The sequence below is a fragment of the Bos indicus x Bos taurus genome, chromosome 22 (assembly GCF_003369695.1).
Source record: "Bos indicus x Bos taurus breed Angus x Brahman F1 hybrid chromosome 22, Bos_hybrid_MaternalHap_v2.0, whole genome shotgun sequence".
NCBI lineage: Eukaryota > Metazoa > Chordata > Mammalia > Artiodactyla > Bovidae > Bos > Bos indicus x Bos taurus.
The window spans coordinates 45,195,506-45,267,594 of NC_040097.1; the positions used below are offsets into that span (position 1 = coordinate 45,195,506).

The 72,089-nt window shown below is 41.1% G+C and overlaps 1 protein-coding gene across 2 annotated transcripts; it reads right to left on the reverse strand.

The window, feature by feature from the left end:
• Positions 1 to 4,683: 4,683 nt before the first annotated feature.
• ABHD5 (abhydrolase domain containing 5) lies at positions 4,684 to 46,483 on the reverse strand. 2 transcript variants are annotated; one of them, XM_027522174.1, is made up of 7 exons: positions 46,338 to 46,483; positions 24,730 to 24,815; positions 21,824 to 22,193; positions 14,745 to 14,899; positions 9,645 to 9,756; positions 6,540 to 6,726; positions 4,684 to 5,967 (listed from the first exon to the last, which is right to left on the reverse strand). In XM_027522174.1, exons 1-7 carry the CDS (start codon positions 46,382 to 46,384, stop codon positions 5,878 to 5,880), a joined length of 1,047 nt encoding a protein of 348 aa, XP_027377975.1. In that variant the 5' UTR covers positions 46,385 to 46,483; the 3' UTR covers positions 4,684 to 5,877. The 2 variants fall into 2 exon arrangements, with proteins under 2 accessions (XP_027377975.1, XP_027377976.1); XM_027522175.1 differs by lacking the exon at positions 46,338 to 46,483 and adding an exon at positions 24,164 to 24,281 and having other exon boundaries at positions 24,730 to 24,802.
• Between the last annotated feature and the right edge of the window lie 25,606 nt (positions 46,484 to 72,089).

Here is a 72,089-nt window from a genome sequence, read left to right on the forward strand (position 1 = left end):
ATTAAAGAAAAAAAAAACAACAACAAAGTTGTCTATACTGGCAACTTCCAATCTCCTCCATTCTTCCATTCTCTTTTGTTCTGTAAATTTCTATTATGGAAATTGTCAACTATGCATAAAAGTAAAGGAAATAGAATAATAAACTCTTAAATACATAAGCCCTTATGTACCTGTCACTCAGCTTCAACATAACATTCTGCTTATTTTCTCTACTTCCGGCTCCTTGCCTTTTTCTTTCTGGAATATTTTCAGGTAAATCCCAGTTATAAATTTAACCACAAATACTTAATATATACCTCTAACAAATAACAGCTTAAAAAAATACAACAGCACATAGTCACTACACCTATTTCACCCCATGAAATATCATCTGATATCCAATTGTCCTAAATTTTTCTTTGATTCCCAAAATGTCTTAAGTTGGTTCTGTGCAAATCAGGATCCAAACAAGTCCTTTAAGTTTCCCCAAACTTTTAAGTCCTACCACAACCATCTTTGTTTTATGCTTTCAATGTACTGAAGAAAATGGATTATTTCCATATTCTGGATTAAGCCTGTTAACATGGTCCTCAGTATCCTGTGCTTTCACAAATTGATCCTCAGATGTAAAAGGCTTGCTCAGATTGCAGTCAACTTTGTTTTGGACAACAATTCATCATGCCTGGTGTTGGGTTCTTGCTATTACAATAGGTCAGAGGCATGCAACTTCAGGCTGTTCCTTTTTTAGTAACACTGAATGTTGATCACTGGGTTCAGATGTTATCAACCTGAGCCATCTTTATTGGCGTTCCCCATAAATTTTTTACCAAATACTTTCAGCAGCATAGGTCCATTATTTCACTACAGGTAACAAAAGGGTGATTTCCTAATCCTGTCAAATCTCTGGCATTTCGTTATGATCCTTCAGTGAAAAACTTTCTCTCATCAAGTTAACCTGATACACAACGAAGTCAGGATAAATACTTCATTTTTCCAGTCAACAATTTTGAAAATACTAAGTTGGTGCACTAGTAGTCTCCAGAGATGACTGATGGATTATTATGATCTCAGAGATTTTTATAGATTCATGTCAACTGTTTTTTTTTTTGATGCTCAAATTGTTCCATCTTTGGCCAATGGAAGCTCCTTATAGCTGGCTCCTGGGTCCTTTTGACATCACCTTACTCTTACTGCTTCCTTGCTTTCAGACACAAGATTGTCCAACCTCATTTTGAATCTTCCCTGCCCCTTTTAATGGGACAGTTTGGGTGCTAGGGTACGCCTTGCTCCTGGATTCTGATCGCTACCAGGCCTTTTCAATGGGTAAAGCTATGCAATACGCATTTCTTAGAAAGATAAAAATAGATAACTATATTTTGCTGGTATTTTCAGTGAAAAATGCAATTACGGGGTTTTTACTTGATTTTATTCTTGTATCTCTTCCTCTCTTGTACAAAAACCTTGGCTCTTAATTCCTTTGACATAATATTTGCTCTATCACATGTAAATACACAGTTTTAGAATGACAATACCAATATCATTGCTGAAAATAAAAATACTAAATGCAGTTCTGTAGTTCTTCAGTTTATAGGATATATTCCATTAGAAAAGTGCAAACAAAATGCTGGGCTTTGTAACTGCTTGAACTAATTCTTCTATGTGTGGTTACACAACCAACTTCATAGCTAGTTAAGTTTTAGCTGTTTTTTTTTTTTTTTTGTCCCCATGAGGCTTGCGGGTCTTCGTTCTGTGACCAGGGATCAAACCCGGGTCCACAGCAGTGAAAGCACCAGGTCCTAACCACTGGACCGCCAGGAAATTTCCTAAGTTTTCATTTTAAGAGTTGATTTTTTAAATGACAGAAAACACTGACTGGATTCCAAAGTAAAAAGTATAAAACAAGATACAGATCTAGGTGCCACCTCTTGCCAGCTCCCTACCCCTTACCCCCATACCCCGCCCCCCACACCCCGCCAAGAGAACTGATTTCTTAGTTACTAGTGTAACTAATCCTACCATTGCCTTTAAAAAAAAAAAAATTGAAGCAAATACATGTTTATTTTTTCATTTGTTTCCTCCTTTCTTACACAATCAGGTAACACAATCTCCTGCTCTTCATTTTCACTTCCTCGTCTCTGAAGATGACTCCAGGACAGCATTTTGTGGGGGAGGGAAGGGGCAGAAGTTCAAGACTGTATTTTCAGAGCCTGCAACAGTTGGTTAGCAGTGCTAGCAAAGTCGGTACAACCTGAAGGCCATCTCACCACCCTTTTCAGGCATTCAACAGCAGAATCCTTAAAAATAAGACTAGAGACCAACTGAGATGAGTCTCCATTGGGGGCGGTGGGAAGGGTGGGTGGTTCTGAAGCCTTCTCCCTCTTCCTCCTAAAGATGCTCCTTCATTTTTTTAAAAAACAGCTGTGCAGTATTCCACTGTATGAATCCGCCATGTTTATTCCATCGATCCCCTCTAGATGGACATTTGGCTGGCTTCCACTCTTTAGCTGTAATAAATAGCACTGTCATAAAGATTTTTACTCGTACACCGACTCATATTTTTACCAGTACACCTCAGACAGATACTTAGAAGTGAGACTAAGGTTGAGGGATAAACTTATATTTAATTTGAGAATTTTTAACAAATTCCACCCACAGGAATCGGTACTGTTTGGAGTGCCTGTTTCCTCACTGTCTCACTGTATAACTTGCACTTTTTGCGATTCAACAGGGAAGAAAGGTTATCTTGGTGGTTTTAATTTGCATTTCTCTTTTTATGTTTATCTTCATATGTTTAAGAGCTATTTGCATTTTATTTTCTGTGAACTGTCCATATCTTTTTGCCAATTCTTTCTGGTTCTTTTCAAAGTTTAGAAATTCTTTATGTATTAGGGTTATATCAGCCCTTTGTGATAAATGCTGAAAATATTTTTTGTCACTTTATTATTTACTTTTAACTTTGCTTTTTTTGGCCATCCAAAACTCTTTTCGTTAAACATATAAATTCCTCCTTTTATTGTTCCTGGATTTTCAGTCACAGGAATGTTTTCCCCACTTTCAGGTCACAAAAGAATTCAGGTATGTTTTCTTCCAGTTATTTAGAAGGTTTCATTTTTACAATTGGGTCTCTAATCCATTTGGATTTTATCCTTCTGTACAGTATGAGAAATGGATTCAATTTTATTATCTTCCATATGGTTAATGACATTTGTCTCAACATCACTTTTTGAAGTCTTTTTCTCCGCCAATAAGATGATTCCTTTATCATACACTAAATTCCTGGACTTTTCCTCCATTGTTTACAGTGTGATATATATCTAGTAGAGTTATCCCTTCTTCTGTACTGTTTTTTTTTTTGAGTTCTGGCTATTACTGTTTATTCTTTACAATACCTTTATGTAGGAAAAGACTTGTTTAATTGGAATCTAGTATGCCCTTTAAATATAAATATATGATGTATATGAATGGAGAAATTTCAAAAGTACTTCTAGATAATATTCTAAAACCAACTCCAGATAAACTAGAGTTTGTTTGTTTTAAAACTAGTTTTAGAAGAAAACAGAAATCATACTAGTGGACACATGGATACAGGTAAAGCCAGGGGTGGAACAGCCTTCCCTTAGAATGCAGACACTAGTGAAGTGAAAGTCGCTCAGTTGTGTCTGACTCTTTGCAAGCCAGAATACTAGAGTGGGCATCCGTTCCCTTCTCCAGGGCATTTTCCCAACCCAGGGATCGAACCCAGGTTTCTGACATCGCAGGCGGATTCTTTACCAGCTGAGCCACAAGGAAAGGCCCACAAGGGAAGAATGTAGACAAGTGTCCCTCAACACTCACTGCATCCATGGTCCTATGATAACTAGTATAAACCAACAGGACCATACCAAAGACAAGAAAACACACACTGGTCCTACTGCTACTATCACAGTCACATTTTTTTCTATAAAATAAGGTACCTTGTGCATGATGTAGCAAAGTCAAATGCTGAAATAGATTCTTTTAAGAAAAGAAAACATTTAGGACCCACTGTATTTTCAGGAACTCAAGGATTGTGAACTTTTGTGCTAGCTCAATCGTCACAAAATGACATACACAACAGCCCAAGGTAAAATTCGCCTTTAAAAAAGAATTATGACAATAATTTTCAAAGAAAGCAAAATCAGTCAGTAGGAAGATAAGTTCCACTTGACATTTGGGTACATCTTTTCCCTAAATCACTTGGAACATCAGTGGCCAGAAGCCCCATTTAAGTGAACCTGGTAACTTCCCTCTAAGGGTTAGGACCACATTTCCTGTGCAGAAACCTTCTTGGACAACTGAAAACTGCCATTCGCCCAGCAAAGGAAAATGAACAGAGACTGGAGAGTATGTCAAATAAAAATACCAAAATAACCCACATTATTTGCACCATTAATAGTTCTGAATCTAAAAAGTAAACGCTACTTTTATTCTCCAGGCTAGGGTTAGCTCTCCTGTTACCTTCTGTCCTAACCCAGTCCATCCCAAAACAGAGACACAAACTGCTCACTGGGAAGCTATCTGTTGTGCTTCAGTAAAATTTGCTGGGTTTTTTTTTTGGGTATGGGAAGATGATGTTGAAAACAGAATAACTGGTCTTCCTCACAGTTCATCAACTTCATTTCCTAACAGCTAAAACTTTACTAACTGATCATTTTTCAAATGCAACAATCAAAACCATGAAGTCACTGTTTGCCCTAGTTCACCATTTTATTTACACAACCATCTTTTTCCGAGACCGGCAACGTGAAGCGAAACAAAAGGCAAAGGTGCCTTGCTGGTGACCACCCTCTGCCATTTCTTTTGCAGAGGGTCTTCTCAGTAGTAGCCAGGTACCACGTGGGGCTTCTTCACAGTTTCAGAGAAGCATCCCTTGTAGTAACACAGCAAGAAAGTGCTACGGCTGATGGTAGTTACTGTTGCATAGTTCAATCACCTTACAGAACGTTTGTCATATAACTTCAAGTATGTAAGTTATTTAATCAACACAAAACTCTTCCAAAAAAAAAAAACAACAACAACCAATATTAGCTGACTTCTGGTGCCATGAGACATAATGGCACCACCAATTTTTATATTTTAGTGGTAAAAATATAATCCAGTTTTAGCACCTGTCTGTAAGAGTTAGATGAAAATATATGATTGGCTTACTGGAAGGTAATAGTCTTAATGTCCCCTCAGTGAGGGAATCTGTTCCTTCTGCTGCATCCTGGCTCACAGAAAAGAATAACAGTATTAATGGGAGAGAAAAGCAGAGACTTTTCGTTAAGGTTTTTCAGCACATGAAATACTCAGAGAAATCAATACTAGAAATCAGTTTCCATCTTCCTAACCAAAACCCTGTCTCAATACTTCATTTCAAAAACAAAGTGACATATTCTAAGAAAATAACAAATTTTTACATAAAAACACTGAATTTTGAGTAACTCTATCAGTTATTGGACACAGTATATATAAGCAAGGAAAATAAAGTGCACCTTTGGAGTATATAAAATAATAAACTCAGAAAACCACTTGTTAAAATTGGCAATATAGATGGCAATATAAAAAGTACCAGACCTAGCAAAGTTAGATAGAAATAAAAATTTCAGTTGAAAAATTACAGTTTTTCAGTATGGCAGAGGGACAAATAACCTTTTATTACAGTTACTGGATTTGGAGACTCATATATTTTGATTTTGTGTAGGACAAAGGAAAGTCATTCCTCTAGAAGGCACTAACTGGTTTAAATGTGTGAGCAGCTTCATAAAGAAAACATGTGCAAAGTACAGTCAGGAAGACTGCCTGGTTCTCGTGTCAGATTCCTTACTCTGCGTCCCAGACGGTAAATTACTGCTGAGGAGCGTGTCGGCGTGTGGCTTTCCCACATCATCTGCAGTGTGCTCAGTCCACAGTGTCACAGATCTCCTTCACTTTCTGGTTGAAGTCTTCCGGCTGATCTGCATACACATAATGGCCTGCTCCCAGAATGGCCTAGGAAACCAAAAGCCGTCAGGTGGTCAGCGAGTAAAAGCATTTAAGAATGCTTTTACACACTTAAAGACACTGAGCAATGAAACTGACAACGGCTATACATGAATAAAACAGGAAAGAAAAAGCAATACTAATCCTCAGTGACTAGTATATATTTGATTAAATAAAGGATCTGAGAATAAAGAGAAAATCCAGTGAATCTTAGTAAAGTTTTAAGATGCAAAAATAACATTCTAGGTTGATCTTTAACAGTAGGGCGGACAGAAACACTAGCCAAGGTGAGAATGTGCTGCCTTGGGAGGTGGGAGAGATGGTACTGGACCCGTCTGTCCCTCATTTGGTCTCTCCCACCTTAGAGATGCTGTGGCTCCAAGACTGACAAGGCCCCAAGAATGGTGATTTGCTGTCTGGACACGAAGATTTGTTTGGATCAAACCCTGCCCCCATCACACATGACTACAGGTCTCTGACCAAGATGTGAAGGCACAGGGATGACCAGAGGGCTCAATGAAAGCAAAGGTAATAGAACAGACTTCGTGCAACTGAGAACCAAAACTACATCACACACTTACTATCGTCTTCACGTATGACTGTGGTCGTAGTGACTGGATGCTGGTGCCAGAATCGCCATCCATGCAGGATCGGGCGCCGAAGATCACGGAAACTGGAATGTCAGGGTGCATTTTGCCAATTCGCTGGAGCATTGGCCTTTTTGCCCATCCATAAGGGATAGTCATGTTTTTGAACGCAGTCTCACCACTTAAAGAGAGAAAAATCACATGCATGATTCTGGGGGATAAGTGCACATCACACTCTCACCTCTGTTAAAACACGCTCATATTCAGATTCTCCCCCATTTAAGAAAGACTGCAGCTTGCACAGAAAATAATTTACTAGGAAGTGTAAGGAACCATCCTCACAGAAGATATACTTTTTTGTTAGATAAAGAAGGATGTTTTAACCTCTAAAAAAGAAATCTCTTACAAAAAATGATCCTCCTCCAAATCAAAACATGTAACCCTAAGTCCCTAATTATCAAATTTCCTTTGGGGAGAGTGGAAATATACTTTTCCCCCACTCTAACTTATTCACAAGGCAGCTTCTCCACAGGTTCATGACACCAGCTTTTTACCTTCAATGGCAACATCAACACCAAGATAAGAACAAATTCAGATTAAGTATTCTTTGTGAATTGTTACATATTTTAAATTTCTGCATATTATGATGTTTGACACCTTTGAAAACCTTTTTTAAAAAAACAAATATATATTTATTTATTTGGATGCACTGGGTCTTCGTTGCAGTATGTGGGATCTTCAATCTTTGCTGCAGCATTTGGTATCTTTAGTTGTGGCAAGTGGGATCTGGCTTCCTGACCGGGGATCGAACCTGAGCTTGGGAGCATGCAGTCTTAGCCAATGGACTACTAGGGAAGTCCCCCTAAAACCTGTTCTGGCTGGGAAGAGACTGCCTCTTGGGGTTAACTTATTTTTAGAGATACCAAAGGACTCAGCTGGGACCACCCCTTCATATGCAAACTAACTAACATGGAGCTGTGCCTCTTCTGTCTGGCCTGAACATCCCAGGAGGTGATGTTCCTCTGCCTTAGTCATCCCAGGGCCAGGTGCCAAACAACTAGAAACCACCTGGATATCTTAGAGCCCACTGAAATAACTTAAGCAGTCCATCCTACGCTGCCCACCCTGCACTGCCTGCATCTCCCGCAGAACCCAGTAAAGGTTCCCTCCTGGAGTTCCCCTCACGCCTGTCTTCTGCCACCTGATCAGAACCTGCTGCATCTTCTGTGAGCCTTCCTCAGTGACCTCGCTCCAGGACCTGTGAGTATACTAAACTTTGTTCTCCTGAGCGTCTCCTATGTCCTCTCGTGTGGGCCACACCTGACTGAGCGTCACATAAAAGAATACAGAACGTCTGGCAAACTCCTCAGACAAATCCACTCTGCGGTCACTTCTCTGGTCTCTTTGTGGTACTAGGCATACTTGTGAATGGCCATTTGTGAATTCAAGTTCCACCACAGGATAGGCCACAAACTAGGCCTACATGGGCACACGTGATTGTGAAATGTGAGTAGGTGAAGAACAAAACACTGAAACCACACAGGAAGACAGATGAGTTCCCTGGAACAGGTCACTAACGATTGCTGGGACAAGTCAGTGAAGTGTTCAGACGAATCCACCCAAGTCAAGTGCCTGGTGAGTCACAAAACATCAATCACTTGCAGACTCCAAACCTCTGCAGCCTCCCTCCCCTTTGGCAGACAACCTATAACTTACTTTATCAAAAAGATGGAAGCTACAGCTATACCTCCAGTGCTCTCATGGCCTCAATCTTTTTAATAAAGTAGGTGTACATATTCTTTGAGAGAAGTGGTGTTAGTTGCTCAGTCGTGTCTGACTCTTTGCAACCCCATGGAAGGTAGCCTACCAGGCTCCTCTGTCCATGGGATTTCCCAGGCAAGAATACTGGAGTGGGTTCTCATTTCTTTCTCCAGGGGACCTTCCTGACCCAGGGACTGAACCCAGATTTCCTGCCTTGGCATCAGATTCTTTACCATCTAAGCCATCAGAGAAGCCCTGAGATGAGTGAGAGAGGCAAAGAAAAAAAAAGGGAAGGAGCTATTTCTGCATCTCACCTCTCAGCCTTTCACCCAAGTCTGGATTAGAAAGGATGAGAAACCATTTTTATATTTTTAAGTATAGTCTATGGCCCACCTCTACTGGAATCATCAGAAGCGTCTGGTAAAGATGCAGCCCAGAACCACTGAATCAGTCTCAGAGACAGGGTTCAGACACCACATTTCTGATAAACTACTTCAACAATTCTGGTACAGAAAGAAGAATGGAAATCAGAGCTCTCACCATCACACTCCGTTCTTGATCCTCTCCATACCGACTCTAGGCTCTGCTTTCGGGGCTCCTCCCAGCTCCTCAAGACTTTCAAGCTCCATTCTCTCCACTGGCACCTTGTATTTGACATCTAGAAGTCTTTTTTTTTTTTTTTTCTTTTAAATAAGCTATACCTTTGCTTGGCTCTCTTGCTTCCTCTAGCTACTATGCTCTCTCTCCTAATCACTGTCAAAATTAATATAGACTCCCCATCCCCTCTCCGCTCTCAGTGTATCTCAGGCTGATGCACAGTACTGAAGAGGTGCTGTGTACAGAAGGGTGCCATCAGCAAATGAACTTGAAAAGGCTGCCTTGTCTCTGCCACACGCCTGGGAGATGTAAAACCCTTTGGAATAATAAATGGTTCTAAGAAGATCTATGGTATAGAAGACCATTTACTTTTGTTTACACCAGAGCTCCTTTTTTGTACAACATTCATACTCAGTTTGAGAACACTGTTTTATTTGAAATTCTTTATGATCTCTCAACTCTGGTCACCTTAATAAGACGCCAGAGACCAAGACTTCCTTCAACTTGTCCATGGGCCCCTTAAGGGAAGAAAGTACATCTGATTTTTTAATCTCTCATCAGAATCCAGTACAGTGTTTTACATCACAGGTTCTCCATGAATAGATGAGCAAATTAAGAACTACTTGTCCTTTTAAATTGAGTCATTTACATACTGATAAATATCTCCTGGACTGTTCACACATTTTCAAAAAAGAAAAGTCTAAAACACAAACTCAGTAGATTTAGAATCGAGACCCTTACCTTGGAGTCTGGACATTACAGTGGTAGATGTATTCCGTCACTGTATCATCGTCAAACATTGAAGAATACTTCCGTTTGAAATCAGGCCTTAAACGCTGTACTAGACTTAAACCTATATAATAGAAAACAAACATTTTAAGTTGTAATTAATTTATATAATAGTAGAGAAGATTTCGGGGCTTCCCTGGTGGCTCAGTGGTAAAGAATCCGCCTGCCAGTGCAAGAGATGCAGATTCAGTCCCTGGGTCAGGAAGGTCCCCTGGAGAAGGAAATGGCAACCCACTCCAGTATTTTTGCCTGGGAAACCCCAAGGACAGAGAAGCCTGGCTGGCTACAGTTCATGGAGTTGCAAAGAGTCAGACACGATTGAGTCACTAAACGATACTAAACAAGAGAAGATTTCAGTGTTTGCTTCTATAATAAATATTAAATGCTACATTAGGCATATGTTCAAATACGCACTTTAGGTTCAAAAAAGCACAGATCCTAGAAATTGCTCTCAAGTTCCCTAAGGAAAGACTACAATACGAATGAAACACTGTCATATACTGACTTACAGATATGCTTCAGGAGGTCAAAAACAGTTGCCTAAGACTTGTTTTTGTAGGAAAATAAATTATATTAAACAAGGCAGGTGAATACAACAAGGCATACCATAAAATTAACTTAATAATTTGTATCTTCTCCACATTTACAACACATTAGCATCTAAATGGTACCCCACTCCAGTACTCTTGCCTGGAAAATCCCATGGACGGAGAAGCCTAGTAGGCTCCAGTCCATGGGGTCGCTAAGAGTTCGGCACGACTGAGTGACTTCACTTTCACTTTTCACTTTCATGCACTGGAGAAGGAAATGGCAACCCACTCCAGTATTCTTGCCTGGAGAATCCCAGGGACATAGGAGCCTAGTGGGCTGCTTTCTATGGGGTTGCACAGAGGTGGACACGACTGAAGCGACTTAGCAGCAGCAGCAGCAGCATCTAAATGAAGTAAAGTGAAGTGAAAGTCACTCAGTTGTGTCTGATTCTTTGTGATCTCATGGACTGTAGCCCTCCAGGCTCCTCTGTCCATGGAGTTCTCCAGGCAAGAATGCTGGAGTGGGTTGCCATTTCCTTTTCCAGGAGGTCTTCCTGACCCAGGGATTGAACCCGGGCCTCTTGCATTTCAGGCAGATTCTTTACCATCTAAGCCACAAGGGAAGTCAAATGAAGTAAACTGGGATATAAATATTTCTGGGGAAAATGCATTCAGACTTTCTGCTTGGCACACTAGCAGTATTGCCCACTACAGTCATCCACAGTGGCTCCCACAGCCCCACCCCTGAGGTGAGAGGCAGGAGCAGGGCCCCAGAGGAAAGAGGAAGAAGAGTAGGAACCTTTTCTCAAGTCACTGTTTTCCTTCTAGGGCCCAAGGACTGGCTGGTTTCCCTCTCTGCTACGACTTCCCGTTACTGTAGCAAGGTCTTCCTTCCTTCACCTGCCTCCCTGATTCTCTGAAGGAACCACACAGCTCCACCAAGGATTCTCATGATGCAGGAGACATTCTATACCGCCCTCTCACCCTGTGTGAGCACCAACGGGAGGCAGAGGGCATGAAAGGTCCCTCCTCGGCCTTCTTCCGCCCCCGTCACTATCTCCTGATTTCCTCTCATCCTTTACTTGCCCCATTACTGCTACATGTAGAGCTATGATCAAGCAAAATCCATTTACATTTCAGACCTCTAAAGCTCTTAAGCAGCTTATCAAAGGAGGACCTGACACCTAAGCTGCTGAGCCCTACTGGGATGAGGGGTGCTGGCGCTTCAACATTATGTGAACTGTGAATTTCCAGATGTTCAAGCTGGATTTAGAAAAGGCAGAGGAACCAGAGATCAAATTGCCAACATCTGCTGGATCATCAAAAAGCAAGAGAGTTCCAGAAAAACATTTACTTCTGCTTTATTGAGTACGCCAAAGCCTTTGACTGTGTGGATCACAATAAACTGTGGAAAATTCTTCAAGAGATGGGAATACCAGACCATCTGACCTGCCTCTTGAGAAATCTGTATGTAGGTCAAGAAGCAACAGTTAGAACTGGACATGGAACAATGACTGGTTCCAAATCGGGAAAGGAGTACATAAAGGTTGTATATTGTCACCCTGCTTGTTTAACTCATATGCAGAGTACATCATGTGAAATGCCAGGCTGAAAGAAGCACAAGCTGGAATCAAGACTGCCGAGAGAAATATTATCAACCTCAGATATGCAGATGACACCACCCTCATAGTAGAAAGCGAAGAAGAACTAAAGAGCCTCTTGATGAAAGTGAAAGAGGAGAATGAAAAAGTTGGCTTAAAACTCAACATTCAGAAGACTAAGATCATGGCATCTGGTCCCATCACTTCATGGCAAACAGATTGGGAAACAATGGAAACAGTGACAGACTTTATTTTTTGGGGCTCCAAAATCACTGCAGATGGTGACTGCAGCCATGAAATCAAAAGACGCTTGCTCCTTGGAAGAAAAGGTATGACTAACCTAGACATCATATTAAGAAGCAGAGACGTTACTTTGCCAACAAAGGTCCGTATAGTCAAAGCTATTGTTTTTCCAGTAGTCATGTATGGATGTGACAGTTGGACTATAAAGAAAGCTGAGCACCAAAGAATTTATGCTTTTGAACTGTGGTGTTGGAGAAGACTCTTGAGAGTCTTTGGACTGCAAAGAGATCCAACCAGTCCATCCTAAAGGAAATCAGTCCTGAGTGTTCATTGGAAGGACTGATGCTGAAGCTGAAACTCCAGTACTTTGGCCACCTGATGTGAAGAACCGGGTCACTAGAAAAGACCCTGATGCTAGGAAAGATTGAGGGCGGGAGGAGAAGGGGATGACAGAGGATGAGATGGTTGGATGGCATCACCGACACAGTGGACATGAGTTTGAGTAGGCTCCAGGAGTTGGTGATGACCTGGCTTCTGCAGTCCATGGGGTCACAAAGAGTTGGACACGACTGAGCAACTGAACTGAACTGGACTGGTGAAGAGAGGTTATCTACATCAGTACTGAGGGCATGTGGCATGGTCACCAAATCATTCTCTATGCCCTCTTCTCATTCCTGCATCCTGCTGCTCTCCACACCCCAAAGGGATGGCACTGGGACAAGGAGGGGCTGGGCCTGGGCAGAGAGGGTGGCAGAGTCTGCAGCCACCTACACAGAAGTTGCTGCCACACCCTCACCCACCCACCAGGCCAATCTTCTTTTCCTGCTAAGCGAACCTGACTTCCTTGTGTCAGTTAGGCAACAACGTGCCCAGGAAAGCAGGCCCCTCACTCGAACCCCTGGAAATAAATGAAGGCTGACTGATCAGTCACAGAAGAGTCTTCTTGGTTGATGGAAGAACATCAGGGGTGGGCAGAGACACATGGGGAAGCCTACTGGGGCTCCTAGGGGAGACCTTGTTCCCTGACATAGAGCCTTATGCTTTCCCTTCTTCTTGTTCATAGTGCTGCTTGACGAGCTGACGCTGTCTGTAATAGCAACTGCTGAACTGTGAGGTAAAAGGTCAAGAGAATCACATACGCAGACCCAGACCCTTCACCAAGGAGCCAGCTTCGAGAAAAAAATGCTAAAACCACCTGCCTCCAGACTGCTTGTTAAGAAAACAATAAAAGGCCTTCTGCTTTAGGCTGCTGAGGTCTTCTGTTACTTCCAGCCTAAAGTCCTTTTCACTGACACAAGCCGTAAGAGGGAAAGGCAGAGGTGCAGACTGTCACCATCCATGACAACGAGGTGAGTGAGGCTGAGACAGAGGAGTCGAGAGTGAAATGAACTTAAATCAGAGACTTCCCCCAAATCTTTGTAGGAAAGAACGACTTTATCTTCTTAACACTAACATTATAGGGCAAGAAAGGAATCTAAGTGATGGTTATTATCCCAGGTCATCGATTAGGTCTGGCTTTGTGACCTGTCAGCTGGATATCATTAGCTGGTTAAACACTCCCCAACAGATCACTTCCTCCCATGCCCCAGGCTAGTAGATACACTACCTGTGACATCCCTGCCTTGGCTTTTTTCAGAATGTTCAAGGTCGCCTAACCTTATCCTTAGCTTAAGACGCTTACTCCCTGGAAGGAAAGTTATGACCAACCTACATAGCATATTCAAAAGCAAAGACATCACTTTGCCAACAAAGGTCCGTATAGTCAAGGCTATGGTTTTTCCAGTGGTCATATATGGATGTGAGAGTTGGACTGTGAAGAAGGCTGAGTGCCGAAGAATTGATGCTTTTGAACTGTGGTGTTGGAGAAGACTCTTGAGAGTCCCTTGGACTGCAAGGAGATCCAACCAGTCCATTCTAAAGGAGATCAGTCCTGGGTATTGTTTGGAAGGAATGATGCTAAAGCTGAAACTCCAATACTTCGGCCACCTCATGTGAAGACTTGACTCATTGGAAAAGACTCTGATGCTGGGAGGGATTGGGGGCAGGAGGAGAAGGGGATGACAGAGGAGGAGATGGCTGGATGGTATCACTGACTCAATGGATATGAGTTTGTGTGAACTCTGGGAGTTGGTGATGGACAGGGAGGCCTGGCGTGCTGTGATTCATGGGGTCGCAAAGAGTTGGACACGACTAAGCGACTGAACTGAACTGCCTGCTAATTATCTGTAATGTTTACCATAAAAAGATTCCTCTTTGAGGAGAGGAGCCTGGTTTCAGTCATCTTTAGGCATTGACTGGTATTTTTTAGAGGAGGAGGAGAAAAAGTAAGGTTTGTTTTTGTTTTCAAGATTTTAACTAACAATGGTAGTTCAGCAAATACACCTCTGTTGTTCTCTATAAACATTGTGCTCTCCAGGGATACAGATATGTGGCATTCCAGGTGGCACAGTGGTAAAGAATCTGCCTGCCAATGCAGGAGATGCAAGAGATGCAGTTTGATCCCTGGGTCAGGAAGATCCCCTGGAGAAAGAAATGGCAACCCATTCCAGTATTCTTGCCTGGAGAATCCCATGGACAGAGGAGCACGGTGGGCTACAGCCTGTGGGGTCACAAAGCGGGACACAACTGAGTGACTGGGCACAAACACACACACAGGATACAGGTGTAAAAGCACTCACCAAACGGCCCTGCAATCCTGAGGCCAGCTAAAGGGTTAAAGGGAGTCAACGCTGCTCCCAAGGCTCTGATCCAAACTGGAATTGGTCTCTCTTGATCAGCAAGGTCTGGTCGTTCAGAAAAACCCCAAGGCTCCACTAAAATGAGATGACTAACCCTGTACGGGAAAGAACAGACTAAAGATCATTTGGCAAATTCACCCTAGGACTAGAAAGAACTTACATGATTTATAAAAAGGTAGAATGAACCTCTTTCAAACACCTGGCATTGAAGAGAAAACTGAGGACTGAACAGGCTACCTCTTGCTCTTATTATATGTGAACTGATGAGATTCGGTAGAATTTGAGAGGTGTCTGGTAGAAGGAGGGCTTCATATTTAATCTATCTAAATACAGATAATAATGGATGTGTGAGAGGGTATATGATAACTGTAACTATTCTTGAGAATCAGAAAAGACAGTATTTGTTGTTTAAGCTACACTCTGGCAAATGATACGGTTCCATATACCTCAATGTTGACACTGCAGAAATGACTGGAGATTAATACTACACTCATAAAATAACTTCAGGCACCAAAAATAGTTATTTCCTATGAGCCAAATCATTCTACAAGTTTAACAAGCATTAGGACTTTGGGTGGATTCAAAAGGACTTTGAATGAACTTTTCACAAACATGAAAATAATACTATGGGCCAAAAATACACCCCCTAGTTTGGGATTTCAGTTTGATGTACAGGAATGCATGTACCCTACCCATAACATCATGACATCCTGGCATGAGATTCTGTTCATAATTCTTTCCTAATTTTCTTCTTTAGTGATTAAAGAGACAGAACCCCTTCAGTTCGAACTCATATCAAATTGCTTCACGGCATCAAGAGTTTTAATTTTTCCATCTAATGAAGCGTCTTTCCGACGAGGGAAACCCAGGACCACGTCCTCATGATTGCATCACAGTACCACACATCAACTGTAGCCAAAACAGCCAACGGATGTCAGCAAAGATCTCCCAAGGATGAACGGACACTGATTCTGAAGTCCCTTTCCTAAGTCCAACTGAAATAGAAACGTAAAGAAACCAGAATATGGGAACAGATAGCTATTATTCCCAATGCAAAAAGTTTTATTATTTTTGGATTTCCCCGGTGGTCCAGTGCTCAACAATTCACCTGTCAATGAGAGGGACACGGTTCAATCCCTGGTCTGGGAAGATACCACGTGCCACGGAGCAACCAAGCCCGTGCGCCGCAACTACTGAGCCCATGTGCCTAGAGCCTGTGCTCCACAACAAGAGAAGCCACTGAAATGAAGAGCCCACGCACGGCAACCAGAGTACCTCCCGCTCGCTGCAACTACAGAAAAGCGCGCATAGCGGCCAAGATCCAGAAAAGCCAGAATAGATAAATAAATAATAAAAAGTTTTAGTATTTGTGTCAGCACAGATTAGTTAGTAATGAGTACTTTGCTATGACAGCATTTTCTCAGACAGAAAGCTTCAGAGAACAGACCCAGAGCATAGAGCTCCATGGACTCTTGGAGAATACTCAGCCCATCTTTCATCTCATGACATGAGAAGAAAGCTGAGATGTACTGTGTGACTCATTTGACAGGAATTATTTACTTTTAATGTATGTGTGTGTGAGTGCTCAGTCACTTGGTCGCATCCGACTCTTTGCAACCCCATGAACTATAGCCCGGCCAGCTCTTCTGTCCATGGGATTCTCCAGGCAAGAATACTGGAGTGGGTTGCCATTTCCGTCTCCAGGGGAGCTCCCCGATGCAGGGACTGAACCTGCGTCTCCTGTGTCTCCTGCACTGGCAAGTAGTTTCTTTACCATTGCTCTTCCTGGGATCCAAACTCATATAGTAATCCAGAACCCACCTTCTAATATCCCAGAGAAGACAGCTTGATGGGATTGTCAGTTCACATCTAGGCTTAAAGAATGGTTCTAGCCAGACAGCATATGAGTCAGCTTATCAGACATCTATATCGAGATTCAGAGACTAATGCAAACTGCAAGAAAAACAAAGAACCAGCAAAGCAGGAACAAGAGAACAGTTCATCAGTTTCAAAACATAAAGAAGCATTCTTCTCCAGCTTAGTCATTACAGTAGGTCTTGAGTCTGAAGATGATGACCAGATTACAGCCTCCAGGCCTAAGACGTAGGTAACACCTGCTCCAACATGCTTATGGGACAGCTGAGCCTATATGCCAACAATGCTATACTAACCAGACATTCATGTGACATAAGTCAGCCACCAGCCAGTAATAATACAACAAAACAGCCAGATCCAGAACCAAAATGTACAAAGGAGTTTACAGGACGTACTAGGAAACAAGGAAAAGGACAAGAAAGAAGTCAGTACACAAAGGAGACATTCTCAAGATGCAGTTACCCCAGGTATTTCCCATTAGTTACAAGCTACTGAGGGAAGGATGGAGCACAGAATAATGAACTTAAATGCCTCTAACTGGGTCAAATAGAACACTCAGTCTTTCATCTCAAGAGGAACCAATAAGAAATGCTCAGCCCAGCTCCACATGGTCAGGAGACAGCCAGGCAAGATCAAAAGCAAGATGATCTGAAAACCTTTGAGTGAAAAAGACCAGATGTAACCTATTCTGTTGTGACTTGGAATGATCTCTTTGCTAAACACTTTCTAAGTTAATAAAAGTTTTCATAGTGTCCTTTTCCTTAGTTTATAACAAATACCTATAAAAAACAGACTGTCTTTGTACAGGATCCTGAGTTGTTGTTGTTTAGTTGCTAAGTCATGTCCAACTTTTTGCAACCCTGTGGACTGTAGCCTGCCACGCTCCTCTATCCATGGGATTTTCCAGGCAAGAATGGAGCAGGTTGCTGGTTCCTCCTCCAGGGGATCTTCCTGACCCAGGGATCAAACTGTCTCCTGGATCTCTGCTACTTGGCAGGTGAATTCTTTACCACTGAGCCACCGGAGAAGCCCATGGGATCCTGAGTGGCAGGAGCCAGAAGTAAAAGAAAATTAAAAAGGAACAGAGAGATATAAGAAAGGAGATGGTATCTTTGGCTACTTTTGCTGGTTTACTCTACTCTCCCTCTGTTGCCACCTTACGGTGCTCGGACGCTGCTTGATGAAGATTCTGTAGTGTAGCATGGCAGCCTAGGACACCTCACACAGTGCTTCCTGCTTGTCATACAGCACACCAATCTACAGGTAAAATCACAGGCAACCTGTCTAATTATTACACATCATGGTACGAGGACTGAGATGAACTAAGGTCATTTTGCGGAAGGAACATGGGGTTTGTGCCTCCATATGGAATAATCTATTAGTCAGTTTGTAACTTCCCTGCCCATCCACCGCACTGCTCTTCCAGAATGGCCCAGGGGTCCCCCTAGCACAGGGCCTTTGCGATTTCTGTCCCTACTGCCTAGAGTGCTCTCCTGCTACTTTCCTTTGAGACCTCCACGTCAGCTGCAGTTGTACTTTAGAGGACCACAATGGACCCTGAGCCAGAGCCAGGTATTCATTAAGAGATCTCACAGCTGCCATGCTACTCATGTGGTTATTTCTGTCTCTTCCCCCAATGCACTGTAAGCCTTACAGGCACACAAAGTCACTCAACATTATTTAAACACACACAACCTGCTGGATTATAATGTTAGAGTGTTTCATTCAACACTGGTATTTCAATGGAGGATTTAGCCAGGTACTTTTACATGAAGTATCACAATTGCTGAATCTTTGATTACTGATTCTTGATAATCAGTATCAAGAATCTGGGAAATATATGGGGTCACTGCCACAAGGTAGAACAACTTTTATGGACAGAGGCACTCTGCTGCTCATAGAGATCAAGCACACAGGTTGACCTAATGTACCAAAAACTGGAAAAAATCAGTTTTTACTTGTTCTCTATTATTGGAATCCTTCCAAAACAAGTATTTTAATCTAGGAATTTTTGCTCTTTTCCCCAAACCATCCTATAAAAATAAACCAAGAATGAAAGAACGGGGCTGCCCATAAAAGACAGGATTAATATATACAGATTGGGACTTAAGTCCCAGTAAGTAAAAAAAATGTTGTCTTTGTGGTTTTTTTCTCCACGCATAGAAACAACAGAAGTTAAAGAGCTGTGTGTGGTTCTCTTAGGAGAAAAACGATGAAAACTATATCTGTCATACCTGAGGCGGCAAAGCAGAAAGTGGTCTTCTCAAAGTTCACTCAAAAAAAAAAAAAGAAAGACAAGATGCACAATGAGTGAAGGAAATTAACTGAATTTCATTTGGTCTCTATTAGACCATTTTCCCCTTCCTCTCACCCTCCCACCAAAGTCTTTGTGAAATGCAAAAATTTATTTTAAACTCATGACAGCATAATAAAAATGGTCCTTGTAGGGGAGGCCATGCACATGTAAGAACAGGGATTACATATGGAATCTCTGTACCTCTCTCTCAAAATAATTAAACAAAAGTTTTTAAAAAGGTGCTTGGATCAAGTTAAAGTTGGATAAGTGACATTTAGAGTAGGTAGTTCCTTACAATACAAAACAGACTACTCTACTGCACCAGAGGAAATACATATATGCCACCCAGCAGCTTTTCTGGCTCAGGTAAAACCTCTCAGATCACACAGACGGTGACCCTGACGACCACCCATATGTTTAGTATGAGTGCAACTTTGCTAAACCTCACTGACTGTGAGCCTGCTATAATTATGAACAAATGTAGGTGGCCATCTCTTGTGTTTAACTACGTCTGGATCTGTGAATCTGCTGAATTGTTCAGTTAGCCATAACATCAGATCTTCTATGTAAATCTGAACTAATCTGCTCCATCAGAATGCAGGAGGAAAAATTTCTGTAAGGTAAGCAATTGGCACCAGTAGGGACCATTAACAGTAATCAGAAAAAACACACCGCCTTCACTCATGACTTGGGATCTCTGAAAACCCAAAGAACCTTGTTATTGTGAAATCCACTTGTGTTTCAAGATGCAATTTTTACACAGTAAAAAATATAGGCCTTCATATCCAACATATTCTGTAGAGTCTCACTCAATATTTAGCAGCAATCAGCCAATTTAAACCTGCTAATTATTTCAAGCATTCTCTCATTCATCCATTGCTAATACTTAGTGGTTCTTGGTCCTCATACAGTAGTTCACATTTATGAGGCACAAACATTCAAGAATCATTTTCTAAAACGTAGTCAGTTCAACGCAGGGATCACTGGCTTTATTTTACATACTTGTTCTGCTCCCTTATTCTCTTTTATAGATGGTTTTCAAGTGGTTATTCCCTTCTAAATCACTGAAGCATCTTATTTCTTCAGAGCATTTCCCAACTGCAAATGAAAATCTCACCAAGTGACCTAAATGGCAGATAGCCATGAAGGGTCAGGAACCTGTGACATATGGTTTCATGACCAGAGCCTGGCCCACTGAGTGCCACGTCCTACCTCCAGGGAATAAATACCACAAGACAGACAAGAAGAATGGACTTGTGGACACAGAGGGAAAGGAGAGGGTAGGATGAACTGAGAGAGCAGCACTGATATACACACGCTGCCACATGTGAAACAGACAGTGAGTGGGGCGCCGTTGTGCAGCACCAGGTGCTCTGCTCAGGGCTCTGTGATGACCAGAGGGCTGGGAAGCGGGGTGCGGGGGAAGGGAGACTCAGAGGGAGGAGATATATGCATACAGAGAGCTGATTCACACTGTTGTACAGCAGAAACTAACACAACACTGTAAAGTAATGACACTCCAATAAAAGCAAAATAAATACCTGACCAGAAACAGAGGAAGCCCAGCCTCCACAGATAACCATGTTGCCTTACACCAGAAGAGTAGTCACTCTTCCCCATACAGGCAGTTGTTTATCACTGAGAGTAGGACTTGATAAAAGACAGTAATCCCAAAAAGCCAAGTAGAAGAAGGAATCTGGATTTCTTTTGAGAACACAGACCTACCAGTTAGCAAAACTGTTTTACCCTCCAGCAGAGAGGACTGCGCTGTGTCAACAGCACCTGCAGTTACGCAATGGGACGGCCTGACAGGCGCCCCCACACACTCTGAAAATGACCATCATCCCATTCACAGACGTCAGCCTCAAAGTCGGTCACAATTCCGGATTAGTCCATTCCTCCAGTGGAAAAACACACTGGCAACACAAAAATGTTGACAATTTTTTGTTTTCTTTCCAAAAAGATGAACAAAACAAAAATGAGCTTTGCTTCAATTTTCTGGGCACTCCAATGTGACCTCCTCTCAGATTCAGTTCAGTTCAGTCTCTCAGTCGTGTCTGACTCTTTGCAACCCCATGAATCGCAGCACGCCAGGCCTCCCTGTCCATCACCAACTCCCGGAGTTCACTCAGACTCACGTCCATCGAGTCAGTCATGCCATCCAGCCATCTCATCCTCTGTTGTCCCCTTCTCCTCCTGCCCCCAATCCCTCTCAGATTAGCAACATAAATAACAGGAAACAGCATAAGAAAATACGGTAAAGGAAGGAGGAGATGCTACAAAGATTCTGAAGTAAACAATCATTAATTTAATGACTCTGAAAAAAAAATTCTATAGCAATAAAGGTTAGGGCACAGTAGAATAAAAATGCTACAAGGTATAATGTGGGTATATTTTCTGTAGCTTAGAGATGAGGAAACTAAAATTTAGAGTTAAGTGATTTCCTCTAAGCCTTAAGACAGCACGAGAGCCTATGTGTTCTAATTTCTCTGGTTTCTTACTGCTGCTTCCTGAAACCTAGAAAAGACTAGGAAAAGCCTGCTGGATCCATAGGTCTAATGATGATAATAACTGTAAATAATAACAGCACAACAGTTTTTACTTGTGGCTTAAATTGTGTATGTTCTAATAAATACAAAGTCCTTTCACAAGCCTCCTACGTAGCAGATATAACAGGAAAACCTGACAATATTATTTCTGCTACTAAACTGGCCATCAGCTGTGGCTGTTCGACCTACAGGGTCCTTTAAGAGAATGTCTGTTTTCAAAGGATCAGACACCAGCCACCACCAAAGAGGGGAACTGGAAACGGATGCCTGGGTGCCTCTCTTCTGACACCCCTACTCACCTGGATGGGTACTTCAGTGAGTAACCAGCAGCCAGGAACCCACCTAGGTTGTGTCCAAGCAAGATCATTTTGTCCAGTCCAAGGGCACATCGCCACTCTTCAATGGATTCCACAAACTGATTCTCCACTTCTTCTGCGTCACTGTCAAATCTGGGTCGACTACTTCGTCCAAAGCCCAGCAGGTCAAAAGCATAGACAGGTCTATTGGTGCAAAGATCGCCAAAATTCAGTGCCCAGAGTCCAAGGCCTCCTCCAAAACCATGGAGGAGGACAAGCGGAGTCTTATTTGAAATATGAGAGAGCTTCAGCGTCCATATTTTATTTCCATTAGATATATGAACAGGTTCTTTTTTGTATGTGCAGGGGACACCTAACAGAAACATAGAAAGAGAAATTGTTTAGCCTCACGACTTCTGAGAAGGGGAGTAGTCTCAGAGCAACGGGAAATTAATCATCTAGGAACCACCTAGTATGCATTTACATGATTTTAGCCTTTATTATGTCAGCCCTTAAAAAAAATGTACACATTTTATTGAACCAAGTAATTCTTAATGACCATATCTCACACTTTCGTAGGAAGAGCTATCTCAGACAAGTCTCAAGTACCTGTGTCCTAGGTTTCCTGGCAAGTCATATTAGCTCTTTGGACTTCCTTCCACATCCATCAGTGGAGGGTGCTAGACAGGGACACAGTGGTCACTGAATCCATTATTTTAAGGTCTGTGGCTTTACCGACAATAACAAAGTAATAGTACCTTGTATGTGTAGGACACTTGAAGATTAAGCATTAAAGATTGAAGTCAGACTCAAAAGAAATACTTTTTCCTAAAACGTCATCATGAATTTAGGGAAGGATTAACAGTATGCGTATTGAACATGTGTTGAAATCTGAAGTCACCACAAGGTTTAGTAGAAAAAGATCACAGGGCATGGCAGGAACTCTTCAATGGGAGTGCTAGGTAGTCTGAGTTCAGATCCACAAAAGTAAATACTCCAGAGAAAATAAATAATCACAGTTGTGTAGATAAAACATCTTTCTTATCCTCAGTGCTACAGGACTAAATACTTTAAATTTCCCCCCAAACTGACTAAAGATGGAACTAATTTGAAATCCTTTTACCTCACATTATCAACTGAACAGCTACACTTTAGATATATCCCTTAAGGATTTGTGCATATATGTCTACAGTGGACAAATAGTGGAGAACCGCAAGTCTCTTTCCTTTAACCTGAGAAATCATTTCCGGTTTCGTCCCCACATGGTGGCCAAAAGGGAAACCCAGCATTTGTTGAGAATATTAACAAAGTCCACGTTACCTGAGTGAGGGGAAATGACAGCAGTCTGGAGAGGGAGGTGAGCTGGTGTTAGTGCCAAGCCCAACCACACTGGCATTCTGAACACAGACATTGTGTGAGTATTCCTATAAAAACTACCTGTGACCTCTATGAGAGCTCATCTCACTGTATTAGTTGGTGCTCCTGTGTCTGACATTGGAGCAGGGGCCAATTCTCCTATCTGCAGCCCTAGAACCTAGCAGGAGGAAATCATTATGTTCATCAGATACATGAAATGAGTGCCTAGTGCTCCTGCCCTTTTTTTTTTTTTAAATCTCCTGACAAGAATTTTTTCATTTAGTAAACCACAATGACAACCTTCCCAGCTTTGGAGAGAACAAGATTACCTAATGGAGTTTCATGTTAAAAATACATGTAAAAAGGCTAAATGTCCCCTTCCAGGGATATATCCAGTTACGGTCACTTATTCCTGAATCATTCAAATTTACAACGAAATTCATTTGTGGCAGAGAAGATAAAAAATAGGTGTAAGTATCTGCACAAACATATACAATAATCACAGATGTACACCACTTAACCTCCTCCTCTAAACAAAACTGCCCAGTAAACAACATTACTTGAAAGTATATCCACAGATACCTAGGAATATTCTGGGAGTACACATTTGGGTAAACTTCAGCACTCACAAAAAACAACAAAAACAAAAAAGTTTCCATACTACTATGAATGTCAACATAAAGAATCCTACAATCCTAGAACCAGAAAGAATTCTAAGATCAACACAGCCACTTCCTCTTATAGGCAAAAACCAGAAGACTGAGAAAAGGGACTTGCCCAAGATCCTGTAAGCCCCGGCTGCAGCCCTGGGCCTAGACCAGGTTACATGGCTATACTCCACGATCTATTCCAACAGACAAGGCTGCTTGCGCTGCAGCACCTGCAGGCTGCTCCCAAAGCACAGTCTGGGGACCTCTGGTGAGTTGGGGACCCTTTTGGGAGGCTTTCCCAGGTCAAAACTATTTTCAAAACAGTCTCAGACTTTACCTGTTTTTTCCACTCTCATTCTCTGATGGGTATACAGTGGAGCCTTCCAGAGAACACATGGTAAGTGATGACCAACAGTCTAAATGCAGAAGCACATATAGGCATCCAGGGGCCTTACCTTAAGCCAGACATTAAACAGATCTGTAAACTTATAAACAATGTTACTTGTCTTGATACATTTGTTCAGAAAGTAGCTATTTTTAGAAAACGTTATTTAAACTGCATTTATTGCTAGGGTTTTAAAGTAAATTGATAAGTTATCATAGTTTAATTTATACAGTTTTAATTTTTAATACAGTAACTATTGATAGCTATAACCACTAAACAAAGACCCTTGGGGTACTTCTTAATTAAAGAGTATAAAAGGACCTCAAGACAAAAGGTTTGAGAACCCTTGCCTTCTTTCCACACTTACACACTTACTGATGACATGAAAAAGGAAAAAAAAAAGTTCTTTTGCCAACAACTAACACACCACAGAATCTTATCTTCAGTTTCAAGACAATGCAGTATATTGGACCTATTTTAGTAAATGGCTCAGTTCACTTATAAGAAGAAAACCTTACATTTTAAAATTTTCTCTTCAGCTTCTTTAAGGTGTGAGGTTGATGTAGGGCACCATGTGGGAAGCCAACCAGTTAGCCATCCTGACCTAGAGCATCAAAACAAAATACAAAGAGGTGAGTTCATGCTATTCTCAACTCCCAACTGTTGCCCAGGGAGAAGAAAAGCAGAATAGAAAGTTCACTGTGTGATGAGGAAGCTGTCTGCAGGTGACAAATTCACCAAATAGGTACATAGCACTGTGATAGAGAACTGAGATACGGAGACCTTCAACCTGAGAACCTCCATGTAGATCTCAAAGTCCATCTTACCTTCACGGATAGTCACACTCCACACAGTCAAGTAGACTAAAAATGGACAGAACAAGAAAAGAGAAAAAAGGCATCCCCCCACCCCACTGCAAGACAGTTTCTCATCAGGGTGGAAGTACAGAAAGTCAAAGACCATGAGTTCGATCATTTCAATGGCAGGTTCACAGCAAATATAAAACACACTTTCTATGAGGGCAGAGAGAAGAGAAACCTTATTAAAGAATGAGATTAAAAAAAAAAAAAAGGCTTCAAATCTTATGGTTAAGAGTAGAACACATTCCTAAAACAAACGCAGAGGTCGGGCCCATGTTCAATCTACCATAGCATGACCCAGTTAACTATTAAAAGCTTTGGATTCCAGCAAACAGCAAATGATGAGAATGTCCCAGGCATCTGGAGAAGATAGCTAGAGAGAGAACAAGCAAGCAGGCCTTGGGCAAGAGGTGAGGAAAGGCACAGTGAGGCTGGTAGCAAAGCAAACAGAGGAGGAGCCTTCAGATCCTGACTCAGCAGCAGAACGTAGGCACATCCTGGCACGACTCGGGGCATCAGCGGTCACCTGACAGTCCCCAAGAGCTCAGCACCTACCAGTATCGCTTAAAGTGTGACCTTTCTCATGAGAGGAAATGAATTCGAGAAGACGAAGCAGATTCCAGAAGAGACGCGACAGCCAGAATGAAGGCTCGGGCAACAGGGATGGAGACAAGAAGGTGAGGAATAAGGAAAAATTAAACCAGGTGAGGGTAAGAACTTACAACTAGAAGATGAATAAGCCCTGGAGATTGAATGCATGGCATAGTGATTATAGTCAACAATACTGTACTGTAGACTTCGTAACTAAGAGACTAGATCTTAAATGTTCTCACCACACACAAAAAAGAGAATTGTGTGATGTGGTAGAGGTGATAGCCAAGCTATGGTGGGAATCATGCTGCAATATATAAATGGATAAATCAACACACTGTATATCTTGAACTTAACAATGTAACATGTTAATTATATCTCAATTTTAAAAATAAAAAAAGCAAAAAAAATCTAATGTAAGAAACAGGAGACCCAACAATTCTAATACATGATAGAATGAGCTCACTCTACAGTTACTTATTAAGCACACACTATCTTTACGGAACTATTCTATTCACTTCAGGCGTATCAGTTACCAAACAGAGCTAACAGTGATTTATTCTCCCTAAAGGGATCAGGATGTTGTTTTTGGACTGGATCTTCAAAAATAGGGTGTTTCTTTCTTTTTATTTAAAAAATATATTTTATTGAGGTATAGTGGACTTACAATGCTTCAGGTGCACAGCAAGGTAATCAGGTATACAAGGTATACAAATACACACATATTATTTTTGAATTTATTTTCCATCATAGGTTATTACAAGATATTGACTACAGTTCCCTATGTTATACAGTAAACCTTTGTTGCTTGTTGCATATCTATTTTTTAACTAGAAATCTAGCATTCTATTCATACTAAGTCAAACAAGAATCAAAATGTCATAATTTTTCCAATTAGGCAAAAATTCATGTTTATCAAATACATATATCATACATATATATATATATATGTATACAAAAGCTTTTCTACTACACTTGATAAAGGCTCAAGAAAGAACATCCCCCCAAAAAAGAAGAGATGGAGAAACTGGAGAACATAAACTAAATGAAATGGGAGCACTGAATATGAAACAGAAAAAATGAAACAAACTAGATAAAAGTAAAAGATCATCATATAGTCCAGTTGTTTTTAAACATGACTGCTCATTAGAAACATATCTGGAGCTGTGGAGAAAAAAAGCAATACCTGACCATTTGCACTTTTCAAAAAATTTCAAGATAATTCTGATATGCATCTGGATTTTAAAAAGTGATGACAGGTTCTTCTACTGGATCCTAGTTTTGGTGATACAGAGTTCTATTATTTTCCTGTTGATCAATCATGATACATAGTATTAAGTGAGTAATACTGTGATCATAGTTATATAATCACAATAGTAAAAGATATTTATCAGTTTTCACAATAAAATAGACAAAAAATAAAAGATAATTACGACTGCAAGCCATAATTGGAACATGATTAACAATATAAAATAATTACATACAATTGAGGGAGGGTCGAGCAGAGTGGTGTGGTAAGTGGAAGGGCATACATGCACATGTTTGCATCCACCCAGCCTTTTGGTTGGTGCATTTAATCCATTTACATTTAAGGTAATTATCGATATGCATGATCCTATTTGGAGAAGGCGATGGCACCCCACTCCAGTACTTTTGCCTGGAAAATCCCATGGACGGAGGAGCCTGGTAGGCTGCAGTCCATGGGGTCGCTAGAGTCGGACACGACTGAGCGACTTCACTTGCACTTTTCACTTCCATGCATTGGAGAAGGAAATGGCAACCCACTCCAGTGTTCTTGCCTGGAGGATCCCAGGGACGGGGGAGCCTGGTGGCCTGCAGTCTATGGGGTAGCACAGAGTCGGACACGACTGAAGCGACTTAGCAGCAGCAGCAGCATGATCCTATTACCATTTTCTTAATTGTTTTGGGTCTATTTCTTGTAAGTCTTTTCCTTCTACTGTTTCCTGCCTAGAGAAGTTCCTTTAGCATCTGTCGTAATGCTGGTTTGGTGCTGCTGAATTCTCTTAACTTTTGCTTGTCTGAAAAGCTTTTGATTTCTCCATCAAATCTGAAGGAGTCTTGCTTGGTAGAGTATCCTTGGTTGTAGGTTCTTCCCTTTCATCACTTTAAATCTATCATGCCATTTCCTTCTGGCTTGTAGAGTTTCTGCTGAGAAATCAGCTGACAGCCTGATGGGGATTCCCATGTATGTTATTTGTCATTTTTTTCCTTTTCAGTTTTAATATTTTATCTCTGTCTTTAAATTTTGTCAGTTTGATCACTATGTGTCTCAGCGTGTTCCTCCTTGGATTTATCCTTCCTGGGACTCTCTGTGCTGCCAGAACTTGGTTGACTATTTGCTTTGCCATGTTTGGGAAGTTTCCAGCTATTATCTCTTCAAATATTTTCTCAGGTCCTCTCTCTCTCTCTTCTCCTTCTGGGACCCTTACAGTGTGAATGCAGGTGTGTTTAATGTAGTCCCAGAGGGTCTCTTAGGCTGTCTTCATTTCTTTTCATTCTATTTTCTATATTCTCTTCTGTGGCAGTGATTTCCACCATTCTGTCCTCAAGTTCATTTATCCATTCTTCTGCCTCAGTTATTCTGCTATTGGTTCCTTCTAGATGCAGGAGCCTGGTAGGCTGCAGTGCATGGGGTTGCTAAGAGTCGGACACGACTGAGCGACTTCACTTTCACTCTTCACTTTCATGCATTGGAGAAGGAAATGGCAACCCACTCCAGTGTTCTTGCCTTGAGAATCCCAGGGATGGGGGAGCCTGGTGGGCTGCCGTCTATGGGGTCATATAGAGTTGGACACGACTGAAGCGACTTAGCAGTAGCAGTGTATTCTTCATCTCTGTTTGCTTGTTCTTTAATTCTTCTAAGTCCTTGGTAAACATTTCTCATATCTTCTCAATCTTTGCCTCCATTCTTTTCCCAAGATCCTGGATCTTCCTCACTATCATTATTCTGAATTCTTTTTCTGGAAGGTTATCTATCTCCACTTCATTTAGTTGTTTTTCTGGGGTTTTATCTTGTCCCTTCATCTGGGACATAACTTTCTGCTTTTTCATCGTGGTTAACCTTCTGTAATACAGTTTTTGTTTTAGCCGCTGCAAAACTGTGCTTCTGTCTGTCCTCTGATGGGTGAGGCTAAGAGGCTTGTGTAAGCTTCCTGATGGGTGGGACTGGCATGGGAAAAATTGGGTCTTACTCTGGCAAGCAGGGCCTTGCTCAGTAAAGCTTTAACCCAATTATCTGCTGATAAGTAGGGCTGCACTCCCTCCCTGGTAGTTGTTTGGCCTGGGGCAACCCAGCCCTGGGGTCTACAGACTCTATGGTAGGATTAATGGTGAACTCCAAGAGGCTTTACGCCAAGGGGGCCCTTCCAGTGCCCCCATTCCTGCAGTGAGCCCCTCCAACCCACACCTCCAGAGGAGGCCCTCCAACACTAGTTTTGGTTCAGTCTCCGGTGGGGTTACTGCTGCTCTCCTCTGGGTCTTCGTGTGTTCAAAATTTTGTTTGTGCCCTCAAAGACTGGAGTCTGTTTTCCCTCAGTCCTCTGGAAAGGCTATAATTGAATCCCGCTGGCCCTCAAGGCCAGATTCCCTTTGTCAGATCCCCAGGCTGGGAAGCCTCATGTAGGGTTCAGAACCTTCACAACAGTATGAGAACTTCATTGGCATTATTATTCTCTAGCCTGTGGATCACCCACCTGGTGGGTTTGGGATTTTCATTTTATTGTGATCGCCCCCCTCCTATCATCTTGCTGTGACTTCTTCTTTGTCTTTGGATGTGGGGTATCTTTCTTTTGGTGGGTTCCAGCATCCTCCTGTTGATGGCTGTTCAACAGCTAGTTGCAATTTTGGTGCTCTCGCAGGAGGAGATGAGCACACAGCCTTCTACTCCACCATCTTGAACCGAAACCAGAGGATATTTCGAAAGCTGCAGTGGTGGTTCAGGCAGTCCCCGTGTAAGAAAGGCATGAGCACATGTACATAATGAAGCATGCCATGCATGTGGCGAGGTGACAGGGGCACTGTTTCCAATGGCTGCTCTAACAAATTACCACATGCTTAAGCCACAGAAATTCATTCTGTCACAGCTCTGGAGACCCAAAGTCTGAATTCAGTGTCACTGGGCTGAAACCTAGCTGCTGGCAAGGCCACCCTCCCAATGTAGGCTCTAAGGGAAAAACTCTTTCCTAGTCTCTCACGGTTCCCGTGGCTGCTGGTATTCCTCACCCGAGCAGCAGTACTCCAGTTACCTGTGCCCCTACTACATGCCTTCCCACTGCCACATGTCTTCTGAAGCAGGAAGTATGTTCCAAGATAGAGTAAATACACTCAATAAACAGTAGTTGATATTATACTGACAACAATAGCTATGATTCACTAACATTGATGAGGCATAAAATAAGAGTTTTATATGAGGTTCAGAGGGAGCGCAAAGATAAGAATTGACAGAGAATCGTCATTTTACATAAACTGCTTGTCTCAAAGGTAAGGCTGCTTCTAGATGACCTGCACTGGGAACTGCAGCCCTGCTTCAGCCTTTCACTTGAAGCTTTAATGGCAGTTTTGGCATTTCTTATTCTCTGTCCTCTAGACATATAACATTCCCTGTCCTCTTGCTTCCTGGACCTGAATATCCTTGGAATACACCTCTCCCCTTCTTCCCATGATTCATTAGACTCTTATCAACCTCAGATTAGATTCCATTTCTCCCACATACCCAAAAAAGGGTTAGATCAAGGTGGCAGGATGGACTCCTGTAATCAAGCTCTATTTTCTTAATTCTCAAGTTGTGTCCTCAAGCTCACATTTATTCATCAGTATCCTCACCTAACTGAAAGATCTCTGAAGGTAAGGACTCACTGAATGCTCAGTTTCTATCCCAATACCTAGCATATTAATACACATTCATGATATGAAGTTTTTTGCTTCACCTTAAGTGTACTGCTTGCAATGAATTAGAAGTGGATGACTGTGAAGCTCTCCATCTTAATATACAATTGGGTTACATGGATGTATGCATGTAAGTCAAAATTCAGCAAATGAATACATAAAAACTTAAGTGTATTTCATCATAATAAAATTTTACACCAAAAAAAAAAAAAAAGGTAAACAGTCTGAATTTGATAATTGGTTACAAAGAAGGGATACTAGAGGATTCCTAGGTTTCTGTCTGAGGTGCCACCAATAACAATAGAGAATACAGGAGTAAGAACAGCTGTGAGGGACTTCGGTAATGGTCCAGTGGTTAAGACTTCACCTTCTAATGCCAGGGGTGTGGGTTCAATCCCTGGTTGGGGAGCTCAGACCCCACATGCCTTGTGGCCAAAAAATGACAACATAAAACAGAAGCAATAATGTGACAAATTCAATAAAGACTTTCATAATGGTTCACAACAACAACAACAAATCTTTAAAAAAGAAAAGAATAACATTGAATAGTAAGTTCTATAATAGCTAATAATAGCTAAGTTCTGAATAGGGTGATACAGCATCTACCCCATTTTTCTAGGGTTTGTAGGCTCATCCTACTGCATTTCCCTTCCCTATAAAATTTCTCTAGGCATTATGTATAACAGGTGCTCAATAAATAAAGTTTGCTGAATGATTAAGTCACTCACAATCCAAGATACTCTCAGTTCAGGCTACACCCATTTCACAGATGTGAACACTGAGGTTCAGAAATGTCAAGCAAAAAGCCCAAGAGTATACCACTAGCAAGTTCAGTTCAGTTCAGTTCAGTTGCACAGTCGTGTCCGACTCTTTGCTATCCCATGAACCGCAGCACGCCAGGACTCCCTGTCCATCACCAACTCCCGGAGTCCACCCAAACCCATGTCCATTGAGTCAGTGATGCCATCTGTAAGTAAACGACATAGAGGTGTGACTTGAACTGAGTGACTTCAAAACTTTTTTCTCAGGCGACCACATTCCTTAAAATGTCTGAGGAGTTGTCATTACCTATAGAACAAAGTCATATTCCTTAGAGCCGCGCAAAAAATGCTTCACATTCCATCCATAGATTAACCTCTCCCCATCTTGTCTTTTCACACTGTACTTTTTCAGTACCTCATAACTCCCCAAATTTCATAATATTTTATGCCTCTGTGGCTCTGCCTCTGTCCAGAACACCTTGTCTTTTCTGAGATACTTACTGTCCCTGATCCTGATGCCAAGCGTCATTAGTCACTCCTCTGACCCTTGTCACATATACAGTTAGTATTATTGCTCTGGTTACTTGTTTACGTTATTTATCTGCCCTATTGCACTGTGAGCGTAACGAATGCTAAACCCACGTTTAACATCATTCTTATAATGCCAGTGCCAAAAACACTAACTGGCTGATGGCCATGTGAGTGCTTCATAACTGTGTGTGTGAAATGAAGGCCTTGGTCATAAGAAATAAAAGAAGCAGATGAAGGAAGGCAAATGAGGATCGTTTCTATAGGCAGAGAGCACCTCCAGTACCACAGGTTCTTATTAGAAGATAGGACGTGGGCAAGTTACAGGCCTGAACCTCCCAAAACAAAACAAAAAACAAACAAATGTCAGTGCAAAAAGGTCAGTCAAGAAAAGGGTAATCAACAGAATGAACAATTTAGGAAGGTGATCAGAAGCCTGGTGCTTCACACTTATTTCTTCATATACATAAATTTTTCCTTTTTATCTGCTAGTCAAATTTCTTGTTGTCTTTAGATATAAAGACTTCATAGTAAGTTTCATAACTATGTATGTATGTATGCATATGAACACACATACACACAGAGGATTACAGGACAGGACTCTAAGCAGGTGTGAGCTTCCCAGGTAGCTCAGGGCGTAAAGAACCCACCTGCCAATCAAGGAGATGCAAGAGACTCAGGTTCGATCCCTGCTTCAGGAAGATCCCCTGGAGCAGGAAATGCTAACCCATTCCAGTATCCTCCCCTGGGAAATCCCATGGACAGAGGAGTCTAGCGGGCTACAGTCCATGGGGCCACAAAAGAGTCAGACATGACTGAGCGACTGAACAACATAAGCCAATGTACTTACTTGGTCAGGTTTTCACGGCAGGTGGGTTATACTGTGGAGACAATATGTGAAAAGAGGAATGCTGGGGTTCCAGTTCTAAATGGAAGATCCCACTCTCATCTCCCCCACGCATACACTGAATCCACAGCTATAGATGGAACAGTCTCCTCTGACAACAACCTAAAAGCTGGCTGAGCAAGCCCTCCATAAAAGGGGGAAACCAGAGAGAAACCACTTCGAAGCAGGTGGGAAAGGCTGAGACAATCTCACCATAAATGCTGCTGCTGCTGCTGCTGCTAAGTCACTTCAGTCGTGTCCGACTCTGTGTGACCCCATAGACGGCAGCCCATCAGGCTCCACCGTCCCTGGGATTCTCCAGGCAAGAACACTGGAGTGGGTTGCCATTTCCTTCTCCAGTGCATGAAAGTGAAAAGTGAAAGTGAAGTTGCTCAGTCGTATCCGACTCTTAGTGACCCCATGGACTGCAGCCCACCAAGCTCCTCCGTCCATGGGATTTTCCAGGCAAGAGTACTGGAATGGGTGTCATTGCCTTCTCTGACTATATAGTGCAGCTACCCACAATAAGGAGGTAACGCAAAACCCAGAGCTTCTCCCTGAGGAGCAAACAGCTCATAACTCACATAGGGCTCCCTGGCTTTGAAGACTGGCACCTGAAAGATGAGCCCCAAAACGTCTGGTTTTAAGGCTCAAGGCCATGACACACGTGGGGTGTGGATACCAAAGAACAGTTCTCAAAGGGCTTGTGTGTAGCCTCACAGGCACCAGGGCCCAGCCCAGAAGCAGCCCCCTGAAAGCACCCCGGCTTCATGTGAGAGACTCACTTCCTAGTCTTAAAGCGACGGCAGAAGGGGCAGGGGCCTGCTGGGATGCTCCCCAGGGATGGAGACTGGTGGACATCATCTTCCTGCTCCCTGCCATCTTCTGTTTGGTGACCCAGTTTTTAGGTCTGCTATCCAGAGGACACCCCTTCTTTCCCCTGGCTCTGGCAGTCAGAGGGGCTTGTGTTCCTGGGTGCCGTGGGGCTGTAACAATCACAGAGACAGTTCTTGAAGACTATCACCCCCAGGACACCAACACAGACAAAACACACCCCTCATCTCTCTCAGAAGAGGCCTGTTTATTTGTCCAGGAGTTTTGGCCTCAGAAGCAGGTTTCTGGTGTGGCACACATGAGCAACTACAGAGGTGCGTTCACGGAGCACAGGCTGGGGGATGCCTTTTTACACTCACCCTCTGCCATGCTATAGCTCACCAGCATCCTCCAGAAGGGAGCTCGTCCAATCCTCTGGAGCCCTGATTTGTGTGACTGCTGCCCAGAGGACACCTCCAGATCCGGGGACAGTAGGGAGGCTTTGACTGTGGTCCTATAGCACTTATCTCTATTTCGGTAGGGTTTTTTCCCCCTCTGAGGTTTTATCATGTTTTTTCGTTTGAAACATATTCCTTTGTTTCTTCACTTTGCTTGATTCTCTGTGTTGGTTTCTATGCATTAGATGAAAAACAATCACTTCTCCGAAAGGGTAAAGAGTTGGTTGCAAGAGATGAATCTTAGTGTTCAGCCCTGCCCTAGCTCCTGGCTGTCTTTCAACCCTTTGTGATTGTCCAAGAAGCTAATTTTATTTTTACTAGTTCCCAGTAGTTGAGGGTATGCCAACACAGGGTCCCAAAGGGGAGGATCTCAGTCAGCACCTAGATTTAGGCTGATTGGAAGCCAAACACTCAGGTATCAGTTTTTAAAGAACACAACGAAAGCAAAAATAAACAAGTGCAACTACATCAAACTAAAAAGCTTCTGCGCAGCAAAGGAAACCCTCAACAAAACGAAAAGGCAACCTACAAAATGGGAGAAAATATCTGAAAATCATAAATTTGATAAGAGGTAATATCCAAAATACATAAAGAACTCATGCAACTCAACAGTGAAAAAAAAAAGTCCAGTTAAAAAATGGGCAGAGGATCTGAATACACGTTTTGCCAAAGACAACATACAGATGGCAAACAGACAGATGAAAAGATGCTCAGATCACTAACATCGGAAAAATGTAAATCAAAACCATAATGAGATATCCTCTCACACTTGTTAGAATGGCTGGTATCAAAAAGGTAAGAAAGAAAAAATGTTAGAGATAATATGGAGAAAAAGGAACCCTTGAACACTGTTGGTGGAAAACAGTATAAAGTTTCCTCAAAAAATAAAACTACCCTAGAATCCAGCAGTTCCACTTCTGGGTATTTATCTGAAGACAAAAAAAAGTAACTTGAAAAGATATATGCACCCCAGTGTTCACTGAAGCATTGTCTATAATACAATGGCCAAGATATGGAAAAAAACCTAAGTGTTCATCAACAAACTGATAGAGAAAGGGTGTACGTTACACAAAACATATGCATAATGGAATATTATTCAGCCATAAAGAGTGAAATATTAACATCTGTACCACATGGGTGAACCTAGGGGTATCATGCTAAGTGAATTAAGTCAGACAGAGAAAGACAAATTCATATGATCTCACTTACATGTGGAATCTTTCAAAACAACTATAACAACAATAAAGCTCAGAGGTAAACTGGTGGTTGACAGAGGAGGAGAGTGGGAAAAATGGGTGAAGGGAGTAAAATATAAATAAGCTATAAAATAAGTAAGCCATAAAATAAGCTATAAAATAAGTCATGGGGATGCAATGTATAGCATGGCAACCATAGTTACTGATACTGTACGTATATTTGAAAGCTACTAAGAGAGCAAATCTAAAAAAGCTGTCATCACAAGAAAAAAATTCTATAACTTTGCATGGTTAACTAGACTAGGACTGTGATGATCATTTCACAATATATAAAAATACCAAATCATTATGTTATACCCCTGAAACAAATACAAAGATATATGTCAATTATGCCTCAGTAATAAAAAAGGATCGAACAGAATATCCATAACAGCCTATATTAAAATGAGGCTCCAACCTAACATTCTCTGCAACCAGTTTCAAAGCTTCTGAATTAACAGGAGGTAAGACCTCTAAGCCGGAGAAGGCAATGGCACCCCACTCCAGTGCTCTTGCCTGGAAAATCCCATGGATGGAGGAGCCTGGTGGGCTGCTGTCTATGGGGTCGTACAGAGTTGGACACGACTGAAGTGACTTAGCAGTTTAGGAGCAGCAAGACCTCTAGGCATCTCTGACAAATGCTACCTATAACTTATTATCAAGGTATCAAGATAACAGAAAGCATTACTATTATCAGATTATTTGCAAATATGTAAACTACTGACAAATTATAAAGGAAAAACAACTCAAGTCCTCAGCAATGAAATTTTCAATTTATTCAACTGCCTGCTAAGCTGCAACTAGAACTATTGTTTTTTAGTTGCAGCTTAACAGGCAACTAAAAGAATCTCATGCTCTTCAGAGCTTAAAATTAAAAAAAAAAAGTTCTTGACAAGATGGTCATCAACACCTATGTCTAGCCACAAGTACATGAATTAGTACCAATAGGAAGTTACTCACAACTCAATTTCATTAATTTTTTCCAGCAAATACCCCTCAATAACAGCACAGTTCTTGGCCAAAGAGAATCAGAGGCCAGTGGTGGCTCAGACGGTAAAGCATCTGTCTACAACGTGGGAGACCTGGGTTCGTTCAATCCCTGGGTCGGGAAGTTCCCTGGAGAAGGAAATGGCAACCCACTCCAGTACTCTTGCCTAGAAAATCCCACGGACAGAGGAGCCTGGTGTCCATGGGGTCTCAAAGAGTCAGACATGACTGAGTGACTTTTCTTTCTCTCTACAACAAAAACAACAAATACAAGTAAAATGAAGTATAATCTACTATTGTTCCCCCTCACAACATAGACACATTGGGGCAGAGGAAACACAAATGCAATCTTTGTTTCAGTATTCAAATTATATATAAAAAATTTCAGTTTCTGAATGCCTACTATGCACAAGGCACTAGAGTTTAAAATGTGACGTGGCAGCCGTTAATATAGGAATCATGCCTACCTTCACCTATTCATCAATCACCACAAAACCAATTTTTAAGGGGTACGATTGTCTTGTCTATGCATTTTGCCTCCCAGTGATTGCCTTAACTCAAACAGAAGGGGCAAAATAATGTTTTTATGTTTGCAAGGCTTTTTATTGCATTACATTAAAAACAAGGGCTCTTCAACCACAAGAGGGGCCAATAATAACTCTCCAGGTTTTTTACAGCAGCTTTTTCAACAAAGTAGATAATTTTTTTTAAGTGGAGTTTTTCTAAAGTGTATTTAAACTGAAAAATATATATTTAACAAAATACAGTAAAAGTTTATCTCCACTGTTAATGGAATTGTAAAGATACCTCTCTTCCTTAGCCCTCGTGTTTCTGTCTAATCAGTTTTTGCCTTAACTAGATGACAATGTTTTATATAAAGTGCCTTAATTTTTTTCTTAGAGTTATTCTACAGGATTGAGTGTTAGCGCATAATAGGCTCAAAAGCACATTTTTAAAGAGTGACAGCAAGGGTCTACCTTTTCCTCCCTTCAGTTTATAAGCTTTTGCTCATGAGTTCCCACACCTTAGCTGGCAACCTCTATGATTCAACTCTCTAAAACACCCATCCAACCTCACTTCCTCTCTTTGGGGTAAACTGACCTCATCTTCAAAGAAACCCTTTGCCTCTTCCACAAAATCTCCTATGCCATTCAGAGTTCTTTTTGCATTTCTCGGCTTACTGTGTGCAAGACTGAGATTGAAACTAAGCACACAGTCTGAAGTTTGTCAGATGTCCAGCCATACTTCTGAGGGCACAAAATCCAAAAGAACAATTCAATTTACCATGGCCATGATACAGTGAACAAGATACAGGGCTGCCTCCTCAGAACCTTGGGAAATACATAGAAAGCAAAAATTAACTTCTCTAATAAGCAGATAAACAGTTAACACCATCATACATTGCTGAGGCCCTGATTTCAGAAGAGATGAAAAGTGTCAGCTGTAGTATAAAGATAAGACATTCACAATAGAGACTCTATCTATGGCATCAGGAAGATTTTATCATACACTGACTTATCTATTGAGAACCAACCTCATTAGGAAGGCTGATGACTCAAGCCCTAAAGCATCTAAACAAAATACTAAATAAACTTGCTTTGCAACCTGTAACATGTAAACAATACTTTTAGTGAGCAGACTTCTGAGTAAGAAAAGCTTTAAAACACTATACCAAAGGTGGCAACTCTAAGGAAAGCCAAATAAGATGTGCTTAGCATATGAACAGTTTGTTAACTCAAGAATCTGATTTTAAGTATCCCGAGTTCTAAAAAAAGAACTGAAACTTTTCCCCTGAATTTTCTATGTACTCTTTCTCTCTGTCTCTTTTTTTAAAAATAGCATTAACATTGTACTTGTATCCTAGGCTATCAACATTTAAGTTTCCTAGTAATTCCTGTTTTCTTCTCTAAGGCATTTGAGTATCCATAGTATTACTAAATATGAATTGCACAAACCGTAAATATTGTGAAACAGTGAAAAAGGTTTCAAAGTATTCTGAAGAAAATATACAGAAGTCTGGTCAGTTTCCACATAGTTTTGGCTACTTAAATAACATTTCTAATTAGGTTACAAGTAAAGAGAATTTCATTATATTACAGGTTTGTTTAAAATGGCCTATACTGACTGGTACCATCAAGAAAGAAAACTATGTTTATTACTGCTCTCTATAAGCTACTCTAAGCAAATGTTCTATCTACCTCACTTAGAGAAACTATGAGGTTTTCATTTTTATTATAAATATCCAAACTGATTAGAGTTATGAATATATGTATTCCTCTGAAATAATTCCTTAACCAGTGAATGACTGAAAACTTCCAGACTGAAAATGATAACCCTTGGGCAAATAAAGACCTTTTTCTCCTGGGAAATGACTTCTTAAATCCTGCCCAGGAAAAGAAGAAGAAGAAGAAAAAAAAAAGGAGTATGTCTCATACAAGTCATAATTTAAATGATTAACATGGCACTTTATTTTAAATAAATGATACTAGGGAAGCAAATTATCATAACCATTAGATCAATGACAACATAGGCTCTTGAATATATTAATATTTCAACACATTATTAGCATTCTTTTAACTTTTTAACCTGTAACTATTTTTTTCTTCATTTTTTTTCTACTTAAAAATATTTTTGTACAATTTTTAAGGTTATTTTCCTAACCTATAACTTTTTCCATGTGCTGGAAATCTTTTCCCCCAATTGCTTCATACCTTTTTGCACACAGTAGGAAAGCCATTCTGGGGAACCAGACATAGCATCATCATCCAACATACATAACTAAGAAGCTACACATGGAGCTTTTAGATTTTACATTGCTTAATAAAACCAAGTTACATTTTGTTGTTAGTTTCGAAATGAGTTTATCCACTATATAAAGAAAATGAAAAACTAAAGATCCTAGTCTCAAACTGAATAAACTTTAAGAAAAAAAAAAACAAAACACTTTTCTAGACAATTATTTCATGATTCACAATCAAGAGTGAGAAATTACAGAACTATGCAATTAGACCAAAAATCTAACTATAAAATGTTTCTGAATGTCTATTATAATAATACAGGCTTTAAGGACTCATTCAGAGGCACATTTGATTCTGAAAGGTATTAGTCAGTGTTGTTTATACTAAGTGTACCACCCATGGGACTTTAAAATCTTCTGTTAGGTTCTCTGTCACAGGAATGACATCTGCATTTGCTGGTCTGTAACTGGCACTTTGGAGAACAGGCAAAACAGTGAAGCATGGTTCCCTGTTGGTTCATCCAAGGTCGAGGAGAAGAACCATATTCACAATTCTCTGAGATAATTTACGTTTATGATTCTAACTGCCCAAACTCATCCTAGTCAAATTTAAACTTTGAATTTCTTATAACAGTATCTATTGATGTACTTTGATATTTGGGAATGAAAAAATTTAAATCAACTGCAAAATGAGTAATCAAGTACTAGGACTTTTTTTATCATAATGTTTGTGTCAACATAAATTTAAAACAGTTGAAATGTTTAATTCTTAAAATTTTATTGAAATTTTCTATTTATAAAGCCCCTTTGGACTCAACCAGACATTTGAGTAACACAAAAGCTTTGTCTTCAATGATCTGACAAAACAAGTGCAGAAAAACGGTACTACAGGACATGATGGAGGCGCCATAAAGAAGTGTAGGAAAACACCCATGGATCTTAGAAGGGAGATCACCATCTGTTTGGGGTCAGAGAAATCAACCTGAACCAAGTCATGGGAAAATGGGAGGTAAGCAAGGAATATGTGTAGGAAACAATGAAAGACACAGCTTGGCTTGAGCCCAGAGCACAGGAAGGAAATAAGACTCCAAAGTTAGCAGCCTCACTGCCTGCAAAGAGCCTGGAAGTCAGGCTGAGGACCTATAATAAGACCACACTGTGTGTGCGACTGACTGCATGAGTGCTCACAGTGTCTGACTCTTTGCCACCCCATGGACTGTAGCCCTCCAGGCTCCTCTGTCCAAGGAATTTTCCAAGCAAGAATACTGGAGTGAGTTGCCATTTCCTTCTCCAGGGGATCTTCCCGATCCAGGAATCGAACCCACATTTCCTGCATCTTCTGCACTGGCAGCAGATTCTTTACCACTGAGCAACCTGGGAAGCCCTCTACTGTGGGTGGCTGTGCTACATATAAGACTGCGCCTCTTGGGGGTGTAAAAGTAACTAAAAAACCTAAGTTATGTGGAAAGCATAGGCACAGAACATGTACCTAAAACCTGCAATAATTTAGAAAAGGGAGTAATGAGAGTCTGAACCAAGTGGCCCCCAGGTGACAATGGGGCTGGAAAGGTGGCTGGACTTAGAGGCTACTGGACATGGTAATAAATTCTGTGTTTGGATCAATGGAGGTGGGGGAGGGAGAGTGAAAAGACAGTACCACATCTCTTAATCTGGAGGACCAGAAGAATCTAAATACCTAAGTTCAGTTCACTTCAGTTGCTCAGTCATGTCCAACTCTTTGTGACCCCATGGACCGAAGCACACAAAGCCTCCTTGTCAATCACCAACTCCTGGAGTTTACACAAACTCATGTCCATTGAGCTGGTGATGCCATCCAACCATCTTATCCTCTGTCATCCCCTTTTCCTCCTGCCTTCAATCTTTCCCAGCATCAGGGTCTTTTCAAATCAGTCAGCTCTTCGCATCAGGTGGCCAAAGTATTGGAGTTTTAGCTTCAACATCAGTACTTCCATTGAACACTCAAGACTGATCTCCTTTAGGATGGACTGGTTGGATCTCCTTGCAGTCCATGGGACTCTCAAGAGTCTTCTCCAACACCACAGTTCAAAAGCATCAATTCTTCGGTGCTCAGCTTTCTTTATAGTCCAACTCTCACATCCATACGTGACTACTGGAAAAGCCATAGCTTTGACTAGATGGACCTGTGTTGGCAAGTCATGTCTCTGCTTTTTAATATGCTGTCTAGGTTGGTCATAACTTTCCTTCCAAGGAGCAAGTGTCTTTTAATTTCATGGCTGCAGTCACCATCTGTAGTGATTTTGGAGCCCAAAATAAAGTCAGCCACTCTTTCCACTGTTTTGCCATCTATTTGCCATGAAGTGATGGTACCATGTGCCATGATCTTAGTTTTCTGAATGTTGAGCTTTAAGCCAACTTTTTCACTCTCCTCTTTCACTTTCATCAAGAGGCTCTTTAGTTCTTCACTTTCTGCCATAAGGGTGGGGTCATCTGCCTATCTGAGGTTATTGATATTTCTCCCGGCAATCTTGATTCCAGCTTCTGCTTCATCCAGCCTGACATTTCGCATGATGTACTCTGCATGTAAGTTAAATAAGCAACGTGACAATATACAAACTTTACGTACTCCTTTTCCTACTTGGAACCAGTCTGTTGTTCCATGTCCAGTTCTACCTGTTGCTTCCTGACCTATATACAGATTTCTCAAGAGGCAGGTCAGGTAGTCTGGTATTTCTATCTCTTGAAGAATTTTCCACAGTTTGTTGCGATTCACACAGTCAAAGGCTTTGGCATAATCAATAAAGCAGAAATGGATGTTTTTCTGGAACTCTCTTGCTTTTTCGATGATCCAGAGGATGTTGGCAATTTGATCTCTGGTTCCTCTGCCTTTTCTAAATCCAGCTTGAACATCTGGAATTTCACAGTTCACGTATTGCTGAAGCCTGGCTTGGAGAATTTTGAGCATTACTTTACTAGCGTGTGAGATGAGTGCAATTGTGCAGTAGTTTGAGCATTCTTTGGCATTGCCTTTCTTTGGGATTGGAATGAAAAGTGACCTTTTCCAGTCCTGTGGCCACTGCTGAGTTTTCCAAATATGCTGGCATATTGAATGCAGCACTTTCACAGCATCATCTTTTAGGATTTGAAATAGCTCAACTGGAATTCCATCACCTCCACTAGCTTTGTTCGTAGTGATGCTTCCTAAGGCCGACTTGACTTCACATTCCAGGATGTCTGGCTCTAGGTGAGTGATCACACCATTGTGATTATCTGGGTAATACCTAAGTACCCTAACAAAAACAGGAAGTCAAGGAGACACACTGAGCTTTTTGTATGGTTTAGTTCAAGGGAAGGAGGTGCAAATGAGATCCTGGTTGGGACTTGTTACATTTGAGAAACCAGTTGCAAACACAATTTGATACGCAATTAGATACACAATTTGATATGCAATTTTGATATGCAATTAGAAACATTACTAGAGTACTGAAGAAGGCTTCATCCTAAGGAGTTCTGAGCCCTCCCTACAGACAGGATAGCTCAAGCAGTTGTGAGTAAACAACACAATGAAAACACAGACAGAGACAGAATCTCAGAGTGAATGGGGGTAAAAAACAAAATTAACTACTGGTCTCAGGTAAGACAAGAAGCAAAATGTCATAAGAATTAGAATGTCTGATAAAAGTCTCCAAAGGGAGTAGCTATCTTTAGTGTCAAACACTAAAAAGGACCCAAGAAAGGTAAGTATTAAGAAAAATAGAAGTCCACTGGAATGTGACACTGAGGAGTTCTGTGATTTTTAACAAGTCAAGAGGTAAGGATTTGGAAAGGGGAGATGGCAACAGAGAGGGGTCACTGATCTGAGAAGTCTTTTAAAAGATAGGAGAGTGGATTTCTCTATCTTATCTCCAAGGCAAAAAACCACAATCAAACTCTAACGAAAATCCAGAAGGGTAAACCCAACTGGAGAGGAAGGGGGAAAAATCCCTTATTGATACTATTTGATGATTTCCATGATGTAAGCACAACCACCATGACTGATTTCAAGTTGCCAACTGTTGGCAAAATTCCTGAAATTTTAGCAATAACTCTAGACCACCACTGCAAATTGGCTAGTCTATGGTCTACTCTGCAACCAGGCAATTCCATGACAGCTTTCCTCTAAACCCAACTGATACGTAAACATTCTCTGGGACAAACCTTGCAGTAATTAACAGATGTCTATCTAACTCTTGTTACATATTGCTTTCTCAACTGTACTGCAACTGAAAAGAATTAGATGTTGAAAACCAAATGGCTCCAAGGCATGCCCGTCTACACTAGGAAGGAAAGGATAAGAATCAAATGTTCCAAAAAGCCTTTGTGGCTTCTCAGCATGGCTCAGTGGTAAAGAATCCGTCTGCAAACCAGGATATGTGGGTTTGATCCCTGAGTCCGGAAGACCCCCTGGAGAAGGAAATGGCAACTCACTCCAGTATTCTTGCCTGGGAAACTCCATGGACAGAGGAACCTGGGGGGCTACAGTTAAAAGGATTGCAAAGAGTTGGACATGATTTAGCAAGTGAAGAACAAAAAGCCTTCAAATGACCGTTTTATAATTGTTTCCTTTGTTAATATCATTGCCCCATCTAAACCCAAAATGTCTTAAGAATAAGGAACTTGATTCAAAGACTTCAATTTTTTCACAATCCATTTTGCTCTTGGGACAGTTCGACTGCTGATTAACCAATTAAAAAAAAAAATTAAAGTGAGCTCTGTATCAATGAAGGACTAAATAACAAAGTATCAGTGAAGCAAAGGAAATAAGAACTAAACATCCTAGTAAGCCCAATCCCAGTGAGAAGCAAGCAGAGATGTGGGAAAGCTCCTTAGACTAAATCCCGATACCCAGGGAGTTCCAATCTACTCCCGCTACTCACTGGTGGAGTGCCAGCTGCAGTCGCACCTGAAAAATGGGTACAGTAATACCTAGCACATAGGTTCAACCTTAAGGTTTAATATGAATACATTATGGAACACCCAGCATAAGCAGGTACTTGATTAGTAGAGTTCACAAGGCCACACCAGCTTATATACTGGATACTGCTCAAGTGTATCATCAAGAGCACCAAAGAGGTCTGCCTCCAACAAGGGCCTATGACTGGTCAGCTGCTAAGGATAGTTTACAGTCTATCTACAGGGACCTCCTGCTGTCAACCAAAACCGCAAATTCCTTTCCTGGTTGTGCCCTGGACTCGCAAGCCTCCCAACAACATGGAGGCCAAAGAGACCCCATAAAAGTAGTCTCAGAGCCAAAAATGTGACGAACTAGATGGTGATAAGCTAACAGGTTCCTACTTGTGATCACATGACATTAGGCACCTTTCCTCAACAAGTAAGTTCATCAAAAACCAAAACAACAGATTTGTGAAGTGAAGTGAGTGACTCATAAACAAAAGTCAAGGGAAGAACCTAGTTTCTAGTATTTCACAACTTTTCCCTTCTGTCATCTTTCCAAACACCCCATCTATCATGGGACTTTATATTATCCTCTGTCATTTAGGTTATGTTTCATAACGCAAATTTCTCCCAGCATCTGAAGTAGAACTGTTGTCAAAATATTAAACACATAGGGGGATTAGCATATAAGTTTATTTACTTTCCAATCTGAATGATTGGCCTTGAGAAATAATACAATAATGTTCATAGCAATGTAATTTTTCCACTAATTAACTGCTCTTCATCTACTGCCAAGTGCATGAAACTATAGATAGAAAACAATAAGATAAACAATATATTTGTATATCAAAAAGTTTCTCATTAGAACCCTTCTAACTGTTGATGGGAATGTAAACTGGTGCAGCCACTATGGAAAACTGCATGGAGGTTCCTTAAAAAGAACATATGATCCAGCAATCCCACTCCTGGGGATATATTTAGAAAAGATGAAAACTCTAATTTCAAAAGATATATGCACCTCAATATTCACAGTAGCACTATTTATAAGTCCTGGAAGACAGGAAAGTAACCTAAATGTCCATCAACAGATGAATGAATAAAGAAAATGTGGTGTACGTATATACACACATACACACAAGGGAACACTGACCTTAAAAAAAGAATGAAAAATCGTCATTTGCAGCAACATAGACGGACCTAGAGATCACCATACTAACGGAACAAAATCAAAGACAGGTATCACAGGATATCCCTTACATGTGAAATTAAAAAAAAATGATAAAAATGAACTTATTTACAAACAGAAACAGACTCAAATATAGAATACAAATTTATGAATACCGAAAGGGAAAGGGAGGAGGGATAAATTAGGAGCTTAGGATTAACAGATACACACCACTATAAATAAAACAGATAAACAAGAACCTACTGTACGGCACAGGGAACTATTTTCAATACCTTGTAATAACCTATAATGGAAAAGAATCTGAAAAGAATATATATATATATGTTTTTTTTCCTGCACTGAATCACTTTAATGTACACCTGAACACAATATAGCAAATCACTTGTACTTCAATGAATAAAATTTCTTTAGAAAAGCTTCCCACTAGACATCTTTCTCCCACTTTCATAAAGGTTTCTACACATGTGTCTTCTGAAGAGCAAACACACACATTTCTCCAGTAAAACCACAACACTTGCAAGCAAAGGAAGATCTCTGTTTGAAAGATCATTGAGTGAACTTGCTATCCATATCGTGTTAACTTTCTTTCTGTAAACTATCGGGTAAATTACACATTTTCTGAAAACTAAAGCCTTAGACTCACTCCCCCAGCCCCTTTCCCCTACTCTGCGTTCCGCCTCCCCCCGACAGCCCCTTCCGACCCGCGGCTTCTGGGGTGAACCTGGACTCTCGGTCCACCACTGCTCCGAGGAAGCGCCGCCCCTTCCTCAGGCTCCGGAGACACCCAGCCGGACTGCATTTCACCCTCGCTCCCGGCTGCGCCGAGCGCAGCGCTTAACTGAGGTCGGAAGCCGCGCTCAGGAGCGGACAGAGTGACTCGGCCGTTTCCCGTGATTCGAGTCAAGTGCAGCGACGCCGCTCAGCGCCCGTGGGTCCAGCTGGGGCAGGGCTGGGGTCCGCAGCCGTCTCTGCCGCAAAACTGACCTCAGCAGGGCTGGGTGCCCAGCCACTCCCGCGGCCGCCCGGCGGAGCCGCTCACACGACCCCGCGGTACCCGTCGGCGTGGGGGTCAAGCGGCCTCCTGGCGCAGCCGGGGTCACATTCAGACCCGAAGGGCGCCCGCTGAGGGCAGAGCGGGGCCAGAGGCTTCTCTTCCCCGCGCCGCGCGGATTCGCGCCGGGGAGGGACAACCGAACGACCGGGCAGGTTAGAGTCCTTAGCACTGCCCGCGCGCCCGAGCCAGACGCAGCCCCCGCTGCACTGACCTCTCGCTCGCGTCCGCCGAGTTCACCCCATCCTCCTCTGCCGCCATGGCTGCCGCGCCACTGTCAGACAGTACCTCCTAGCCGGCTGACAGGCCGACTGGGATGCTTGGGGCCGCGGCCGCCTTAAGGCTGCCGCCCGCGCATGCGTCGCCCGCCCACTCGCAGGGCAGGACGGCGCGGTAGCGCGCGTGCGCGTGCCGGGCCATGCCGCCCCACCCACCAGCCACGCCGGCGTCATCTTGTCTGACGCGCTCTGCTCTGAGCGCTAGGCGGGACCGTACACCTGCAGGAAACCGGTGAGACTCGTCCGGCAGCGTTAGGTGGTAACCAGCTTCAATAATGACTGTATTAATGCATCATCCGCTGATTTTGAATGTCAAGTGCTGGGCACTAGACTAGTACCTAGCAGTACCTTGGGGACTGAGGCGCGACTTGCCCAGAAAGAGCCCGGCTAGCATTCAGTAAATGTTGCATTCTCGAATGGAAATGGTTTGGTGGAGGAGCTGAGTGGCCTGTGGCCGGCCCTTGCCCGCAGGTGGGTGGCCAGAGGGAGAGGGCGACTGACCTTTTAGTCAGTCGCTATTCATTGATAATGCGGGGCACTACTCCAGACCCTGGAGTTACAGGAGTGACCAGTACCAGCAGCCCCCGTCCATCCCCGCTCTCTGTACACAAGGGAGGGGTGAGAAGAGTCAGCGTTTAGATACTTAAGAGTTCTTGAGGGGACATCACGAATGTAAAAATCAAAATTTCTTGACCTGCTTTCAAGTCTTTTAGCCATCAGATACTGCCTGCGTTTGTATTGCTATCACTGCCTACTGCTCATTCTTTCCTATTTACCATTTGCCCACTATGTGCCCACTGTGTTCTTTGTTGTTTTGTTCAGTCACTCAGTGGTGTCTCAGCCTTTGCGACCCCATGGACTGCAGCACTCCAGGCTTCCCTGTCCTTACCCATCTCTGGGAGTTTGCTCAGACTCATGTCCATTGAGTCCATGATGCCATCCCACCACTCTCTTCTAGGCACTAAGAAACAATGGATTGAAATAAAGCTCCCGCTTCATGGAACCTACTCTAATATTTTGGGCTTCCCAGGTGGCCGTAGTGGTAAAGAACCTACCTGCCAATGCAGGAGACCCAGGATACACAGGTTTGATCCCTGTGTCAGGAGGATCCTCTGGTGGAGGAGATGCCAACCCACCCCACTATTCTTGCATGGAGAATCCCATGGACAGGGGAGCCTGGCGGGCTACAGTCCATAGGGTGACAAAGAGCTGGACCTGACTGAAGCAACTTAGCATGCATTGCGCACACACTGTAATATATTACCCTTTATTTTAGATGCAGTTCCTCGCTCTTCTTCCCTGATTCTACTCTCTCTCTGTAGCCTCTTTCTCTCTCCTCTAAGCCGCCCAGCCCAGAGAGTTTCTGGCACTCATCTGGTATTCAGATTCTCAGCCTTGTCTAATTGTTGTGACTTTTTAATGGACATTATTGAATATTCTTCCAACTACACTGGAAGCTCCTTGAGGATAGGGATGGTGTCCTCTGTAATTGAGGGGGGAAAAGGCAACTTACTATCTTTTGGGGCATATCAATAACTGATAAGTATTTTTATTATATCTGATCCAATTGATAACTACATTAGGGAAGAGAAGAACATATAAAAGCCTTGTCCCAGGAATTCAGCGTATTGCTAGAGACTTGCACTGTGTTTGCAGAAACTGACTCTCTAACATCTCCATCTATCAGACCATATCTATACTGAGGGCATCTCTTTCTGTAAGGGCCAGACTGGTTATTGAGGACTCTATTGCATGAAGTACAGTCCCAGTCCTGTGGTACTGAGTCCAGTATCAAACCTAAGAATATGAAAGCAAGTCCTGCAGCACCTTCAGAAAGTTGAACTGGCAAGTACGCACCCACAAGACTTTATGGACCTGAAGCCTGCTCTCATAGATGCCTATGGCTGCTGCACAGTAAAAAAAAAATTAAATCACCATTGATCCAATACTTAAATCTATTCAGCAACTGATACAGCAGTGTATCAGTTATACAACTGATACAGAGCTGTGGGATTTTGTGATCTTCCCCAACTCTGGGGGTAGCATCACCTTTCTCCTGCTGGTGGTGGAGCAGTCTGTGACCATGGCAACACATCCAAGCTGGAATTAGCCATCTACCCGGCCTCTGGGTGCTGCTTGTAGTGGAGGAATCCTGCTGCTCCATTTTTAATTCCACACCACCCCGGAGTTCCCGGACTGTGTCTTCTTGGGAGGCACAAAATCTGTTGATGCAGTTTATAGCTGGGCAGTCCTTCCTATACCAACCTCAGTCACTGCTTGGGCCAGAACTTCTCCATCATTACCTCCCTGTACTTTGATGGTGATCTAACAGCTCATCCCACAAGTGTTCCAGGCCAACCTGTTGCCCTGTTTCCAAATCCACTTCTTTCTGGTGACCTTCTCACCAGTTACTTTGACTAAGCAGATACTATGTTGGGAGAGCCCTTCATGGATCATAGCCTTGTCGTGGTGAAAGAGCTTCCGTAACTCAATGAGGCTATGAGCCATGCCACACAGGGCCACCGAAGATGGACAAGTCACAGTGAAGAGTTTCACGTGGTCCACTGGAGGAGGGAATGGCAAACCATTCCAGTTTTCTTGCCATGAGAACCCCATGAACAGTATGGAAAGGCAAAAAGATACGACACCAGAACATGAGCGCCGCCCCCACTCAGGTCAGAAGTTTCCAGTATGCTACTGGGGAATAGCATTGGGCAATTACTAATAGCTCCAGAAAGAATGAGGAGTCTGGGCCAAAGCGGAAATGATGCTCAGTTGTGGATATGTGTGGTGGTGAAAGTAAAGTCTGATGCTGTAGGAAAAATATGGCATAGGAACCTGGAATGTTAGGTCCATGAATTGAGGTAAATTGGATGTGGTTAAGCTGGAGATGGCAAGAGTGAACATCGACATTTTAGGAATCAGTGAACTAAAATGGATGGGGATATGCAAATTTAATTCAGATGACCATTACGTCCACTGCTGTGGGCAAAAATCCCTTAGAAGAAATGGAGTAGCCCTCACAGTCAACAAGAATCTGAAATGCAATACTTAGGTGCAATCTCAAAAACAACAGAATGACCTTGGTTTGCTTCCAAGGCAAATCATTCAACATCACAGTAATCCAAGTCTGTGCCACTAATGCTGAAGAAGCTGAAGTTGACCAGTTCTATGACAACTTACAAGACCTTCTAGAACTGACACCAAAAAAAAAGATGTCCTTTTCATCTTAGCAGATTGGAATGCAAAAGTAGGAAGTCAGGAGATACCTGGAGTAACAGGCAAGTTTGGCCTTAGAGTACAAAATAAAGTGTGCAGAGGTTACCAGAGATTTGTCAAGAGAACATACTGGTCATAGCAAACACACTCTTCCAATAACACTAGAGACAACTGTACACATGGACCTCACCAGATGGTCAATACCAAAATCATGTTGATTATGTTCTTTGCTACTGAAGATGGATAAGCTCTATAGAGTCAGCAAAAACAAGACCTGGAGCTGACGGTAGTTCAGATCATGAGCTCCTTATTGCAAAATTCTGACTCATATTGAAAGTAGGGGAAAGTGCTTGGCCATTCAGAGATGACCTAAATAAAATCCCTTATGATTATACAGTGAAAATGATGGATAGATTTAAGGGATTAGATCTGGCTTCCCTGGTAGCTCAGGAGCTTCCCTGGTAGCTGAGCTGGTAAAGAATCTGCCTGCAATGCAGGAGACCCCAGTTTGATTCCTGGGTTGGGAAGATCTGCTAGAGAAGGGATAGGCTACCCACTCCAGTATCTGGGGCTTCCCTGGTGGTTCAGATGGTAAAGAATCTGTCTGCAATGCGGGAGACCTGGGTTCAATCCCTGAGTTGGGAAGATCCCCTGGAGAAGGGAATGGTTACCCACCCAAGTATTCTGGCCTGGAGAATTCCATGGACAGGAGGAGGAGCCACACAGGCTCCTGGGGGTCACAAAGAGTTGGACATGACTGAGCAACTTTCACTTCCACACTTTCAGATCTGGTAGATAGAGTACCTGAAGAACTATAAATAGAGGTTTGTAATGTTGCACAGGAGGTGGTGACCAAAACCATCCCAAAGGGGGAAAAAAAAAGGAAGACAGCAAAGTGGTTATCTGAGGAGGCTGTACAAGTAGCTGAGAAAAGAAGAGAAGTGAAAGGCAAGGTAGAAAGGGAAAGATATACCTAACTGAATGCAGAGTTCCAAAAAATAGCAAGGAGGGATGAGAAGGCTTTCTTAAGTGAACAATGCAAAGGAAAATAGAGGAAAACAATAGAATGGGAAAGACTAGAAATCCCTTCAAGAAAATGGAAGCTATTGAGGGAACATTTCCTAAAAGGATGGGCACAATAAAGGACAGAAATGGGAGGGACCTAACAGAAGCAGAAGAGATTAAGAAAAGGTCAGGAATACACAGAAGAACTATATAAAAAAGTCTTAATAACCTGGATTAACCACAATGGTGTGGTCACTAACCTGGAGTCTGACATCCTGGAGTGTGGTGTCAAGTGGGCCTTAGGAAGCATTACTACAGACAAAGCTAGTGGAGGTTATAGAATTCCAGCTGAGCCATTTCAACTCCTAAAAGATGATGATGCTGTTAAAGTACTGTGCTCAGTATGTCAGCAAATTTATAAAACTCAGCAGTGGCTACAGGATTGGGAAAAGATCAGTTTTCATTCCAGTCTTTAAGAAAGGCAGTGCTAAAGAACGTTCAAACTGCTGCACAATTACACTCATTTTGCATACTGGCAAGGTTATGCTCAATATCCTTCAAATAGGCTTTAGCAGTACATGAACTGAGCAGTACAAGCTGGGTTTAGAAAAGTCAGAGGAACCGGAGGTGAAATTGACAACGTTCATTGGATCATAAAGAAAACAAGGGAATTCCAGGAAAACATCTGCTTCACTGACTACGCTAAAGCCCTTGACTGTGGATCACTACAAAGAGATGGGAATACCAGACCACCTTACCTGTCTCCCGAGAAACCTGTGTGCAGGTCAAGAAGCAACAGGTAGAACCAGACATGGAACAACTGACTGGTTCAAAATTGGGAAGGGAGTATGTCAAGGCTGTATAATGTCACCCTGTTTATTTAACTTATATGCAGAATACATCATGTGAAATGCCAGGCATTTCAAATGAGTCACAAGCTGGAATCAAGATTGCCAGGAGAAATATCACCAACTCCAGATATGCAGATGATCCCATTCTAAAGCAGAAAGCAAAAAGAAACTAAAAAGCCTCTTGGTGAGAGTGAAAGGAGAAAGTGAAAAAAGCTGGCTTAAAACTCAACATTCAAAAACCTAAGCTTATGGCATCCGGTCCCATCACTTCATGGCAAAAAGATGGGGGAAAAGTGGAATTAATGACAGATTTTTATTTTCTTGGGTTCCAAAATCACTGTGGATGGTAACTGCAGCCATGAAATTAAAAGACATTTGCTCCTTGGAAGGAAAGGCTATGACAAACCTAGACAGCATATTTAAAAGCAGAAATATCACACTGTCAGCAAAAGTCCATATAGTCAAAGTTATGGTTTTTCCAGTAGTCATGTACAGATGTGAGCATTGGACCATAAAGAAGGCTGAGCCCTGAAAAATTGATGCTTTTGAATTGTGGTGCTGGAGAAGACTTTCGAAAGTCCCTTGGACTGCAAGGAGATCAGACCAGCTGATCCTAATGCAGATCAATCCTGAATATTCATTGGAAGGACTGATGCTGAAGCTCCAGTACTTTGGCTATCTGATGCGAAGAGCCAACTCACTGGAAAAGACCCTGATTCTGGGAAAGATTGAGGGCAGGAGAAGTGGGCAACAGAGGATGAGATGGTTGGATAGCATCATCAACTCAATGGACATGAGTTTGAGCAAACTCTGGGAGATAGTGAAGGACAGGAAGCCTGGTGTATTGCAGTCCTTGGGGTCGCAAAGACAGATTTTTATTTTCTGACTTAGTGACTGAACAACAACAAAGAACATGCCTGCCAATGCAGGAGACGTAAGAGACGCGGGTTTGATCCCTGAGTCAGAAAGATCCCCTGTTGGAGGGCATGGCAACCCACTCCAGTATTCTTGCCTGAAGAATCCCATGGACAGAGGAGCCTGGCGGGCTATACAGTCCATAGGGTTGCAAAGAGTTGGACACGACTGAAGTGACTACACACACACAAACACACACATGTGCACATGAGAAAGGCCAGACCCACCCACCCTCAACTATATAAATGGAATCATACCATGTGTAACCTTTTGAGGTTGACTTTTTTTCTCTCAGAATAACTCCCTGGATAATTCTTATGATAATTCTTAATTGTTATTGAATGAACATAATAGTTCACTCCTTTTATAGCTGAGTAGTTTTCCATGGTTGGATGCACCACAGTTTAATCAGCCATGTGTTGAAAGACATCTGGGTTGTTTTCTCTCTCTCTCTCTTTTTCTTTTTTTGATATTCTTATACAAATAAAGCTGCCATAGACATTTGTGTGCAGATGTTTGCAGAAACCTAAGTTTTCATTTTTCTGGAATAAATGCCCAGGAGTGTAATTGCTGGTCACATGATAGTTGCATATTTCTTTTTTTTTAAAAGAAACTGCTAACTGTTTTCCAGATTAGATGTACCATTTTCTTTTCCCAACAACAAAATGTAATTGATTTACTTTCTCCACATCCTCACCAATATTTGGTGTTCTGTTTTTTTTTGGTTTTAGCTATCCAGTAGACCAGTAATGATGTCCCGTTGTGGTTTTCATTTGCATTTCCCTGATAACTAGTGATTTTGAGCATCTTTTCACATGCTTATTTATACACATATGTATATTCTTTTCGATGAAATGTCTATTCATTTGTATCTTTTGCCCATTTTAACTTGACTTTTGAGAATTTTTAACATTCTCTAGCTGTTAATCCTTTGTCAGATACGTGGTTTGCAAAAATTTTCTCCTACAGGCAGCTTGCCTTCTTATCCTTTTCACATGGGCTTTTGCAGAGAAAACATTTTTTTAATTTAATGAAATCCAATGTATTGATTTGTTTTATGGCTTATTCTTTTGGTGTTGTTTAAGTATTATTTGCCTAATCTATGATCGTTAAAATTTTCTCCTTTGTGTTTTTCTAAAAGTCATATGGTTTCGTCATGTTTCATTTAAGTCCATGATCCATTTTGAGTTAATATTTGTATAAAGTGAGACGTTTGGGTGAACGGTTTTTGCGTTTGTTTCCTATGGATATCCAGTTGTCCCAGCACCACTTGTTGAAATCACCAATGGTTTTTTGTTTTTTTTAACCAATGATTTTTAATGTATTACTTGGTAGTCTCTTTTTTTCCTTTAACTATTTTTTTCTTTTTTAAATTGAAGTGTAGTTACAATGTTGTGTTAGTTTCTGGGGAACAGAATATATATTCTTTTTCATATTCTTTTCCATATCGTTTATTACAGGATATTGAATATAGTTCCCTGTGCTCTACAGCTAGACCTTGTTGGTTATCTATTTTTTATATATAGTAGTTTCTTTTTGTTGCTCCCAGCTCCTAATTTGTCCCTTATGCACCCCTTCCCATTAGTAACCATAAATTTGTTTTCTTTGGGAGTGTGTTTCTGATTTGTAAATAGGTTCACTTTAGATTCCACATATAAGTGACCTACTTGCTAATACTACCTACTTATACTAGGTAGCCTGTCATGCTCTTTATAAAGACTATCTGCTGTGTAAATGGTGATAGGTATTTTTCAGGGTTAAGAGATTTGTAGTGGTGCCCATGGAGATGTGGTGCTCAAACCCCTCTTTGAGGAGGGACTTACTACCCCAGCTGCGGTGAGAGTTTCAGTGGAATAGCTCCCAGCTTACTGTCCTTTCAGGGAGCGCATCAGCTACAGCGGGCCGCCTCATCAAAGGCATGTCCTTCTCAGGAAGACTCACAGCTAATGAAGACTGGAGGTAGAGATATTAAAGGACCAACCATTTGCACCCAAAGTGGAACAATTCTGCTAAGTCATTTCTGCTCCAGAACTCCCTGTGGCTGCGGCTATCGAGCTTGTGTCACAGCTCAAACTTCTCCCTCCACCCGATCCCACTTTCTCCCTTCCTTCCCACCAGTGTGATCTTGAGGGCACACCCTGAACATTAAACTCTGTCTCAGAGACTGCTTCCTGCAGATTCCAAACTGTGACACTCGTTTTCATTCTGATTTACTGATAAGCACGGCATTTGGCTTAGGTCCTGAGAATGGCAAAAAGTTTATAACTTGATGGTGTTCACACCACTGTTACAGGAATCCATCACAACAGGAAAATTGGAATCAGAAAGTCTATTCTCACAACACACCGGTGCCAAAGAGGAAGTGAGCTGAGCAGTAGGGAAAGGATAGGTGTGAGGAGTAAGAGTAGCCCAGGCACACATAAAGAGAAAGATCACAAGCGAGACACAGTGAGAGTTGTACAGCGCTGTCCACTCCTCTGTCACCATGGCTTGTAGTGGTCTCCAACACCAGAAAGACAGATGTGTGGATGAATATCCAGACATACAGCAAGGCCAGTTCTCCCCAAAAACATGTGATCCAGAGTCAGATAGGTGCAACCGTTGAAATAATCCCATGCTTGTACCAGCTCCTCTTCTAAGGTCTGATAATTGCATGACTTCTTAGGAAACCCAAAGTTGGATAGAGAAGGAAGTGATAGAGGTGATGGTCTAATTTCAATCTCAAATGCCATTGCAGCTGGAGCAGGAAACAGAGGAAAGAAGAAGCCAGAGGGGCTAGCACTCAGTTTATAGTCATGTCTCTTGGCCCCAGAAGATTTGAAGTCAGAATGATTCGGGGAGAGAATTTTCATCGTATCCCTTTTCTCCACCTTCCTCTTCATTTAATTACAATAGAGGAGTCCTAGATTTTCCTTTTCAGTAGAATCAGTGTTTTTTAAAAGGATTTTTCTCACCCTGTTTCACATCTTTTACCTTTTATTCTGGCTGGGTTTTTTTCTGGTCAATTCATGCTGAAATAATAGGCATTCTCATAAATCAGGAAAAATGTTGCCCTCCAAATTGTTGACATTGAAAATGTCAGTTGCCTTTCTGTGTTTGAACTTCCAAGAGCAAAACTCATCTATGTAGTCATTATGCCACTGAACATTTGTAACAGGGGCTGGTTTATATAGTAGCAGAAAGAAGGTGTTCATACCCATAATTCCCTCTGACATTTATGTTGCCTGTTCATTTACCGCCCTTACCATTTTGAAAATGCATCCTTCAGTTTAACACAGTTTATTGAATATCCATTCTGTTTAGTCTGCACTTGTGGCAGAAAACAAACAGCAATTGGTGTCTTGGCTCTATTACATTTTCTGACAAGTGGGAAATATCTGTTTGTGATGCAATAAATACTTGGTTCTAAGTAATTCAGGAAATTGGCTTATTTAGCTTTCACTCTGCAGGGATGCACAGAGGGAGCAATTTTCACCCATCATTGATTCCACACTGAAACATGTTATGATTGTGTATGCCCACAGCTGGAGGAACTTTGTGGTGATGTGAGTGAGCTCGAAGTTCATGAAAATGCTGTTCGAGTCAGTGCAAAACTAGCAATGATCTTACTGCTCACTGTTGTTGCTGGAGCTGATTCTTGTTGGTTCATGAGTGTCTACTATTAAAATATTCAAGAATTTTGTGAGATGGATGTTAAACCTTGTGAGACTTTGAAATTGAGAGTATTTACACCCCAGAAATTGGCAATCACTTCATATCAGGGCTCTTTTTTTTTTTTTTTTTTTTTAAGAGCTTCTCACTGTCTACACTATCTTAGTGGAGGAGAATTACAAAGCAGATGGCAAGCCAGAAAATTAAGGTTTCACATGGAAGAGAGAAAGAGCACAAGTCAACTAGAAATTTTCAAAGCAGTGGATGACAAGGGTATTAACAATTTTCTGTAAAGGTACACAGGCATAGCTTAGCACATTTAAGCCTTGAAAAGACAGAGACCTGGTTATTAGATAAATCAAGGATGGTAATGATTTATGAAAGTGTCTCAAATAAGGCTTGTTTTCTTTTAAGTTGAATTACACAGCAGATTGCAATGATGATCCCAAAGTGAACACAACTACATAAGCACATTCCAGATTATTAAGCAAATTTTCTAGGAGAAAATGGGACACTCTGATAGAGATTAATGGAGTGGATAATCCAGAAAGGCACATAGCAGTAGAGGTGGCTTGCAGCTTCACAACACATTGAATAAGAATTTCACCAAGTTACAACCTGCTCTGGGCTTTTATTTTAAAAGATGCTGCAAATCAGTTTGGGAAGACTTTTTTTTTAGCTGTGCTGATGAATAATACGTTTAAAAGCTAAATTTGGGGCTTTTCTCCTTTGAAGTTTGAAAGTGTTGCTTAGCTACTTTCTGCTGTTTTTTTGTGTCCTCTCTAATTTAATATAATTTCTTCAGCTGCAGATGAGGAAAATGGGCTGTTATTAATCTTCCAAGTTCAGTACCACATGCAATGCATATATTGCCATTTGCTACTTTATTAGTTATTTATTTGGCTGTGCTGGGTCTTAGTTGCATCATATGGGTTTTTTTGGTTTTGTTTTTGTTTTTTTTTTAGTTACAGCATGCAAACTCAGTTGCAGCATGTGGAATCTAGTTCCCTGACCAGGGATCAAACCTGGGCCCCCTGCATTGGGAGTATTAGCCACTGGACATCCAGGGAAGTCCCTGTCTGCTACGTTAGTATTTGTTAATAGCATTATTAATGAGTCAGTCTCCCCAAACTGTACATTTAAACTATCATTTATGTACATTTATGCTTTATTTTCTTGAGAGGAGGTTGTATGTAAATAAAATGGATCATTTTAGTGATGACACATGTCTATATGAGATTGAATCTGGCATTTTTTTGTGATCAAAATTTGTTTTCTCAGTGTAATCAAAATTTGTTTGTTCACTGTAATCAAGCCTTTCAGACAAAATTACACAGCAGCATGAGATTATGCTAAAGGGTTTCCCAAAATAATTCAACTCTCAAGAGTGAATCCATTTTATAGACCTAGTTTTCCTTCCTTGAGTCTAGCAGACCTTCCTGTTCATCACCTCTGAATCTGGTCATGGAGCCGTTGGAGGAACATCAGAGTCCTAGCTAGTGGCTGCAGTTAGTTGTATTTTCATTAGTTTGCTTACCATTGTTCACTGGGGTTGGTCCTATCTCACCTGAACTATGACAATTCCTTGAGAATAGAAATTTGTCTTCTACTTCGTTTATAAATCCCCAAAATACTTAGAACTCTATTGTAGTCTGTGTACTATGCGGACCAAATAAACCCTTTTAGTTGACTGAGTTACAGCCAGTTTTAAGTAACACTTGCAAGGAATTAAAAATGCTGCCTGGTTAAGCTAATTAATCTTTCCATCACTCTTTCATTTTTTGTAAATTTACTTATTTATTTGGCTGCATTGGGTCTTAGTTGTGGCATGCGGGCTCTTCACTGAGTCATGAGGGGTCTTCCCTTGCAGTTCATGGGTTCTCTAGTCGCAGCGTGCAGGCTCAGCAGTTACAGCGCATAGGCTTAGTTCCTCCGAGACATGTGGGATCTTAGTTCCCCAACCAGGGATCAAACCCATGTCCCCTGCATTGAAAGATGGATTCTTAACCACTAGACCACCAGGGAAGTCCCCTCCATCACTCTTCACAGCTCATATAATTTCCATCATACAAAAGGGAAATCAAGGAATAGAGAAGTTCCACCGCTTACCAACAAGTATACAGAGAGATGGTAAAAGTGTCAGTCACTCAGTCATATCTTTCTCCCTGTGACCCCATGGACTGTAGTCCGCCAGGCTCCTCCGTCCAGAATAAAAAGGACTTTTCTCTGTCTCCTTGTGTCATATATGTCCTAGCAGAGTGGTGACTATCCCATGAGGAAGATAAAAGGCTATCCCACCCCCTTCCCAGCCTCCACTGCTAAGGCACTCTTTTGAAGTTCTGTTTCCAGCGGTGGTAACAGATCTGCCTCTATTAAAGGGCAGTTGAAAGGTGCTAGCAATGGCGGCTTTATCTCTGAACCTGACAAGACTAGTTTTGTTGGCCTTCTTAGTGGGAAGCAATAACCACTGGGATACCAGCCAAGGATACACTCCAGAGCCATAAAGCAACTGTCACCAGTCAGAGTACTCTGTTGCTATTGCCAATCGGCCCATCCAAGTAATGGTGTAACTAGTCAATTAGAACAACTGAGACCTCAGCTGTCAGTTACATTTGTAAATCAGTTATATACTTGGGTCATTTAATTATAAGAATGGTGAATCCACTGCTTTTGCCCAGTTTCACTTCTGAGAATTGGAACAGATGGATTATTTTTCACCCTAATTGGAAACTTGGAAATCAACTTGATCTGGTCATATAAATATTATGTAAAAAATACCAGCAGAATCTGCTCAAAATTTCAGGCTCTTACCCATAAGTCTCTCAACCTACTAGAAGATTAGGAACGATCTCAAGATTTAGGCCATAGAATTTCATTTAAAGGACTTCCCTGGTGGTCCAGTGGGTAAGAGTCTGCCTACCAGTGAAGGAGACATAGTTCGATGCCCCGTGTGGGAAGATTCCACATGCCACGGGGCAACGAAGCCCGTGAACTGCAACCACTGAAGCCTGCTTGCACTCTAGAGCCTGTGCTCCACAGCGAGAGAAGCCGCTGCAATGAGAAGCCCCTGTTAGAGAGTAGCCCCTGCTCACCACAGCTAGAGAAAGCCCACACACAGCATCCAAGACCCAGTGTGAAGGGAAGGGAAGTGAAAGTCGCTCAGTCATGTCTGACTCTTTGCGACCCTGTGGACTATACAGTCCATGGAATTCTCCAGGCCAGAATACTGGAGTGGGTAGCCTTTCCCTTCTCCAGGGGATCTTCCCAACCCAGGGATTGAACCCAGGTCTCCCGCATTGCAGGCAGATTCTTTCCCAGCTGAGCCACAGACCCAGCACGGTCAAAAAATAAATAAATAATTTTCAAAAAAATTTAAAAACTAAAAACTTGCTTGATGATAAAGGATAAGATTGATATCTATGATAAAGACGTATATAAATATACGCACTGTTTTTTTTTCTTTTCTCCTCATGAGTGTCTTGTCAGCATAACGGTATCTCTTTTTTGGTTGAAAATGAAAGAAGAGAGCAATTATCTCTAGACAAAATATATAGAATCCTGGTTGCATTCCAACACAAGATAGAATTTTGGTCTCTCATATTCATTTTTAACCATTTTAACAACTTACAGAAAAAGAGATTGCCAAATTAACAATTCAGTCCTCCAAATCCAAGATGATACGTTTCATTCTTTTAACTGCAATTCCCAATCTTTTCTTAAGTTTTTAACTGTCACTACAATTTAGCCTGTATTCAAATGGAAGACTTCTTTTTCTCTTGAGAGAAAGAAAACAAAGAGACATTAAGTACTTCTTTTTGTATTGTCCTTAGCACTCAAAATACAGGTTTGATTCCTCAGCTGATGTTTGCACTTTAAAGAGCATACAATCAGAATTTGAAATAAAAATCCCAAAGCTATGATAGAAAGTACTATTTTAAATGAACATGTTCTTTAACATGTAAATGACTTAAATTATGTTACAGTGGTATTTTGGTCATCTATGCATGATCTTGCTTCTTTGCAATTATTATTAATAGATTAAAACTGTTCTGAAAACAAAACCAAAACTCAGTAAATAACACTGAAAGTGCATGCTAGAAAGTCTTTATCAATGTATCATTAAACATCCTCAAGTTGGGAAACGTGAGTTAATGAATGTTTCAGATAGCAGTCCGCTCTCTATTTTGCTTACAATGAGCACATTTCCCACCTTTACTCATAATGATTTGAATAATGTAATCATCCACAAACAAGTTGCTCCAATTCTCATGGGGGTAATTCTCAGATATATATAGATATATATAGAGGGTTCCCTCATAGCTCAGTTGGTAAAGAATCTGCCTGTAATGTAGGAGACCCTGGTTCGGTTCCTGGGTCGGGAAGATCCACTGGAGATGGAATAGGCTACCCACTCCAGTATTCTGGCCTGGAGAATTCCATGGACTGTATAGTCCATGGAGTTGACTAGTTGACTGAGTGACTTTCACTTTCACAGTATATATGTATAAAGAAATCCATCATCTTGCCTGCACTGAATGACTTTGCTAAGGCTGCCTCTAGCTCTTGTAGCATCTGTGTGCTAGTTTAGAAGAAAAGCCCCATCCTTTCTCAAGACACTTTTTGCTTTCCTCTTCAAAAAAAATGTAATAAATTACAAATCTACGATATCTACCATGTGAATGGTGCCCCTCAAAGACTGGTATAGAACATGCACTGCACAACTGAACACAATGGCTGTTCTAAAGGGAGGAACTTTTCTGAATGCATTTCTTTTTCGTAATTTTATTTATTTATCTTTGTCTGTACTGGTCTTCGTTGCTGCACAGGCTTCTCTTGTTGCAGAGCGGCGGCTGCTCTCTAGTTGCAGTGCGCGGGCTTGTCGTTGCGGTGGCTTTTCTTGTGGAGCACAGGCTCTAGGGTGTGCAGGCTCGGTCGTTTCTGCTCCCAGGGTCTGGGGTGTGGGCTCAGTAGTTGTGGCTCATGGGCTTAGTTGCCCTGCGGCATGTGGGATCTTCCCGGATCAGGGATCAAACCCATGTCTTCTGCATTAGCAGGTGATTTCTTTACCACTGAGCCATCAGGGAAGTCCTAAAGGAGGAATTTTGTAAAGCTTTACAGCATGTCTTTACGGCATAAGCTTGTTTTTGTTTTGTGTTGTTTTTTATATCATCCTGCATAAGTTTTCTTCTCAGCAAGATAATGATTTCTGTGAAACTGAGGACAGTTTGGGACACATCGTTGATATTTAGTATCTGTAGGTTGAGTTGGATAGAACTGAATATAGTCATTTGAAAAACATTATGAATAGTCTTTTTATCCTAAACTTTGTCCAAATTTCGCATCCATTATTTCACCTAATTTTACTGTTCTTCAAAAATATCACATTTACTGCCAAACAGCTTTTATATGAGAAGCAGAATATTAATTGAAAGGAACACAGATTTGCTGGCACATCAGAGAGACAAGGAATAAATGATGAGCGCTTATTATTCACTTCATCAGAAGATGCTCCTGAAGGAGAATGCTATTGTGTTTCTTGTGAAAGGAAATTAACACAGGTATTTGTTATTGTAAATACAACTTCCACAAGTAATTTGGAGGCTGTTGACTTCTTTCAGAGATAGTAAATTACTCATTTCTTACATTAATGTTAATATATACAACCTAATGCACACAATTTATCAGACAGGAAATAAAAGATGCTGAATTAACACAAAGTCAGAACACAGTTGGCTTAAGATAATTATTTAGGGCTATGAAAAATACTCAAGTAAACCTAAAACCTAGAAAATCATGATCCACTACTTTAATTCTTGCATGTGTACTTTCCCTAAACCCTCCCTCTAATCCCTACCCAGAAATTATTTGATGACCGTCTTGCTTTTTATTGAAGTTCTTTTTTTTTTCTGCAAAAGAATTTCTGATTGCATTTTTCCTGAAATTCTGTATGATATATCCCCCCAGAGTTCAAGTCACTGCAGTTGGTTGTTGTTGTTTTGTTTTTTTTAACTTTTACTTTTTGACCGTGCCATGTGCCACATGGAATCTTAGTTTCTCAGTCAGGGATGAACCCATGCCCCATGCAATGGAATCACAGAGTCTTAACCACTGGGCCACCAGAGGAGGCCCTGTTATTCTTTTAAGTCTGATTTCCTGTTGCTTCTTTTTCTAACCACCCCAAAAGGACACCAGGCGATATCCTTGATGGTTTTGCTCTGTACATCGGTGGTTCTCCTCAATGTTCAAGCAGTTTCCTTTACACTACTTGTATTTCAATCTTGCCCCATCATGCCCTCTTACCTGGGTGCAGAACGTTCTAAACACCTCTGCCTCCCACCCAGATTCTGTTGTACTTGGTGATTTCTCCATTCTCACTGCTCAACTCCACTGCTCTTGTTAAATTCTGTGTCCTCTTGTGGAGATGTGTGTGTCAGTCACAGGAGGATACATGAGTGAGAAGGACCTTGTCAGGTTATGTGTGTGGACGCTGCTAACAGGAGTCGTGACACTCCAAGTGGAGAGGATGAGGGACTAGTCTTATAGACAGACATAGCACTGGATACTTTAACATAGGGTATGCAGTCTTCTTTTTTTTCTAACAGATCTATTGATATATAATATACATGCCATAAAGTTCACTCTTTCAAAGTGTCTGGTTCAATGCTCTTAGGTATATTTACAGTGTTATAAGCATATCACTGGTGTTTAACTTCAGGACATTTTCATCTGAGCATTTTCATGTTCAGAAGGAAACATTAGCATCTCTTTCTCCCACCAGCCTTAGGCAACCACTAATTTATTTTCTGCCTCTACAGATGTGCCTGTTCTGGATATTTCATACAAATGTTATCATACAATATTTGGCCTTTTATAACTGACTTCTTTAATTTAGCATTTGTCTTTGTTATCATATAACAACACTTAGTTCCTTTTTATGGCCAAATGATATTCCGTTATATGAACATCAGCGATCAGATCAGACAGTCGCTCAGTCATGTCCGACTCTTTGCAACCCCATGAATCACAGCACGCCAGGCCACCCTGTCCATCACCAACTCCCGGAGTTCACTCAGACTCACGTCCATCGAGTCGGTAATGCCATCCAGCCATCTCATCCTCTGTCGTCCCCTTCTCCTCCTGCCCCCAATCCCTCCCAGCATCAGAGTCTTTTCCAATGAGTCAACTCTTCGCATGAGGTGGCCAAAGTACTGGAGCTTCAGCTTTAGCATCATTCCTTCCAAAGAAATCCCAGGGCTGATCTCCTTCAGAATAGACTGGTTAGATCTCCTTGCAGTCCAAGGGACTCTCAAGAGTCTTCTCCAACACCACAGTTCAAAAGCATCAATTCTTCGGCGCTCAGCCTTCTTCACCGTCCAACTCTCACATCCATACATGACCACAGGAAAAACCATAGCCTTGACTAGACGAACCTTTGTTGGCAAAGTAATGTCTCTGCTTTTCAATATGCTATCTAGGTTGGTCGTAACTTTCCTTCCAAGGAGTAAGCGTCTTTTAATTTCATGGCTGCAGTCACCATCTGCAGTGATTTTGGAGCCCATAAAAATAAAGTCTGACACTGTTTCCACTGTTTCCCCATCTATTTCCCATGAAGTGGTGGGACCGGATGCCATGATCTTCGTTTTCTGAATGTTGAGCTTTAAGCCAACTTTTTCACTCTCTTCTTTCACTTTCATCAAAAGGCTTTTTAGTTCCTCTTCACTTTCTGCCATAAGGGTGGTGTCATCTGCATATCTGAGGTTATTGATATTTCTCCTGGCAATCTTGATTCCAGTTTGTATTTCTTCCAGTCCAGTGTTTCTCATGATGTACTCTGCATATAAGTTAAATAAACAGGGTGGCAATATACAGCCTTGACGAACTCCTTTTCCTACTTGGAACCAGTCTGTTGTTCCATGTCCAGTTCTAACTGCTGCTTCCTGACCTGCATACAGATTTCTCAAGAGGCAGATCAGGTGGTCTGGTATTCCCATCTCTTTCAGAATTTTCACAGTTTATTGTGATCCACACAGTCAAAGGCTTTGGCATAGTCAATAAAGCAGAATAGATGTTTTTCTGGAACTCTCTTGCTTTTTCCATGATCCAGTGGATGTTGGCATTTTGATTTGTGGTTCCTCTGCCTTTTCTAAAACCAACTTGAACATCAGGAAGTTCACGGTTCACACATTGCTGAAGCCTGGCTTGGAGGATTTTGAGCATTACTTTACTAGCGTGTGAGATGAGTGCAATTGTGCGGTAGTTTGAGCATTCTTTGGCATTGCCTTTCTTTGGGATTGGAATGAAAACTGACCTTTTTCAGTCCTGTGGCCACTGCTGAGTTTTCCAAATTTGCTGGCATATTGAGTGCAGCACTTTCGCAGCATCATCTTTCAGAATTTGGAATAGCTCAACTGGAATTCTATCACCTCCACTAGCTTTGTTTGTAGTGATGCTTTCTAAGGCCCACTTGACTTCACATTCCAGGATGTCTGGCTCTATGTCAGTGATCACATCATCGTGATTATCTGGGTCATGAAGATCTTTTTTGTACAGTTCTTCTGTGTATTCTTGCCATCTCTTCTTAATATCTTCTGCTTCTGTTAGGTCCATACCATTTCTGTCCTTGATCAAGCTCATCTTTGCATGAAATATTCCTTTGGTATCTCTGATTTTCTTGAAGAGATCCCTAGTCTTTCCCATTCTGTTGTTTTCCTCTATTTCTTTGCATTGATCGCTGAAGAAGGCTTTCTTATCTCTTCTTGCTATTCTTTGGAACTCTGCATTCAAATGCTTGTATCTTTCCTTTTCTCCTTTGCTTTTCGCTTCTCTTCTTTTCACAGCTATTTGTAAGGCCTCCCCAGACAGCCATTTTGCTTTTTTGCATTTCTTTTCTATGGGAATGGTCTTGATCCCTGTCTCCTGTACAGTGTCACAAACCTCATTCCATAGTTCATCAGGCACTCTATCTATCAGATCTAGGCCCTTAAATCTATTTCTCACTTCTACTGTATAATCATAAGGGATTTGATTTAGGTCATACCTAAATGGTCTAGTGGTTTTCCCTACTTTCTTCAATTTAAGTCTGAATTTGGCAATAAGGAGTTCACGGTCTGAGCCACAGTCAGCTCCTGGTCTTGTTTTTGCTGACTCTATAGAGCTTCTCCATCTTTGGCTGCAAAGAATATAATCAATTGATGTTGACCATCTGGTGATGTCCATGTATAGAGTCTTCTCTTGTGTTGTTGGAAGAGGGTGTTTGTTATGACCAGTGCATTTTCTTGGCAAAACTCTATTAGTCTTTGCCCTGCTTCATTCTGTATTCCAAGGCCAAATTTGCCTGTTACTCCAGGTGTTTCTTGACTTCCTACTTCTGCATTCCAATCCCCTATAATGAAAAGGACATCTTTTTTGGGTGTTCATTCTAAATACCACATATTATTTACCCATTTGTCCGTTGATGGACATATGATTTGTTTATGATTTTTGGTTATTATGAATAATGCTGCTATGAACATTTATGTACCCATTTTTGTGTGGACAATCAGTTTCAATTCTCTTGGGTATATACCAAGGAGTAGGTTTTATGGATCATCTAGTAACTTCATATTGAACATTTTGAAGAATAGCAAAAACATTTTCCAAAGCAGGCACAGCATTTTACATTCCCACCAGCAATATATGAGGATTCCATTTTCTCCATATCCTCTTATTGTCCTTCTTTTTTTTTTAAAGCCTCATGGCACAGCATCACAGCATGCCAGATCCTAATTCCCCAACTGGGGATTGAACTGATGCCCCCTCCAGTGGAAGCATGAAGTCTTAACCACTGGACCACCAGGGAAGTCCCTTGTCGTCCTTTTTGATTAAAGCCACCCTACTGAATGTGAAATAGTATCTCATCATGGTATTGATTAGCCTTTCCACCTGATCCAAAGCACCAACTCATTGGAAAAGACCCTGATGCTGGGAAAGATTGAAGGCAAAAGGAGAAGAGGGCAACAGAGGGTGAGATAGTTGGATAGCATCACTGACTCAATGGACATGAGTTTGAGCAGACTCCGGGAGATAGTGAAGGATGGGAAAGCCTGGCATGCTGCAGTCCACGGGGTCGCAAAGAGTCAGAAAACTTAGTGACTGAACGACAACAAGTGCTACTTTTTCAGCCTCTTTCTTGTGCTTGTTAGCTCTTTCTATATCTCTTGTGAAGAAATCACTGTTCAAATCCTTTGTCTGTTTTTTACTGGTTGTGCTAGGTCTTCATTGCTGCACTCAGGCTTTCTCTAGTTGCAGCAAGCGTGGGCTACTTTCTAGTTGAGACGCGTAGGCGTCTCTTTACTGTGTTTTCTCTTGTGGTGAAGCATGGGCTCTGGACGTGCAGGCTCAGTAGTTGTGGTGCACAGGCTTAGTTGCCCCAGACATGTGGAATCTTCTCAGAGCAGGGATCAAACCTGTGTCCCCTGCATTGGCAGGTGGACTCTTAACTACTGGGCCACCCAGGAGGTCATTTGTCTGTTTTTACTTCTTTTTTTGTCTTTGTCTTTTTTTCTTTTTGGTCTATTTTTAAATTATTTGTCTTCTTTATATTGTGAGTTGCAAGAGTTCATAAATTCTGGATGTGGGTCTCTTATCAGATAAATTTCTTGCAAATACTTTCTCCCATTCTGAGTGAGAGTTTTAATGATGGTATCATTTATCCCAAAAAAGTTATGAACATCTGTTTTTTTCTTTGATTGCTTGTACTTTTGGTGTCATATTTAAGAAACCCATTACCTAACCCAAGATCATGACATTTTAATCCAATGTTTCCTTCTAAGTGTTTTATGATTTTACCCTTCCATTCATGTCTTTGATACATTTTTAGTTAATTTTTAAATATGGTATGAAGTAGGGGTCCAACTTCATTCTTTTGCATGTAGATATCCAGTGGTCCTTACATCATTTGTTGAAAAAACTATTTTTCCCCATTAGCTCCTTTGCCAAAAATTAATTGACCATAAATGTAGGGGTATAGCCTTAGACTTAATCCTATTCCATTGCTTTGTCTATCTTTATGTCAGTATCATGATGTCTTGATTACTGTAGCTTTTTAGTAAATTTGAAATGTAGATGTGTAAATAAAATATGTTCTTTTGCAAGATAGTTTTGACTCTTCAGGGTTTATTGCATTTCCATATGAATTTTAAGATCAGTTGTCAAATGCTGTGGAAAAAGGCAGCTGGAATTTTGACAGACATTGTTCATATCTATGATCACTTCAAAGAATAAAATGTGAAATGAGATGTATTTCCATTTAGTTAGGGCTTCTTTAATTTTTCTCAATGATATTTTGTGATTTTTAGTATCCATGTATTGAACTTCTTTTGTTAAATTAATGCCTAAGTATTTTATTTTTTTTATTAAGCTGTATACAAAGATGTGTTTTTAATTTCCTTTTCAGATTGTTCATTGATAGCAAATAGATATACAATTGATTTCTGTATATCGATCTTATATCCTGTGACCTTGTTCCCTCCTAACTAGTAAAAGTCTTATATTAATTCTGATAGTTTTACTGTGAATTCTTTAAGATGTTCAATATATAAGGTCATGTCATCTGTGAATAGAGATAGTTTTAATTCTTCTGTTTCAAAGTTGATGTCTTTTATCTCTTCTCTTGCCTAATTGCCCCTGGTTAGAGATTCTCATATGGTATTGAGTAGAAGTGGCAAGAGTAGACTTTCTTGTCTCAGTCCTGATCTAAGAGTGAAATCATCCAGTGTTTCACCACCAGTGTCATACTAGCTGTGAGTGTTTCTCAGATGTCCTTTATAACGTCAAGGAAATCCTTTTGTGTTTCTAATTTGGGAAGTGTTTTTGTTCGTAAAGGATGTTTGCTTTTGCCAAATGCTTTTTCTGCATCCATTGAAATAGTGGATTTTTCCTTTAATCTATTAATATTATGTGTATATGTATATATACTTTTAAGTAGGTATGTATATTTTACAGGTTAAACCACCTTTATAATCCTGAGATAAATTGTACTTCCTTGTAGTATATATTCCCTTTAATATGTTGCTGCATTTGGCTTATTTGTAAGGGATTTTTATGCTAGGAAAGATTGAAGGCAGAAGGGAACAACAGAAGATGAGATAGTTGGATGGCATCACCGACTCAATGGACATGAGTTTGAGCAGTCCCTGGGAGATGGTGAAGGACAGGGAAGCCTTGCGTGCTGTAGTCCATGGGGTCGCAAAGAACTGGACACGACTGAGCCAACTGAATAGCAACAGCAACACATTCATAAGGGAAGTAGGTCTAGCTTCTTTTGTGACGTCTTTGTCTGGTTCTGGTATCATGGTAATATTGGTCTTATATATTTAGTTAAGAATTGTTCCTCATAGTTTTGAAGGAATTTGTAAAGGATTGGTACCAAAACTTCTTTCAAGGTTATGCAGAATTCATCAGTGAAGCTATCTGGACATGGGAATTTTTTTTTTAATTTTATTTAATTTTTAAACTTTACATAATTGTATTAGTTTTGCCAAATATCAAAATGAATCCACCACAGGTATACATGTGTTCCCCATCCTGAACCCTCCTCCCTCCTCCCTCCCCATACCATCCCTCTGGGTCGTCCCAGTGCACTAGCCCCAAGCATCCAGTATCGTGCATCGAACCTGGACTGGCATCTCGTTTCATACATGATATTTTACATGTTTCAATGCCATTCTTTCAAATCTTCCCACCCTCTCCCTCTCCCACAGAGTCCATAAGACTGTTCTATACATCACTGTCTCTTTTGCTGTCTCGTACACAGGGTTATTGTTACCATCTTTCTAAATTCCATATATATGCATTAGTATACTGTATTGGCGTTTTTCCTTCTGGCTTACTTCACTCTGTATAATAGGCTCCAGTTTCATCCACCTCATTAGGACTGATTCAAATGTATTCTTTTTAATGGCTGAGTAATACTCCATTGTGTGTATGTACCACTGCTTTCTTATCCATTCATCTGCTGATGGGCATCTAGGTTGCTTCCATGTTCTGGCTATTATAAACAGTGCTTCGATGAACATTGGGGTACACGTGTCTCTTTCCCTTCTGGTTTCCTCAGTGTGTATGCCCAGCAGTGGGATTGCTGGATCATAAGGCAGTTCTATTTCCAGTTTTTTAAGGAATCTCCACACTGTTCTCCATAGTGGCTGTACTAGTTTGCATTCCCACCAACAGTGTAAGAGGGTTCCCTTTTCTCCACACCCTCTCTAGCATTTATTATTTGTAGACTTTTGGATCACAGCCATTCTGACTGGTGTGAAATGGTACCTCATAGTGGTTTTGATTTGCATTTCTCTGATAATGAGTGATGTTGAGCATCTTTTCATGTGTTTGTTAGCCATCTGTATGTCTTCTTTGGAGAAATGTCTGTTTAGTTCTTTGGCCCATTTTTTGACTAAATCAGTCTCTTTACTTCTTATTGATACAGGTGTTTAATGTCTTCTTGAGTTAGTTTTTGTCTTTCTAGTAATTTGTACATTTCATCTAGGCTTTCTAATTTGTTGTCATATAATTGCTCTTAGTATTTCAATATTCTTTTTTATTTCTGAAAGGCTAATAGTGCTTATCCCTCTTTCATTCTTGGTATTAGTACTTTGCATTTTCTCTCTTTTTCTTATATAGGCCAGGTAATGGTTTGTCAGTTTAATTGATCTTTCCAGAGAGCCAATTTTTTGTTTCTTTGATATTCTCCATCGTTTTTCTATTATCTATTTTATTTATTTCCACTCCAGTATTTATTTTTTCCTTCCATTTGATTTTTGTTTGGTTTGCTCTTATTTTTTAAAAATTTCTTAAGGTGGAAAATTAGGTTGCTGATATAAACTGTTACTTCTTCAATACAGACGTTTACAACTGTAAATTTCAGTCAAAACACTGGCTTTATTCTATATGTTTTACTATTTCATGTTTCATTTTCATTCATGTTATTTTCTAATTTTCCTTATGATTTTTTTTCTTTTACCTATAGTTATTTAGGAGTGTGTTGCTTAATTTCCACATATTTGAGACTTTACCAGATTTTCTTCTTTATTGTTGACTTCTATTTTTATTACATTGTTGTCAGAGAACACTCTTTGTATGTTTTAAGTTATTTTAAATGTACTGAGGCTTGTTTTATGACCTGGCATAGAGTAAATCTTGGAGAATGTTAAACGTGTACTTGAGAATAATGTGTATTCTGCTGTTGCTGGGTGGAGTATTCTATAGTTTCTGTTAGGTCTCATTGATTTATAGAGCTATTTAAGTTTTCTGTTCCCTTGTTAATCTTCTCTCTGGTTTTTCTATTTATTATTGAAAGTGGGATATTGAAGTCTCTGAATTGCTGAATTTTCCCCCTTCAATTTTGTGTGTGGTGGCTCTCTTATTAGCTCCATACATGTTTGTATGTGGTATGTCTTCCAGAAGAACTGAATCCTTTATCATTGTAAAATGTCCTTCTTTTGCACTAGTAATGATTTGAGACTTAAAACCTATTTTTTCTGATATTAGTATAGCCATTTCAGCTCTCCTTTTGGTATTGTTGACCTGCTATGTGTCTTTCCATCTTTTTGCTGCTAAGTCACTTCAGTTGTGTCCGACTCTGTGCAACCCCATAGACGGCAGCCCACCAGGCTCCCCCGTCCCTGGGATTCTCCAGGCAAGAACACTGGAGTGGGTTGCCATTTCCTTCTCCAATGCATGAAAGTGAAAAGTGAAAGTGAAGTCGCTCAGTCGTGTCCAACTCTTTGTGACCCCATGGACTGCAGCCCACCGGGCTCCTCTGTCCATGGGATTTTCCAGGCAAGAGTACTGGAGTGGGGTGCCATTGCCTTCTCCATTCCATCTTTTTACTTTCCACCTATTTATGTCTTTCAATTTAGTTGAATCCTGGTTGTATGCCAGTTTGTGCCTTTTGAGTGGGATGTGTATTCCCTTTGTGTTTCATACAATTCCAAAATGTATTCCAATGCATTCCATTGATATGGTAGAAATTGCATCTGTCACTAATTTTTTTTCTTCTGTATATCTGATGTCTTTTTTGTTCCCCTGTTACTTCATTACTGTCTTCTTTTGTATTAAATAAACATTTTATAATGTATTATTTTAATTCCCTTATTTCTTTTACTGTATTTTGGTGCCACTTTTCCCATAGATTGCCTGGGAATTAAAATTAACGTTGTAACTTAAAACTACCTAGTTTGGATTAATACCAATTTAATTTTAATAGTATACAAAATTACAACATAACTCCAACTAAATGCTGAACAAAACTTTAGCATGGCTCCATTCTCTGTTCCCTCCATTGTCTATTATTGTCAGATAAATTACATCTTTATACATTATAAACACATCAGTTCAGTTCAGTTCAGTCGCTCAGTCATGTCCGACTCTTTGCAACCCCATGAATCACAGCACGCCAGGCCACCCTGTCCATCACTGTCTCCCGGAGTTTACTCAAACTCATGTCCATCGAGTCAGTGATGCCATCCAGCCATCTCATCCTCTGGCGTCCCCTTCTCCTCCTACCCCCAGTCCCTCCCCAGCATCAGGTCTTTTCCAATGAGTCAACTCTTCGCATGAGGTGGCCAAAGTACTGGAGATTCAGCTTCAGCATCAGTCCTTCCAGCGAACACTCAGGACTGATCTCCTTTAGGATGGACTGGTTGGATCTCCTTGCAGTCCAAGGGACTCTCAAGAGTCTTCTCCAACACCACAGTTCAAAAGCATCAATTCTTCACAGTCCAACTCTCACATCCATACAAGACCACTGGAAAAACCATAGCCTTGACTAGACGGACCTTTGTTGGCAAAGTAATGTCTCTGCTTTTTAATATAAATATGAGCACATCAGCCCAGTCTTATAATGATTGCTTCAGCAGTTATCTTTTAAATCAGATAGAAGAAAGGTACATTTATACTGTCTTTCATGTTTACATATGTATTTATTTACCTTTACTGGTGCTCTTTATTGTTTCATGGGAATCCAAGTTCCTGTCTAGTATCCTTTCATTTCAGCCTGAGGACTCCTGTTAG

Bases quoted from the DNA above. Each gene is read 5' to 3' on its own strand.
- ABHD5 (XM_027522174.1), bottom strand. From the start codon at position 46,384: ATGGCGGCAGAGGAGGATGGGGTGAACTCGGCGGACGCGAGCGAGAG. The intron at 24,816-46,337 runs GTCAGTGCAGCG...TTGATGCTCTAG, and splicing joins TCGGCGGACGCGAGCGAGAG to GTCAGGATGGCTAACTGGTT. The intron at 14,900-21,823 runs GTGAGTAGGGGT...TTTCCCGTACAG, and splicing joins TCACTGAAGTACCCATCCAG to GGTTAGTCATCTCATTTTAG.